General features: G+C 38.1%; 1 protein-coding gene across 4 annotated transcripts; it reads left to right on the top strand.

Annotated features, from left to right (window-relative positions):
* Positions 1-20466: 20466 nt before the first annotated feature.
* Btbd3 (BTB domain containing 3) lies at positions 20467-62471 on the top strand. Of its 4 annotated transcripts, none has more exons than XM_071608725.1 (5): positions 20467-20574; positions 54177-54450; positions 54938-55028; positions 55587-55705; positions 58513-62471. In XM_071608725.1, exons 2-5 carry the CDS (start codon positions 54308-54310, stop codon positions 59543-59545), a joined length of 1386 nt encoding a protein of 461 aa, XP_071464826.1. In that variant the 5' UTR covers positions 20467-20574; positions 54177-54307; the 3' UTR covers positions 59546-62471. The 4 variants fall into 4 exon arrangements, with proteins under 4 accessions (XP_071464826.1, XP_071464824.1, XP_071464825.1 ...); XM_071608723.1 differs by having other exon boundaries at positions 53620-54450; XM_071608724.1 differs by lacking the exon at positions 20467-20574 and adding an exon at positions 22298-22352.
* The last annotated feature ends 9618 nt before the right edge of the window (positions 62472-72089 follow it).

Here is a 72089-nt window from a genome sequence, read left to right as displayed (position 1 = left end):
AGCGATTCTTCAGTGGTTTTAATCTCTTTAACAATCACAACTTCTTTGGCCCCAGTTTTACCTGTAATTTTCTGGTCAAACTGCAAGTTTTTCAAATCCTTTGGCTCTGCTTTCTACTCCTGATTCTCACAGTAAACTTGATTTAAAGCTGTTAGCAATATCCATACCACTGATTCAATGTGGTGCTGCCTTGAAATTTCCTCTGCAAGGTTAATTAGTCCCTCACCTTTAAATATAGCCTCACACAAAATCTCAGGATATTGGCAAAAATTTAGACAATTTTCTTTTGCCAAAGTGTAATTTGAATGGCTTCTAGTGTGATTTTCAATTGCATCATTTCTCTATGAAACTCCTAAGCAGGATGTTTGCTGTCTGCATTTTGATCTTCTAAGCTCCCATCAAAATCACCCATTAAGTTCTGCTTACAATATTTTAAAGCTTTTCCAGTCAGCATCTCTAAACTTTTCCAAACTCCTTCCAGAGATCATGTCCAAAGATTTCTGAACCATATGGTCATGTTAGTCACAGCAGTGACTTCATTTCTGACACCAAATTCTGTGTAAGTCAACTTTGCATCACTGTTACCAAAATACTAAACAAGAACAAAATCAAGGAGGAAAAGTTTATTTTGGCTAATGGTGCCAGAGGATCAGTGGATGGTGGGTTGACTCTGGGCTCTAGGTAAGGCAGAACCTCTTCTAGTTATGCCCCACCTGCCTTACAGTTACCACCAAGTAAGTCCATTCAAAGTAGGATGAACTGATAAGGTTATAGCTCTCAGGATCCAATCACTTCACTTACGAATGTTGGGTGTGTGGGAAACCTTGCCTTTTGGTTTTATTTCCCCCATTGGGTTTCTCCCCGCTGAAGTTAAGTTTCCATCTCTCTAGAAGAACATCAGGTAATCCCTTACCCCTTCCCCTCCTTTCTGGACCTTGAGAGCTTGTTTGGAGGTTGTAGCAGGGGAGCGCAGCTACTCGTATACCCTTGACCAAAGAACGGTCCTCCTCTATCAGGGAAGGTCGTCCTCTTTGACCGAGCGCGCAGCTTCGGGAGGGACGCACATGGAGCGGTGAGGGAGGAAGGGGACACCCGCCTAGCCAGCCACATCAGCCGAATCAACCCTGGTGATCAATGGGGTGACAGATGTCGCAGCCAGATCGCCCTCACATCCCCCCTCCTTTCTGAAGGGCGCCAAGCTGAAGGGCACCAAGCCAAAGGGTGCCAAAGTCAAAAGTTTTCTCAACCAATTCCCGTGGGACACAGTGTCCACTTGCCTGTTTCTGAGTCACCCTGCCAGTCAGCACCCACCACATAGCCCAAGCAACCCTTCTTCTTTTTTTTTTTTTTTAATTTTTTATTGTTGGCTGTTCAAAACATTACATAGTTCTTGATATATCATATTTCACAATTTGATTCAAGTGGGTTATGAGCTCCCATTTTTACCCCATATACAGATTGCAGAATCACATCAGTTACACATCCATTGATTTACATATTGCCATACTAGTGTCTGTTGTATTCTGCTGCCTTTCCTATCCTCTACTATCCCCCCTCCCCTCCCCTCTTCTCTCTCTGCCCCCTCTACTGACATTCGTTTGTCCCCCTTGTATTATTTTTCCCCTTCCCCTCACTTCCTCTTGTATGTAATTTTGTATAACAATGAGGGTCTCCTTCCATTTCCATGCATTTTCCCTTCTCTCTCCCTTTCCCTCCCACCTCTCATCCCTGTTTAATGTTAATCTTCTTCTCATGCTCTTCGACCCTACTCTGTTCTTAGTTACTCTCCTTATATCAAAGAAGACATTTGGCATTTGTTTTTTAGGGATTGGCTAGCTTCACTTAGCATAATCTGCTCTAATGCCATCCATTTCCCTGTAAATTCTATGATTTTGTCATTTTTTAATGCAGAGTAATACTCCATTGTGTATAAATGCCACATTTTTTTTATCCATTCATCCATCCAAGCAACCCTTCTTAAGCTGAGGCTTGCAGGCTCACAGGGCTGCTCTCTTCCTCTCCTTTTCTTCCCCTTTGGGCAGCCCCCAATAAAATTTCTTGGTTGAATTTCCATCTCAGGTGAGTCACTCGCCTTTCAATGAACATCATTGCTTTATTTAACACAGGAGTCTTGGGGGAAGATCTTATATCCAAACTATAACAATGGACATTCATTCAATGTTAACCTTGACATTTCCTTAAGAAGATCCTAGAAGAGATTTAATCTCAGTTGTTTTCTTTTTACAAAGATTAGAAAGAAAGAACAAAAGGCATTTAGCTGGTTTTCCATTAAGGAAATAGAATCTATTATGGCAATGAACAGAAGGAAGAACAATCTAGACTTAGAATGATATCTCCCAACTACCTGACGTGAAATCTTTCTAATAAGGTTTAATCTCCCCTTTCTCAATCACTCCACAGCATTATGTATTCCTCAATAGAGGCTTTTTTAATCCTGTGATTTCCAACAGCTCCTTGTTTACTAATTCTCAGTAGTAGTCTTTCCCTTCATCTTTATAGCTTCTCCATTATGACTACCTCGCTGGTCTGCCAAAGTATACTCTAAATAAATGTCAATCTGTTGGTTGACACATACAGTGAAGGACTGGCTATCCTATTCATGATCCTGATGTGAACTGATGTACCTCTTTCATCCAGAAAGTTTTCCACAATGCCCCATAAGCACTATGGAGCATCTGTTATGTGCACCTTTTCTTTTCATGTCTCCCGCAGGAAATCAGGATAAAGGACTGGGCTCCTCTTACCTGAACTCTTGTGATATCATCCTAGTGTTTTGTCTGTCACTAGCCATTTGCAAGTAGAGTCCATTCACCCCATCATCTTTCTTTCCTTCCTTCCTTTCTTTTTTTAATTGGTTCTGAGGATTGAATGCAGGGGTGCCATTTAAAAAAAAAATATTTGGAGACAGGGTCTTGCTAAATTGCTTAGAGCCTTGCTAATTTGCTAACCTGGCTTTAAATTTACAAGCCTTCTGCTTCAGCCTCCTGAGTTGCTAGGATTACAGGCATGTGCACCATGCCTGAAACATTGTAATCTTTCTAACACTGAAATCTGAGCATGCCACTCATTTAAATACCTTACTGCCCTCAAAATTCATGTCTAACTTTATTTATCTTCACACTATGACCTATTATAAATTCCATCATTACTGAACAATGTTCTAACATGTTACCTCTCTTTGACACATTTTTTTATGCAGACCCTTGCTTCCATGTGGAATACCCCCCCACCCCACACCCCCAAACACACACACACACACACACACACACACACACACACAGGCCTGGAAAATTTCCACTCATCTCTCCAAGCTCCAAAGTGTCTTCCTGGGAACTTCTTTTTTTTTCCTCTAAGAAGATTTAGTAGAACCCACATTAATTGGCAATATATGGTCTCTTATACATTGTAATACAATTTCTATTTGGAAGTGTTTTGTTATTGTTGTTTTGCATTTGTGTAACTTGATAGGAATAGGGTGAGGATGAGTGCAGAGAAGTTATTCAATTCACTTTGGCTGTATGCAAGAAAGGATGAGCATTGACTACTCATTTCCTTGACAACTTTATTCACTCATTCATTCAGTGTGTTTCAGTAGACTACTATAATGGAAGATCTGGGACACCTGATAAAACTTGAAACCACTTGTGAGGCCAGAGACACTGAGAGCTAAACTCACTCACCTCGGAGTTTGCTTAAAGCCAACCATGTAAATATAATAACAATACTACTAATAATAATTAATAATGATAAGTCATCTGCCTCATTTAACAGTTTGGTAGAACTTATGATTTTGCAAACTACTTATCATATTTTAAATCAGTAGAACAATTTGGGAGAAGATTATGGTTTCCAGTACTCCTCAAATTATTGACAGCAGACTGAGGTTTAGTAAGAGTAAGCATCTTGTTTAAGATTAACAGGTACAAGAGAGTACAAAAATAGTCCCATTCTTACCCTTTCCTGTACCATGCCTCCAGCCATCTAACTTTGCTGTACCACACACTTTGACTCTTGGCTCCAGGCACATGATTTGTTTGGTTACCTGGATGTCAGTAAGTGTAATGTTTTCTGAGACTTGAAAAGCCCTTGCACAGCTGGGCTTGCTCATTCTTCTCATCATCACCTAGACAAAGACCTGCCTATGCTAGTCTGCTGACCTCAGAGGTAGAAGGCAAAAATACTTAGAGCAAGGACCAGCCATTTCTGCCCTCCCACCCAAAGCTTTCGATAGTTACAAATCCAGACATGTGAGCAAATCCAACCGAGATTAGAACTGCCCAGTTTAGGCCAGCCTCAATCACCAACCCTCACCCTCAGGAGCTACCTATATGCTGATTGTTTTAAGCCACTCAATTTGGAGGTGGTTCTTTATAAACTGCTATTTGACAATCCACCCAATTAATAAAAGCAAAGCAGGAATTAGAGAATATAATAAACAAAGTCTTCTAATAGCGGTCCCTCCTTATACATATTGGCTGCTCTGTAGGACACTAGGGGCCTAAGCATTGAAAGTAGAATGTATACAATTTAATGAGCCCTGATTTCCCTCCATGACCTGGCAGTTGCCAAAAGATCAGTTCTTGTCCCCATGTCAATCCAATAACAAGGACATTGTTTTGAGAAAAAGGAAAAAGAAGATTTATTGCTTTACTAGCAAAAGAGAAACACAGGGGACCCCTGTCCCAGAGGCTGTAATTCTGCCCCTCACCAGGAACAGAGGGCTTTTAAAGAGGTGATTCAAAGGCTACATTCCACATTTTTTCTGTTGGAGTTATAATTCACTTGTTAATTTGAGAAATGATTATTTCTGAGATTTTCTGGTATCCTTCCCAAATTCTGGATTACTTTGTTCCTATGGTGGGTATGTACTCCAGGAAAGATAACTCCTACTAGGATGAGGAAGAAAGTCAATCCTGTTTCCCCTGAGATTAGGGAGGTAGAGAGATTAGGGAGGAACAGGGAGAGAGAAAGATAAAAAAAGAAAAAAAAAAAGGTGTCTATTTTAAATATAAGGGGCAGTGGCAGAGCAGCAAGGGTTACATTCAAAAGGTAAAATAGACCACTGTTACACTTGGGATTGAGTCATTCTTGAGTAGCTCTGCGAAGTATCTAAGGAGAGTACAGAGATACTTCTCTAATTTTATGGACAGCTCCTGGTTTTCTTACTTACAAATTATCCTACTTACTTGAAAATATTTTTATAGCGTATTATCCCACGCTATCTGATATGGAGACCGAAAGTGCAGTTGTGAGAGGTGAACCATTGAGAGGAGGGCACCCACTCATGGGAAGCTAGAGAGAAGTTGCTGGGTCAGAAGTGAGAAGAATAGAAATGGATGCTGAAGTCAGTAAAGACTGCTTTTTACAAATCCCCAGCCATCAGGAATGATGACCCCAGAGACAGAAGGTTATGAGGCATGGACTGAAATGTGGAATCAAATAGGATTTGGCTAGCTGGATCAGAGCTTGGAAGCAGATGTAATACTTTGGAATCTAAGAAACATTTTTAGTGAGATATGGAATTTAGCTCTCAAGAGGTGAGAACAGAATGGAACACAGTATGTGTTTGTTCCAGAACAATCTCATCCCAGTGTATAAGTCCTGAGTTACCATGAGACTGAAGAAAGAGGCAGATTTCACTGAGTGGAGTTTTGGGGGTACTTATTGATAGAAGGCATAGTCCTGGGTAGCATCAAGACCCAGTAGACTCCCCAAAATTTGGGTTATAAAAGTGACAAAAAGCAACTTCATTCAAGACAGAATGTACCTGGTTTATCTCAAGATAATACTAAAGCCAAGCACCACGCACCAGGGTGTGGTCATAAAGCTCCACATACCACTTTAATTGCTTTGTTTATTTACAGTGTGTTGGGAAATTATGTAGGGAAAACTTACCAGAGTTACTCAGGGGCAGTTGTGGTGGTTATTACTCAAGAGGGTTATGGTCAGGTCAAGCTGAGTCCATACAATATTCTTTAATAGCCCTGGACTTTGGCAATAGTATTTAGTACTAGGCAAAATCCCTCTTGGCATATGCCGAGTACTCACTCACTCAGAAGGTTTGGCATTTACAATATTGACGCAAGCACTTGTCTATATGCTTTATGGGCACCAAAATGAAATGACTAGAGACAACCTCCAGAAGAAGGTTCCTAGAGATTCTATGCATAATCTGAAATAAATGGATGGATTTGAAGTGAGTCATAGGTGGGAGCTAGGAAGAAAAAAGTTTTATTATCAAAATCAGTTAACCTGTAGGCAAGTGATGCCAAAATATCTGGGCTCCAAAAGTTAAAACTGAAACAAAATTTCTCCATGATGATACCCTCACAGAATAACTCTGAGGAAAAGGACAAATGATATTAAGTATAAGCAAGGATTATAAAAAACAAATAAAAAAACTCCAGGAACTCTCACACCATAGTGATTAGAGTATAAATTGATTTGACTACTATTAGGCAATGTCTACTTAAGTGGAGTATATGCGTATCCTCTGACCCAACAATTCTACTCCTAGGTCTAAACACAAGAGAAATATGTACCTGTGTTTATCAGATATTTATAAGTTCATAGCATCACTATTTGTAATAGGAAACACTAGAAACAACAAAAATGTCCACCAGTGATCAATCGGATAAGCACATTTTGAAATATTCACACAGGATAGTATGTGACAATGACAATCAGCAATGTACGACCATGCTCAGTAATCCAAATGGAGCTTACAAACAGTAAGAGCAAAAGAGGTCACAGTGAAGTGCACACCATATAATTCACTTTATATATAATTCAAAAACAGGCAAAATGAATACATTCTGTCAGATGTAAAAATACTGGCTGCCTCCTAAGTGAAGCAGCAGTATCTAAGCAGGGCAATTAGGGACTTTGGGGATGATGGTCAGGCTTTGCGTCTTGATCTGAGAGCTGGTTTCAGGGGTGTTATGAAAAATTCATTGTGTTAAACACTTATGGTTTATGTATACTTTTCTATATGTATGGAATACTTCATAAAATTTTTAAAATTGAAATTCAACATCAAGTCAATGTAATATGATGCAATACAAATAGTTGACACTCTGTGTTGTCGTTTTTTTGTGAGTCAGCCAATTGCAATCCAAAAGTTTTAGCTCCTTCGAGGAGCTAAAAAAAAGTTAAAATGGAGATATTGATAACTATTCTATTCGTATGGTTGATTTAAAAATTAAGTGAGTTAATGGGCATGAGAAAAAGAAACTTTGTAAACTATCAGAATGTAGACACATGGAAGGTATTATAGAAACAAAAACAAAACACAGTTATCTTAATTTTTTAAATGGTTTTGCACTGTTAAGGTAGAGCTCCATTTGGCAAATGATAGTAATTGTGTTTTGGATCAAATTTTAAAAAGCAGGTTTGTCAATTATATAATGGTCTTTAATGTACCCAGATTGTTGCTTTTGTTTCAGAAAACAGAAAATTACATGATAGCTTGTAAATGGCACATTCAATTTCACACACTGAGAATGCTTGAAAAGCAAAAGGTCTACATATAATGCAGGAACTCAAATTTAATGGCATCAAATGATACATAATTTGATTCGTTCAACCACATTTCCAGAAATTAATCACTGAGTGTCAGTATCTTTCTGTCCTTCATGACTCACTCCATCAAAAGAAAGCTGCCCTTTTTGCCATAGCACTACTAATCAGTAATAGTTGGTTCTTTCGATTTAGCATTTCAATCCAGTGCTTAGCATCTGGAAACATTTTGAAAGGTCAGACTGCTACTCTCTTATTCGATTTAGTAAAGTTTCAAAAAACATAATGAGCTTTCTTTCTGTGCCTCCCAAAATGGTTAGAATCACCTTTAGAAATCAAAGGAAACTTTCCTTGTTAGAGTAAAAATTGGGCGTAATGATTTGGAGAGGAAATTGGGATGCATGACCTGCAGTTTCCTCTTTTCCCACTGATGTTTTTCTCAACAGCATCACTGTGGAACTTTGGAGATGGCAAATACTTGCAGGGAAGTTTATGCTAATGTGCCTTGTAGGGTGTTTGGTAAGCAATCCTGTCCTTTAAGCATTCCAGGGTTCCTGAGGGTCAGTAACACCATTCTCTTATCTGTGACAACCAAAACCAAAATGTCTCCAACCATAGCCAAATATCTCCTTGGGGGGTGATGATGAGGTGAGACCAGGTATAAAATTTCCTCCAGTGAGAATCATTGTTCTACATGAATCTCTGCTAATACCCTTGTTTTCAGATCTGCTACAATTACACCTTTGTATAGTTTCTTCTAGAAAGTAGTCTGGAAATAGTCTGGATGTGAAGAGTCTTGTTCAGAGGTTGTGCCCATAACCTGATGGTTTGGTAAACCTTATATTTTGCCATCTTGTTCTCAAAAAAATGGTGGGCTGCTATCTTGGGTGTTCATTCTTAAAGCATCCCTCTATTGGAGGTATAGAGTTTTGAGACAATCAGAGAAGGTAGCAAAAGTAAATATGGGGGGGAAGGGAATCTCTGAAGAGAATTGAAGATGATATTCAGGTCTTTCTGGGAAGGGACTCCATGATGCCTCTGGCAGTTTCCTGTACTTAGTGCGTCCTGGGACTCCTTTGCTCATACAAGTGCAAGAACTAGACTTCCAATTGATAGCAATTGAGATTCTTTACCTCATTTTCTGGCTACAGAATCATGTTCAGCTCATGAGCAGGAACTGAATGAAGGTCCTGGGAAATTAGCTTCTCTGATAGCAACCCATAGTCTTTGATGGATGGGCCTTGGTAGATAATGATGATAGCTCTCTTGTGGCTTGATGAACAGGAGTTAGTGGGTAATGATCCCAGCTCCCTTGGCCCTTCATCAGAACATCCCTGCCATATATTCTAAGCCAGCTCCCAGCATTCCCCAGCAGAACTGAGCTCCAGCTGCCCACACTGGTAACTTGGCTATCTCCACTTCATTGTTTCACTTCCCTACTCCTCACCAGTGTTTCCTTGGGTCACTGCCAAATAAACCACTTTCACTTGAATTCTGTTCCTGCTTGGTTCTGAGGAAAACTGAAGAAAGGCAGTCTTGAGGGACATAGCATTTTGTCATCACATTGAATCTCTTTGTTCCTCAAACCCACGAAGGGGAGACTTTGGGAGAATCAGAGTCCACAGGGCTTGTTCCAGTGCAAGTTATTATTTGATCAGAAAGAATGCCTTCTCCAGCTACACAGGAGAGGACTCAGTCTTTTCTTTCTTATGAGAATTTACACAGGGAGACACATTTTCAAAGGGCAAACAACATAATATAACTAGGTCATGCTTTCTTAGTTTATTTTTTGACATGTACTCATGGAGGCTCAAAATGTTGCCTGGCAAGTCCAAGCTCTCTGAGCTATAGTTTACTCTTATAAAGTTCTTATCTCATAACAAATAATTTACGATGCCTGCTTAAAGGGAAAAAGGACAAAAAATCCTAGAGGATTGTGAAACTCCAGATGCCAAATAAGTGACCCTTAGGAAGGAAATACAACTTGTTCTGTTCTTAAACCATAGTTCAGTCATTTTGCCAATTGATAAAATACAATACCTTTTACTATAATGCCTGGGTTTAAGAACCTGTGTATAACTCTTCCTGTTTTTCTCAAAATTCAACCAGAAAAGGGGTGTGTGTGTGTGTGTGTGTGTGTGTGTAAGATACTGGAGATCAAACCCAGGGCCTTGCACATATGGAAAGGTTTTAAACAATGAATCATTTGAGAAGGAATACAATCAGAAATACTCACGTAAGCCACAAATGTTGAATACACAATGGGCAGGTAGGAAGGGAACATTTATCCATATTGTATATGATGAACAACTTATTTATTTAATTTTTTTGAAATTAGGTTTAGAATATTGACAAAATGTATAGGACTTAAAACATTTTTGGAACCTCCAGCAATGCATAAAATCTTTTAAACATATTGCATCTATTCACTGTTTGCTTAATTGATCAAAGATTGTGTTTATTATCTATCCACATAAGCAAATTTAAAAGGAGATTTTAAAAGTGTAAAAAGTGACTGAACTATGAAGAATAATCCTAAAAATGAAAAAGAAAACTCATAAAACTTAGAGAAGGAGAGATCTAGTTTACGAAAAGGAGAGATACTCAGTACTGTAATAATTAAGATAATATTTCTGAGTGATAGTAACTAAAAATAAATAGAATAAAACATGACAGGACTAATTGAAGAAAACACCATGTATGATATATTGAAGGTACTAATTCTTATATCCTTTCCCTTTGGAAATGTCTTCTGCACTGATTCTGGGCTTGCCCACAAGACTTGTTTTGGCCAAGAAGACAGTGGAAACTTAATACAATCCAGGCTTGAAAATGTGATGGTGCAAATTTCTGTTTCAGGTGGTCTCTCATTGTTCAGAAGGCTAGCTCAGGTTTAATCTCAGATTAGTGAGATTGCATGGAGCAGAGAAGAGTTGTCTTGTTTGAGACTGTCCTAGACCCACCAGCCTCCAAGCAACCCATCATCTAACTATGGATGGTTGAGAGATTGGTGGAGATCTTCCCAGAAGCAGAACTACCCAGCAGATCCAGAGATTTGAGGAAAGTAATAAAGATTGAGAAAGGACTTAAAATGTCACAATAACGAAGTCACAAAATTCTTTAGCCCTAGGGGAAATATGACAGTCATCTAGGTCATTCTGACCCAGCACAGCAGGTTTCTGTGGACTCCTTGACGCCATAAACATAATAAATAACCCCAGTAAAAAAGTCTTTTCCTGCTTATCACAATTCTAACCTGGAATGTATAACGTAAATGACTGAGGACACACTGTGCTGTTCTTGTTGAACAATGCAATTTCCATAATCTCTTTGTTGTTCTTTCAATTTTAAATAAGGACATTTCAGACAAAAAAAAAAATCTTCTCAGACACCATTTGGAAGTACTTATTGTGGGCAACTAGAATTCCTGTTTTCTCCCCTGATGACCACCCTCATTTTGGCTTCAATAAAATTTGTTCTTATACTTCCTGTGCCTTGACTTGTGTTTTAGGTTGGCGAGGTGATTGATTGATTTGATTTGATTTTTTTACAGTAGCAAACTTTATTTATACCTTTGGACATGAGGGATGAGATGAAAACAAAATTATTAAGGACATTAAAAGCAAACAAGTAGTTTCACATAAATCAGTTTCTTGCATTTCAGATCTTCCTTGGTACACATGTGCTCATGTTCACAAATTGGCACTTAGAAAATAACACTCCATAGCTCATCACAACAAAGACCTTTGGAAAATACATGAGTGCCCTGTGGGAATCCTCAAAAGACTTTAAAATATTAATTTCTATAACATCCTTATTTCCCAAAGTAGCTTACTTCCTTTCCCACATCAAAAGTACTTCCTACTAATCACTGTTGGCTTTTGCTTCACTCAGATACATGGAAAATAAATTGACTTTTTTTCTAAGTTATACCAAAACTTTAACAATATCTTTTCCACCACCAGAATTTTTTCTTGCTATCAAAAAGTATTACTAGGTCACCACTGGATTTAATATCTCCTTGTAAATACAGTCTCCTAGATAATTTTGAGGTGATTGATTTAAAGCCACCAAATCCTGGAATGATTTGCTACTCAGCCGAATTAGCTGTACCTGATATATTAGGCATAGATAATCAATACTCACTAGAGGAGAAAACAAGATGAGAAATATTTGCCATAAATGAGGGTCAGTTCTTTAACTTAGGATGAGGGATATGGAATAAAATAGTTAATACATCAAATAAATGTTTTCATGACAGAAAGATTTCATGTGCCACTATCAGAAACACAGTGTCTAATAGGAGATTTGCTAAACAATTATATATTAAAAAAATCCAGAGAACTATGGGGCCCACTTGAGACCCCAGAATTGGGGTTAATCTTGATAATTGGGGAAAATGTTGATTAATGTTGATAATAAAGACATTTCAGAATTAGCAGAAACAGAAGGAAGCCTTCTCAGAGCTCCATTTATCACAACAAAAGCATAAACTTCTGGGAATGAGGTTGCTGTGAATACCTTCATTGGGGGGAGTTTTATCATCATAAACCAAAAGATGGGGAAAACCACTTGCAACCTGTATGATCTAACAGTGTCACGAGCCTTCATTTTCCATTGGCCAAGCTCAGTAGCACACACCTGCAGTCCTTGCTGCTACGGAGATTGAGGCAGGAGGATCACTTGAGTCCAGGAATGGGTGGGAGGCCAGCCTGGGCAACATAATGAGACTGTCTCAAACAATAGTAAATTAACTAATGAAATGAATAAATGATATAAAATAAAAAGAAATAAATAGTGGTATTTCCCTTTGGCTTTTCTATAAATCCATCTGTTCTCCCATAATAGTTCTTTCTACAATTTCCCTGAAAATTATGCATAGAAACTCAAATCTTTTAGAGATTCATTCCTTTTAGGCATTCTGATGTGTATATGGATAAACTTTATTTTCCTGTTTGGGAATTTCAGTTTGATTCACAGATTCCCAAACACAGAACTCAAGAGGGCAGAGGAAAATTTTTTCCTCCATGACCAAAAACATACAAAAGTATCCCTATTCAAAAGCTCAAATCAAGTATTGAGATTACATCTGAGTCTGGAATTATCCACGTTACATTTGAACTTATGCCCAGATTAACCAAGGCATTGGAATATTATAAGCAATTAGTAATTGTGATAAAATGTACTAGTGATGAACATATACCATATAGGCTATATACGTTATATCCACTTCTATATATTTCAGTATGATTTCAAATGATGATTGTTTCAAGAAAAAAATACAAGAATAATTTGTACTGATTCTTATTGTGAAAACTTTGATGTGCTTCTTTTAAAAAAATGCATGATTAGTGATTCTCAGATTTATGTACGTATTAGAATAGTCTGAACAGTTTTTCAAAAAGTCAAAATGCCTAGGTAGTATCCAAATACAGTGGCACAGATACAAAAAAAATGTTACAAGTTTCTCAGGTGACTCCAATGTACAGCCAATTATGGTAACCAATGACTTAGTCATCTGCACTATGCAAAGTGATAGTCACTAGTCACAAATGCCTTGTAAGTATTTGAAATGTGGTTAGTCTGAATAAGTTAAGCTCTACATGAAAATAATAGAGTTTGAAGATGTAATATGAAAAATATAAAACATATCAGTAATATTTTTTTTCATATTTATTACAAGTTCAAATGAAATATTTGATAGCTTAAATAAAATAAATTATTAATTATACCTGTTTCATTTAAAAATGTCTATTAGAAACTTTACATATGTAGCTTGCATTTGTAGCTTACATTTCTATTAAAGAACACTGATCTAGATTACCTCACTAAACTAGAAATATGACAAATGGAAGTAATTATTTTAATGTTCACATAGTTTTACAAGAACTTGCTTAATGAGCTGCATGTTTACATTCACAAAAACAGGATATAATGTTCTACAGAGGTTCATCTTTAAAGGAAAAATAATGGCTGGGCATGGTGGCACAAACAGGTAATCCCAGTGGCTTACAAGTCTCAGGCAGGAGGATCAAAAGTTCAAGCCAGCTTCAGCAACTTATTGAGGACCTAAGCAACATAGTGAGACTCTGTCTCAAAATTTAAAAAATAAATTAAAAGGGGCTGGGGATGTGGCTCAGTAGCTAAGCGCACTTGGGTTCAATTTCTTTTTCAAAGAAAAAGAAAAAAAATAACACAATACAGAGATTCTTCTGCTTAAGCAAATTTTAAAAAATTTTTAAAAATTTTAAGTTTTTTTATTGGTTGTTCAAAACATTACAAAGCTCTTGACATATCATATTTCATACATTTGATTCAAGTGGGTTATGAACTCCCATTTTTACCCCGTACACAGATTGCAGAATCACATCGGTTACACATCCACATTTTTACATAATGCCATACTAGTGACTGTTGTATTCTGCTATCTTTCCTATCCTCTACTACCACCCCTCCCCTCCCCTCCCATCTTCTCTCTCTACCCCATATACTGTCATTCATTTCTCTCCCTTGTTTTTTTTCCCCTTTCCCCTCACATCCTCTTATATGTAATTTTGTATAACAATGAGGGTCTCCTTCCATTTCCATGCAATTTCCCTTCTCTCTCCCTTTCCCTCCCACCTCTCGTCCCTGATTAATGTTAGTCTTTTTCTCATGCTCTTCCTCCCTGCTCTGTTCTTAGTTGCTCTCCTTATATCAAAGAAGACATTTGGCATTTGTTTTTTAGGGATTGGCTAGCTTCACTTAGCATAATATGCTCTAATGCCATCCATTTCCCTGCAAATGCCATGATTTTGTCATTTTTTAGTGCTGAGTAATACTCCATTGTGTATAAATGCCACATTTTTTTATCCATTCATCTATTGAAGGGCATCTAGGTCGGTTCCACAGTCTAGCTATTGTAAATTGTGCTGCTATGAACATCGATGTAGCAGTATCCCTATAGTACGCTCTTTTAAGGTCTTCAGGGAATAGTCCGAGAAGGGCAATAGCTGGGTCAAATGGTACTTTCATTCCCAGCTTTCCCAGGAATCTCCATACTGTTTTCCAAATTGGCCGCACCAATTTGCAGTCCCACCAGCAATGTACAAGTGTACCCTTTTCCCCACACGCTCGCCCACACTTATTATTTGACTTCATAATGGGCCAATCTTACTGGAGTGAGATGGTATCTTAGGGTAGTTTTGATTTGCATTTCTCCGACTGCTAGAGATGGTGAGCATTTTTTCATGTACTTGTTGATTGATTGTATGTCCTCCTCTGAGAAGTGTCTGTTCAGGTCCTTGGCCCATTGTTGATTGGGTTATTTGTTTTTCTTATTGTTTAATTTTTTGAGTTCTTTGTATACTCTGAATATTAGGGCTGTATCTGAAGTGTGAGGAGTAAAGATTTGTTCCCAAATTTTTTGTTTTAAAAAATTTCTTTTTTAAAATTTTTGCTTATGCAAAATAATTTGTGAATTTAAGTTTTATGAGTATATTCAATTTAATATTGTAAATGTTGCACTGATGTAAAGATTATGTAGGATTTGAGATATAGCTATAATTAAAATATGCAAAAATTTCTTGTTGAAATGTTGTTTTGATCAATCACATTTTGTCAATTTGATAAAATACTAAAGGAAATTGGGAGATAGAGAACCTATAAAGCATAATCAATACAGTACTTGCTAGTGATTTTGTTAAGTTTGATCTTTTTATGATCAAATATTTTTATGGTAAGAAAGTACCCACATTGCTCTCTATTGAGTAAAGAGATAACATTCTTCTTATGAAACTGATCTGTTTGAATGCTTTTGAATAGCATTAATTTTAAAAAAAACACTATGGAAAGGAGAGGGCTGCACAATAATAGTATAGGGCTAATTGTGTTTTAAATTTAATTTAAAACCATTTAGAACTAGCACATTAGTTAAGTATATAAGGCACCATTCTATGGTTTGTGTTTGTAATTAAAAAAAATCTGGGCCAGGGTATGATTTAACTTATTTCACATCTACTATTATTACCACTATTATTCATCAGATGATAATTATCATCCATGGCTTATGGGCATCCCTTTTTAATTTATTAAAACTCTTCTTTTTCTAGTGCAGGGTTTCCTTTAAACCTAGACTAATTTATATCCCAGTTACTGTGGCAAAACTGAAAGAATGAATATACTCACAAGTTCTGCAAAAAATATCATCCTTATTACTTAAAGGTTACTAAAATGATGTTCATTTTCCCCAAAATAATTTATTATTTTTTTGGTCAGTCCTGGAGTTGGTTTATTCCACAAATGGAATATTTTATTTTTAGCTAAAAGGAAAAAGGGTGTCACCTCATAGCAGCACTGGTCACAGAACTAATATAATATGTTAACTTTTTTCTACTCATAGTGGTTTTCAACTCACTGTCCTATTATAAACCCCAATTTTGCCTTTTATTTTTACATTAATTTTGTTTTTGTTATAAAACTCCATGAATACATGATGATTATTATTATTATCAGTTATTTTTACTCTAAACTTAAATTGCCTTTAAATGTAATAGCCAAAGTCACAAAGAGAGAGAGAACAAAAGAAAGATTTTAGATCTGAATGAGTTGTGCCTCTCCTGTCTTACCCTCTCTTCTGATATCCTCTGAGCTCAAAAGCAAATGTCAGTGGAATGAGAAAGCTAACTTATATTTATCAACTTTGCTCAAAACCTTTTAAAAAGTTCTGGTGTGGTTCATTGGTTTTCATCAAACCCAAATATGCAAAGTTGAGAACCACAGTGGAACCATAATCAGGAGAGTGAGCTCCCAGCTCTAACTATCTACATGAAGTACATTTGACCAAATCCTTCATGTTCCTCTTATGGCACTTCTGCCTTAAATTATAGTTATGGTTACTTGTTGTTATGTTTTTCCCTTAGGCCATTTGATAAATTTCCTGAGAACAAGAACATTGCTTAGCATATAATAAATTGTGATATTTTTAGGAAAAATGGAATATTTTAACCATTTTTTTTGCATATTCTCCATAGCTATAGGCTTCCTTACAAGGGATTCAATAAACACACTGAAATGGATTGAATGCTGCATCATGCAACTCTTCTGTGGAGATTGAGAATTATTTCAAAAGTAAGCTTTTGTTAGTTTTTTTCCTTCCTAGAAGCAAGTAGAGTGAATTGAACTGGAACTTGAATTAGAATAAAATGTTCAGAAGTGATTCACATCTCTGCTTTGCATGTTTGGTGTTTTAGAGTATAGCTATGCTCTATCTTTAGGTTAATTATGTTATAGAAAGCTGGTTCCTAGTCCCTGATGCCAATCCAATAATGAGGACATGAGTTTGAGAAAAAGGGAAAAAAAAATTTATTGCTTTGCTAGCAAAGCAAAAACACAGGGGACTCCTGTCCCAGAGGCTGTGATTCTGTCCATCAGCAAGAACAGGGGGCCTTTTAAAGAGGTGATTGAAAGGCTACATTCCATGTGTTCTCTGAGTCGTAATTCACTGGTTAATTCAGGAGATAATAATTTCTGAGACCTTCTGTTACCATCCCTAAGTCTGAATTATTTCCTTTCTGTGGTAGGTGAGTTCTCAAGGATGGATAGCTCTGCCTAGGTTGGGGAAGAAAGATAATCCTGTTTCCCCTGAGATTAGGGATGGGGAGAGACTAGGGAGGAGGGAAAGAGGAAGAGAAACATGTCTTCTTAAAAGTAAGTTAGGTGGCTGAGCAGCAGGGCTACATTCAAAGTAGAAAGTGGACCACTGTTACAATGGCTCACTAGGTAATTTATTTGCAAGTGGTTAAAACATACATATGTATCACCTTTTTAGTTTGCTAGAGCTAGAGACACACATTTATTTTTTTTACATATATATTGTACGTGAACTGAGAAAATGCTTCATAGTGCCCTCTCCCTTCTCTTTAGTTTTTGCCTCCATTGTTCATTCACAAATAATAGTCGTTGCCATTTATTCAGACCCTGCTATGAACTGGGTGCTTTACCCACTTTTATTTCATTTTTCTTAACCTACAAGTTAAAGATTATAATGCTTGTTTTACAGATCATAATTAATTTACATATTTTTAAATAAATTTCCAAGGTAAAATTGCCAGTGTTCTCCATAGAAACAGGGCCCAAAGAATGTATTTTTTTTATACATATGCACCAAAGAAAAAAATTTCCACAAATTGAGTTTCAAAGATTTAATTGTCTTTTATCAATGATTCATGAACTGAGCAGCAACGAGCCTTTGAAACAGAAAGGCGCTCCAAGGAGCTAATCAGAATGGGTGAGTACCATTGGTAGAAAAAGAAGGAACAAGGAACAAATAGAGGACTGGTTGTTTCAAGGTTACTTTCTTATAGGGGTGTAACAAAATCTTCTTGGCTCAATTGGATTTGGCTTTTATCTCCATCCCAATTTCTCAGAAGGTCACATCATATAAGTAAATAGCTCAGGTTTTGGTGTGTTGATGTGGAACTTTAGTATGAATGACTCCATTTTGGACCTGTTGTGTTTTTTTTTTTTGTTTTTTTTTTAATATGGATGTGTGTAACAGATACATATATGTTACATATAGATGTGCATTACACAGCTTTCCATCATTGTGACAAAACACCTGAGAAAATCAGCTCAGAAGAGGAAAGATTTATATTGATTTAAATTTTTATTTAAGAGGTTTCATAATCACCTGGCTCTATTGCTATGAGCCTTAAGCAAAGCAGAAAATCATGGTGCCAAGAATGTGTGGTCAGACTGCTTACCTCAGGGTGGCCAGGAAGCAGAGAGAGAGATGATAGAGATGAGAGAGAGAGAGAGAGAGAGAGAGAGAGAGAGAGAGAGAGAGAGAATTGTGAGAGTGAGGAAGGTTCTAGGGAGAAAATATATCCTTCAAAGTCTTGCCACTAGTGACCCACTTCCTCCAACTAGTTCCTACCTCCTAAATTTTCCACCACATCCCAATAGATTCACCAGCTGAGAATCAAGGCTCCAACAGTGAGCCTTTGGAAGACATTAAGAGATCCAAACTACAACATGTGTATGTGTTTTTAAGGAATATGTATCTGTATACATATTCTTAGAATATAATCCCGTTTCTCCTGAGAAAATATATGTTTATATATTCATATATATATTCTCTCAATATGTAGAATATGTATGTACACATATATATATCTAAAGGGTATATATCTACATACATATTCTAAAGGACATATATATGTATGTGTGTGTAAAAATACATATTCTAGATACACATAAATGTATATTGATACACATATTTTATATACATATTATATATATGTATGTATATTCATATGTACATATATATGTATATCCATATACATTCTTTAGAATATGTCTGTCTATATATAAAGAGATTATTTTAAGGAATTAAAAAGGTACAAAATTAAACAGTCCATATGCTTGGGCAATCTTGGCAATTGCAAGTTAGGCTGTCAGACCAGAAACCCAGGAAAGACTTGTATTCTAGAGACTGTGTCTTCTGGAAGTATTCTTTCTTGCTTTGGGGAGATTGTCTTTCCTATTACGGCCTTCAATTAGCTTGACTGAGTTTCACATGAATTATAGAGGGTAACATGCTTTACTCAAAGTCTATTGATTTAAATGTTAATCTCAGATGAGATTAAGCATACATTTATTAAAAAACATCTAGAATAACGTTTGACCATCTGGGTACCATGCGTTAGCAAATTAACACAAAAAAGTCACCATTATACAAGTTAAATGTTATAATCCCATGTTATAGATGAGCACAGTAAAGGACTCAGAGATATTTGGATACTAATAGACAGTTTATTATGGGGCTTCTGGACTGTTTAAAAGTGGTTTTTGTTTTCCAAAGCCCAGATGTCTGTGGAAGTAATGGTGTTTCAATTAAGCAGAAATATGCTCTTTTAGAGACAAACTCATGCTAAAAGAAGCATTTAGTGACCATGGCTGTATGTTTTAGAGGTGTCTTTTAGCTACTGATATAAACATTAACCAAAGATGACCATCTCTTCTAATGGGATGTATGCTTGTCATGATAGACAACTCTGTAAAAAGAGGAGTTACAAAAACTAAGTCACCTTGTCCTTCACAATCCAGAAACTTTTCCATCATTTCCTTTCTTGATGCAAACAATTGAACTTAAGGCTCTACTATTTATAACCATGACAATAGTATATTCCAATATATTGTGGCATATTGAGTCTTTAATCTTCACTTTATATTCCCCAACTCTGCATTTAGTCTTGAACTAAGCGTTAAAAATTATTTCCAGATGAGCTTCAACTACCTTTCCAGCCTTTCAACCCTTCACTGTGAACAACAGTCGGACTAAACTTGCTCCCAAGAGGACTCATGGGTTCACATATTCTTTGCCCATTTTGCTAATTAATGCCTCTGTGTTCATCTTTCTCTCCAGATGAACTTAACTGCTGATTCCGCTTCTGCTTATCCTTTCATTTCTCAGTGACGTTCTCAGTGAAGTTTCCAGATCGTTTGAGTGGGATTAAAGTTTGCAGTTTTAGGTAATGCATGATCTCTATTCATCTGTTCAAAAAGCACTGAAATCAGTGTCTAAAAAGAGTCCCAAAGTCAAATACAATCTATCCCCCCTTGCAGGAGGATGCCCTATCCTGCCTCTGTAGGTGCTCAATAAATATTTGATACATTAACTGTGACATGAACCAGAGAAGACAATAGAAATTAGGGAAACGAGGAGGAAGACGCCTTCCTATGAAGGAAGAGAGCTGACTCCCCTCCACCTTTCTCCCTTCCACTGGTCCAGGATCCCCGCCCACTCCTCCGACCTTAGGAAGAAGCAGGCACTGCGCATGCTCTGTATCCAGGGCTTCCTACGGGCGCGTCGCCCCGCCTCCTCCCGGCGCACGGGCGCGCGCGCGCGGTCCCGGGGAGCGTGCCCTGCGTGCGGGTGCTCGCCGAGCCCGCCGGGCGCTAGATCCCAGAGTGCCCCGGCCGGGGCCAGAGAAGCCGGCACCGGGCCGAGGTGGCTAGCAGCGACGACCCCCGAGGCGACGAGGAGCTTGGGCGGTGAGTGAGGGCGCCGCGGGCGAGCGGGCGGGCACCTCCGCGCGTGCGCAGCGCTGGACCGCCCGGTCAGAGGCGCGCGCCCGGCCGCCGGCCGGAGTGCCCAACTGCGGCGGGGCCGGGCCGGGGGCATCGGGTTGTCGGCCCACCTCGAGCCAGGGCATGCATGGGCTCCTGGGACTCTCGCCCCGGTTCGAGAGGTGCTGGCCGTACCGACGGGCTTCCCGAGGGCGCTCTAGGTGGGGCGCCCCGGGCCAGGGGCAGGGCCGGCTTCTTGCAGCCCAGCGACCGCACGGAAGGGCGAGGCGAACCCGCCTGGGCTCCAGCCAGTTGGGTGCTCGACTCTGGAGGGAGCTCAGGTTCAGGGTGGGGGAACAGGTCCTTGGAGGGGGCGCGGCCGGGAAATCTTGGAGCCTTGCAGGTGGGGCGGCGGGAAGGCGGCCGCACCCCCTCGCCCGGAGAGGCGCACAGTTGGGAACGGGAGCAAACTTCCCCCAAGTAACTTTTATTGAGGCTCTGCCTGCAGGGTCTAGGGGGACAGGTGTGTGGCTGGGTGCTTCAGGACCGACACCCAAGGCTTGCCCAGCTCTGGTCCTCGCAGGACCTCAGCGAGAGATGGTGGGCGATTGCGGGGATTGATTTCCCTCTGGTGCTAGGAGCGCGTCCTCCCAAGTTCAGAGTGGCATTCACTGTTAAGATAGATGTAGAAGTTTGGTGTTTTGGTAAGAAGGATATTTGCTCTGTTGGGAAGAAAAGTCTTATGCTGCATTGTCTTACTATCTCAAAGAAAGTTTTGTTAGAGTTTGCTGGGGATTCCTATTTATCAAGCAACCTATTGTCTGTGCCTGCTTGGAGAAAACTATCTTAATTCTATTATTAGTTTCAAAAAGACCAAAGGAGATATTTGTTTTTTCGATTTATTTTGAAAATACTCCCCGTCACCTCGCAAATCCTTTAACATAGTAAGTAGTTTCCAAACTTGGCTGCACAGGAGAATCGCTGGGAAGTTTTAAAACTCTGGCATGCCCAAATTGCAGCCCAGGCCAATTAAAGCACAACGTAGGTTTTTTTTTTTTTTTTTTTTTTTTAAGATGCCCAGGTAATTTTGAAGAGTTTGGGAACTGCTGGCGTAAGTCAAGACTTGAGTTTTAACAAAGTAATGACATTCAGTTTATAATTGATGGGATGAAATTCCAGCTCATTTTCCTTAGATAGGAACTCACAAAGGGTGGTTTGTTTCCCACCAGGGAGGGAGAGAAGCAGAATATAATGTGACTCTGGTGCACACAACATTGTTCTGAATGTTTTTGAATTTGTGCTGGGGCTGGGAGCAGGAGCTAGAAACTTGATTGCGGAGGGGGAAGGCCTCCGTTGCAACATCCAGTGTACAAAGTATCTGAGGGGCCAAATAACTTGTGAACAAGCTCGTGAATACCACCTGATCAACATCCTGATTGGAGCCCCCCCCCCTCCCCCATGGTCACTGAGTGTCTCACTCTGGTTGGATGAAGAAACTCCCCTTCTCAAACGTCATCAACCAATAGCTTTATAGGTCACCTCCAGCAATAACATAAACCAATAGACAGTAGCTATGCAGGGACCCATTTGGGACCTCTCCCTTATGGGAGCTGCACTTCCTCTCTGTTTAAAGAAAGAAATATATTCTGTCTCTTTACCATCTATTGTCCGTGGGTCTCATTCTTTGGATCCTCGAGACAAAGAACCTACATCTTGCTGCTGGATGTCTCAGATTTGGGGACTCCTTGGGGCTCCTGGGAAGGGTGAGTAAAATGCACCGACAAAACTAGTAGCTTCGTGGCTGGTCTAAAGACTTGGGTACAGGCTTATTGGAGGAGGTTTACTCAGTCCCCTCTGTCTGGAGGGAAGAATGTTGGTCAAGCTCTACTTCAGCTTCTCTGTGGAACAGGAACCAGGTCAACCTATTTGTTCAAGTTTCTGCTTCTTTCACTTTCTGATAGATTCTGCTCCATGGTGGAGGGCACTTATACTCCATGCAGATTGGATTCAGATATGAAGACTTTGTTGATCTGAAGTCTTTGGAAAAGAGGCAACTCATTAATTCGCAGACCATGAACCGAGCAATCTGTCTCTTTCTCTACTCCTCTGCTAAAAATCAATCTCTTGCTCTCAGCCCCCCCCCCCCCCCCCATCAAGGCTATTGGGAATTTTCAAGTCCTTGAGCTGGAACCCCAATCATATCCTTGGTAATTGCTTCTGAGATAGGCACCAATTTTGCAGTTTTTTTTTTTTTTTTTTGCCTCAATTCTCTTAACAGCTCCTAGGCTAGACCCTAGGATGAAAGATATAATTCAAGCTAATCATAGTCAAATAAGCATGCATCTCTTCTAGTAGAAGGGACCCAATTGTATGTTCTCCTTAATTGGGGATATTACTCAGAACATTATCAGAACATTGTCCAGGCTGTGGAAAAAGGCAGGGAATGTGGGAGTTTGGGCTGTTTTATTATTAATGCGCTTTGTGTTGTGGAAGGGAGTAATGTTTGGGAATTTCATAAGGATTATTTCAGGATGTGAAAGGGTCACCAAGAAGGAAAGAGATAAAAGAAAGTTATAGGCATGGAGATATATTTTGCTAGGAAAAGTTGAAGAGAAAGTATATTGTATGATAAGGACAAAACTAAGGATGTAAAGAAGCTATAGAATGTTTAAGAAAGTTGTGGATGGTTTGTGGAAGGTAAATACTCAAAAATTTTGTGTATGTGATTTAATTGGCTATAATTAGTACAGTTGGTTAACATTGTTTGAGATTTTTATGGGGTCAAGTTTTGGTGTGCTGGTACAGGAAAGGGTCTAGTTCTTTGTTGGACTGGTAGTATTTCTTGGAGCCTTGGTCTGCTCTTAATTGTCAGGACGATTTTTTGTGTGTGTCTCATGGGCTTTTGTTGCTTTGGAGGCTGGGGCTTGGAAGGTTGGAGTTATACTTGTTTTGGGGTCTTTTAAATGTTTGCTTCATGACTGGTTGAACAGACGCCTATGTTTTGGGTTGTTGCAGTATGGTCAATGCTCTAGGTGTGTTTGTCTGGATGCGTGTATACATCTAGGGGCTGGATATGTTTGTCCAGGAGTTTTATCTGAGTGTTGATGGGTTTGTGAAGTAGAGGCTCTAATGGGCTGCTACAGGCAAGATGGTTGCCTTACCTGTGTTAAGTCTGAATGGACTTTCATTTTGTGGACTTCCGCAGTGGTGTTTGGATGGGGCTCTCAAGTGAGCATGTTTGATTCTCAGATGTGTATCTCTGGTTGCATATATTTGGTGTGTTGCCTGCATTGTGGTGGCCTAGAATGATGGTTGTTTTGTTCACCCAGTTATGTGGTGGTCATTTGGGGACTTTTGAACAGGTGTGGGCTCTGATTCTTTTGAGACTGGTTTGCCTGAGTAGTGAGGGCCTGGTAGATGCAGGAGATTATCTTGATGGGACCATATTGGTATTTTGAGAAGACCTTGTTGATTTGATGCATGAGGTGTTGGGTTTTGGTGTGTGTCAGTGGACTGAGGTTTGCCCTTAAAGAAACCCTTGAGTAACCTTCATACTGATTCTCCCTCTAGAAGTCTTTCAGCTAGTGGTAGTCCGAACACAGGTAGGTCAAAGTTTATCATGACAGACAGGGAATCACAGGATGCAGGGCCCCATCAGTAAGAGTGACCAGTTTGATAGGCTACCTTCCTTTACCTTGCTCACTCATGAGAAAGAGGAGGAACACCAGGGGACGCCTTGGTTGGGAGACAAAAGGAATAATGGGACACCTTGTCCTTCCCTTTTTGATTTACAGATGGGAATTACTCCCTCTACTGACCACACACCCTTAGAATGTATCTTAAATAGTTGAGATCATATTGACCCACAAACTGTAAAAAAGAAACGCCTGATATTTTTCTGTACAGGAGCCTCGTGTGAGTATAACCTGGAGTATGGGGAAAATGGCCTCCAGAGGGAAATATCAACTATAACACCATTTTACAGTTAGACCTGTTTTGCAAACAAGAACATAAAGGGTCTGAAATCCCTTATGTGCAGGCCTTCTTTGCCTTAAGGGACAACCCCAAATTATGTAAAAACAAATGCTACATAGATATGGTACTTCTTGCTGTTCTCACTTTAGGACCAAATCATGGAAGGACATCTCCCTTTTAAAAAAGAATAATACGCCATGTAACTGCCCTTCCTATCAGGGACCCCAAAGATGCCCAAGGCCCCTAAGATAACACCCCGTATTTATTCCTCCCTTCTGCCTTTGTAAGAAGCAGGTATGGGCCTAGATGGGAGACCTACCACAGTGCATGTAAAGAGAATGTTCCCTTCTCTTTACATGGTTTAAAGCAGACAAAGGCTGACTTAGGGAAAATTTCATATGACCCTGACAGCTGTTTTGAGTTTTTTCAGAGACTAACTCAAACTTTTGACCTGGCATGGAAAGATGTTATGTGGCTTCTCAATGAATCCCTGACTCCAGATGAAAAGATGGCAGCCCTACAGGCTGCTGAGGTGTGTGGGAGATGAAATATATGCAACCAATGGGAACAGGGATTTCCTGACTGGCCAAGGAAATGAACACTTCCCTGAAGGAAGACAAGCAGTGCCCCAAAATGATCCCCACTGGGATCCTAACTCTTCCCCAGAGGACTTGAAAGAAACATTTTCAACTCCTGTATTATAGAAGGGCTCAGGAGGACTTACACTAAGCCTTTAGATTACTCTAAGTTATCTCAGGTTGCTCAGGTAGACCCCCTCTGCTTTCCTAGAAACACTTAGGGAGGCTCCGACCAAATATACCAGCATGACCCCAGAGTCTGTGGGGGGCCAATTGATCTTAAGGGATCACTTTATAACCTAGTCAGCTTCAGACATCAAAAGGATACCTCAGAGAGTTCCCTTAGAACCTGACAATACTCAGGGCAATCTTCTTAAAATAGCCAGTAAGAAATTTTACAATAGAGATCAGGAGGAAACTTAAATGGAAGAGGAACAGAACTTTTTGAAAGATAGTGGCTCTAGTGACTACAACAGAGTAGGTCAACTCAAAGTGAGGCTCAGGAGAAAGGAAGTCTACCTCTACTTGCTTTGGTTGTGGACAGGAAGGATACTTCAAGTAGGGTTGACCATGGAAGTCAAGGGCGGGGGACCGCCCTCCCAAACCTTGTACTGTTTGCAAGGGGGACTATTGGAAGTTGGTTGTACCTAGAGGTGAAAGTCCCCTAGTTCAGACACTTCACTGATGGTCCCGCAGCCGGACTGAGGAGGCCCAGGGCATCCCTCATTGGCTCCCCTTTCTTGAACCATCATGTCCATAAGGCAGCCTTGAGTGACCAAGACCATAGAGGGAGAGGAAATTAGTTTCCCTTTGGACTTGAAGGCCGTTTTTCTGCCCTGTTTTCAAGTCCTGGTCTTGTCTCAACACTCTTGTAACTGTAAAAGGAATGTCTGGAAGACCTCTTACCAGAAGTTTCTCAAGACCCCTCTGCTATGAATAGGATGGCATTCTTTTTATGTTTACTTTCTTAATCACACCTGAGAGCTCAGCCCTTTTACTGGGGAAGGACATTTTAGTCTGTGTGTATCCATCCATTCTCATGGCACCAGGAGGAACTTTCTGTCTAGCATTGATGGAGACTAATATTAATCCAGAAGCATGGGCAAAATAGGAAGAGAAGAACAACTTTTGTTAAAATCCATATAAAGGTCCCATCTCCTTCCCACATCAGAAACAGTTTGTCTTAAAACCAGAAACAGAAAGGGTTATAAACTGTAATAGATAACTTAAGAATACATGGCCTTCTGAATTTTGCAGTAGCCCTTGCAGTACTCCTGTTTTGGGGGTACAAAAGCCCAATAGGAAATGGAGATTAGTATAAGACCTTTGGTTGGTAAATGAAGCCGTGGTCCTCATTTGCTCAATCCTTAATCCTTAATTCTTATACTTTGCTATCTCAAATTCCAGAGGACTCTGAAAGGTTCTCAATGTTAGATTTAAAAGATGCCTTGTTTTGCATTTAAAGAGCCCCTCTGACCAATCTACTTAGTTCACTTGGATTATTTAACCCTAATGGTTTAGAGATAGCCCACACTTGTTTGGACAAGCCCTAGCTCAGGATTTTTTTCCAGTTCAGCCATCCACAGAGGTCATTTCACTATGTGGATGACCTTCTCCTCTGTGCTTCTTCAGATGAAATCTCACACAGGAATACCAAAGCATTACTTAATATTCTGGCAGAAAAGGATACAAGGTCTCGAAGTCTAAAGCCCAGCTTTGCCAAGTGTCTGTCAGATACCTGGGATTAGTGTTGAATATCAGGAGAGGAAAGGATTAAACCTATTTCCTCTTTCCCACTGCCTAGGACTCTGAAGAAACTAAGAGAGCTGTGGGTATAACAGGGTTTTGTAGACTACGGATTCCAGGGTATGGGGCAAACAGCCCGTCCTCTCTATCAGTTAATTAAAAAAAACGCTCAAAGCTCAAATACCCATCTTTGGGAATAGGAACCTGAACAGGCCATTGACCAACTTAAAAAGGCACTACTTCAAGCACCTGCTTTGAGCTTCCCCACTGCACAGACTTTTTATTTACATGTCTTTGGAAGACATGGGAAAGCATTAGCAATTCTGACTCAAGAACAGAACCCATACAACCACCTGTGGGATACTTGATCAAAGAATTGGACTTAGGTGCCAAAGGATGGCCAACCTGCTTGTGGGCAGTAACACCAGTGGCACTTCTAATCCCCAAGACTGCCAAATTAATGATGTTAGGAAGAGATTTAACTGTACTTACTCCCCATAATGTGGCAAGACTCCTAGAGGACAAAGGGAGTCTTTGGCTCTCAGGTACTAAAGTGCTATTATTTGAAGAATCAGCTGTCCAATTAAAAACCTGTCCCTTTGTAGGGACAGCCATCTTTCTTCCTTAGGAAAAGGAAACTGAACACAACTGTGAACAAGTAGTACTCCAAACCTATGCTGCTAGGGAAGACTTAAAAGACACCCACCCTAGAAACTCCTGACCTAGTTCTTTTTTACAGGTGTAAGTTCCTTTATGGAGCTGAGGGTTCATAAGGCAGGATATGTAGTGGTCACCTTAGAGGCAACTAACTATTGAAAGCTCAGTCCTCTCACCAGGTGCTAATGCTCAGTGTGCAAAACTCATAGCTCTCACCAAGAATTGTAGAAATTTGCAAATAATAAAAGTGTTAATATATTTACAAATTCCAAGTATACCTTTTTAGTTCTTTATATCCATGCTGCTTTTGGAAAGAGAGACTTTTTTTTTAATATGTATTTTTTTTTAGTTGTAGGTGGACAAAATACCTTTATTTTTATGTGGTGCTGAGGATTGAACCCAGTGCCTCACATTTGCCAGGGAAGCGCTCTACCACTGAGCCCCAACCTCAGCCTGAGACATTTTTTTTTTTTTTTGACAGCTAATGGATCTCCTGTTAAATACCATAATGAAATTGACAAATGCTTTTTCTGTCAATTTGAAGTCCCTGTAAAATATTGTAGGGGTCATCACAAAGGAAGTAATGAGATCAGAGAAGGCAACAAACTAGCTGATCAGGCTGCTACAGCTGCAGCCAAGGAATGGCTAACTGTAGGAACAATAGAGGCACCTGTGATCTGGGAATACTCTTAGAGATGCAGCCTCAATACTCTGAACTTAAAAAGAATGGGCCCTCTCACAAGAATACTCTCCTTACCCCTAAGGATGGTAGCAAACAAATAGGAAAGTCATATCAGAGGCCAATCAGTGAGAGTTCATTAAAGCCTTCCACCAATCTTTTCATTTGAGCATAGACAAAACTCATCATATGATACAAAAGCTATTCACAGGCAAAAATCTCAGATTCACCAGATCACTAAGCCTGTGAAATTTGTCAAAAGAACAATCTCCTCAATAAAAAGATAGTTCCTTTAGGCATACAACATAAAGGTAAATATCCTTCGGAAAACTGGTAGCTAGATTTCACTTATATGCCAAAATCAAGAGGCATGCAGTATCTCCTGGTCTGGGTAGACACTTTCACCAGTTGGGTGGAAGCCTTCTCTTGCAGGATGGAAAAGTCCTTAGAAGTAAAAAGAATCCTGGTCTCTGAAGTCATTCCCAGGTTTGGACTTCCCAGAAGTTGACAGAGTGACAAGGACCTGTCCTTCAAGGCAACTGTCACTCAAAGTGTATCTACAGCACCTTGGTTTACAATATCATTTGCATTGTGCCTGGAGGCCCACATCATTAGGAAAGGTGGAAAAGACCAACAATGTCTTCAAAAGATACCTTAGAAAATTAGCTTAAGAAACCCACTTCCTGTAGCCTGCCTTGTTTCCTGTGGCCTTACTACTAATCAGGAACACACCATAGACCTTAGGCTTAAGCCCCTATGAAATGTTACATGGATTACCATTCCTCCCTAATGACTTTTTTTAAAAAAATTTGTTCTAATTATTTATACATGATAGCAGAATGCAGTTTTATTCTTTGTACACAAATGGAGCAGAACTTTTCATTTCTCTGGTTGTACAAGATGTAAAGTCACACCACATGTATCTATTGTAATGATGTTCATCTCATTCCACCATCCTTCCTGCTCCCATGCCCCCTTTGCCCAATTCAAGTTCCTCCAATCTTCCCCCGCCCTCCACTGCTCGAATAATGACTTCTTGCTTTACAAAGAAATAGCACAAATACAGGACATACCAGCCCTAGCCAAATTCTAAAATACCTTACAAAAACTTTCAGGGGCATGCATTAGAAATACTGGTCCTTATGGTCCTTTGCTGTTCAGTCCTAGAGATTTAGTATTGGTCAAGTCTCTCCCCTCTCTCTTCATCTTTAGGCCCTGGGAGGGCCCTCACAAGTAATCCTGGTTTCTCTGACAGCAGTTAAAGTGGTTGGGATCAACTCATGGATCATCATTCTCAAGTTAAACCCGAGAACCAGCAGAAAATCCTAAAGGTAAGCATCCCCAGGGAGAAAAAGACATCAACTAGTACTCCTGTGAGCCACTGGAGGATTTCAAACTTCTGTTCAGAGAAAGAGATATAAGTAGTAGTACCCTTGAGAATTTGGGGTCTGATAAATGATAATTGGGATAACTGCTCATGGGAGTAGGACTAACATAAGTTGCCCTTGATTCTTGGAATAGGTGTGAAAATGTATGGTTGTGTCGGGATATTGGATAATAGTTATCATACTGTTTTTATGTAGATATGGGAACTGTATTATGATGGATTCAACTTTTGGCTACTGCCTTTAACTTACCTGATAGTTGGGTATGTGGAAGAAAATCATTTGGAATTATCCCTGCCCTTCTGGAGGCTTGGAAAAACTTAAATTGCACTATGTCACTTCAGATGCAATATGAAAAATAATGTCCTAATCAAGAAATAGACTGTTTTTTAAAGGATGGGAGGATCTGGGCGTGGTGGCACATGCCTGTAGTCCCAGAGGCTTGGGAGGCTGAGACAGGAGAATCTCGAGTTGAAAACGAGCTTCAGCAACTGCAAGGCACTAAGCAACTCATTGAGACCCTGTCTCTAAATAAAATACAAAATAGGGCTGGGGATGTGGCTCAGTAGTTGAGTGCCCCTGAGTTCAATCCCCTGTACAGAAAAGAAAAGCATGGGAGGAGGATTTTTCAGAGCCAGGCCAAATAATTTAATATCAGTAATGATTCTGTGACCCTTTCTGGGCTCAGTAAGCTTCATATGAACACCTAATTGACATTTCCGGTTTACTTTGAAAATTCTTCTTACACTCCATCTGATGGTCCTGTCTTGGTCATCATTATGCTCCTGGACATTTGAGGTGACATACACCACAACAGAGGGTATAATTCTTCCCTATATAGTCAATTACATGCAAAGCCCCGGAAAAAAAAAAAAAAAAAAAACCACATTTATTCTTAAGCTTAAATTTCCCCCCTCCCTGTAAAGCCTCCTGTTCCAAAGTTAACACCTCCAGTCTTTCAGCAGGATGGAGTTCAGGAACTTTTAAGGGAACTGACCTCCTTTACTATTTTCCTCTCAAAAATTCTTTTTAAAAATGCGTATTATTGGGGATGAGGATATAGCTTAGTTGGTAGAGTGCCTGCTTTGCATGCACAAGGCCCTGGGTTCAATCCCCAGTACTACAAAAAAAAAAAAAAAAAAAAAAAAAGCATATTATTGGAGTTTGGGCCAATACATTATTCAAATAGAATAAAATTGATGATGATTTAATTTCCGAAGAACTTTCTGGCTCCAGATGCTCTCAACAAAAACCCCCTACCTTGTTTTTTCAGTATGGATTCCAAATAAACCTGGAGCCAGAACAGAGTCTATTTTTCATTTGTGGAGATAAGGCATATATTTCCTTGCCACCTGTCTGGACAGGCTTTTCCTCATTGGCCCACCTAGCCCTAGAAATTTCAGTAGTACCAGGGGACACTAAGATGCCTCAGATCCTTGATCTTTAAAAGCTATTCTATAGTCAAAAGGGCAATACCTGCAGCTCTCCCTATAATTAATACCTTTGATATAAGGAATGGGAGGCACAGCAGGGGTTGCTGTTGGAGGAACCTCAGGACATCCCTGCCTAGCTGGCTAAGAGGAAGGGTGCAAAAACTAACCCAAAAGGTAGACCCTTTGGCAGGGATGGTCCTACTATCAAGCCCTGGACCTTTTGACCACCCATGCTGGGAGAACTTGTGTATTTGCGAGAAGAATGTTATTTTTATGTTAACAATTTTGGCCAGATTCAGGTCCACTTAACAAAACTGATCAGATTGTAACTTGGACATCACTGAGGGCACAACTCCTTAGATGGTTATGGCTCTTGTCCTCTTAGCTATGGTGTGTTTACTTTTGGTTTTAGGTCCATGTATGTTAAATAAATGCCTTAATGAAATTTTCTTGCCTAGAAGCAATCACACTTCAGGTGGTGCTAAAGAAAGAGCCCCAGATGCATTCTTGAGGTCCTCTAGATAGACCCACTGAAGAGTTTCCCTAACTGCCACAGTCAACACCCCCATCTATCCTGCAGAAGCTAGATGATCATCTTCCAAATACCCTAATGTCAGTTAGGGTTACTCAGAGCCGGAATAAGAGCAGGAGCTAGAAATTTGGTAGGCAGACAGGGTTGGAGCTTCATTGTAACAATTCCTGATACAGAGTGTCTGATGGGCCAGACAGGACTGTAGTTAAGCATGTGAACAGCACATGATCAACATCCTGATTGGGTGGGAGGGGCATGATCAGTCAGAGTCTCGCTTTGATTGGATGCAGAAACTCCTCCCAAAGGTCATAAACCAATAGCTTTAAAGGTTACTTCCAGGAATTACATATAAATCTCTAGACAATAGCTATTCAGTGGTGATCAATTCAGGATCCCTCCCTTCTGGAAGCTGCAGTTCCTCTCAATTTCTTTAAAGAAAGAAATAAATTGTCACTTTATTCTACCCTCTGTTGTCCATGCATCTCATTCTTCAGATCTGAGTCTCACACCTTGCTGCTCTGCCTCTTGGGCTACTAGGCTCACCTTTTATGACCTCTTGCCACTGCCACGGGGCTTCTCCTTTTAACCTTTTCTCAACTCCTCTCCCTGAGCCCCACTCTTTTACCATATTCCAACCTTAGAGAGAATCTCTCTAGAATCAGATACTGTACCTGAAGAGTTACAGTGGGTTTCGATAGCAACAGATCCTTCAGGGGAAGTGGGCAGGCCCTCTTGCCCCTGAGTTTTCTAAACAGAAGATTTTACATCACTTTTCAGTTCTTACACTCAGTGCAGGTAAGGGTGAGCATGTCTAGTTACAGGTTTTCTAAGATAATTATAGAACGATTGCTGTTGTATAGGGTGATACTGGTTGCCACTATATTGTTCTCCCTAGAATATTTTTTTCTCTCCAAATCTTTGCACCCCAAACTGGTTTAACCAAGTTCCAAAATGAGGTAGAAGCAGTTTGTGTCTCATACTTTTCCTTTCAGGTACACAAACCTGAAAATTGTGTGCATCATTTTTCTAAAGTCCTAACATATGTAAGCAATTGAAAAGTGAAATGTCTTACAGCTATGCAAAAAATTTTGGACAATTTGTGGCAAAAAATGCCATTATCAGATTTTCAAGTTGTTTTGTTCCTAGAAAGTACTCTGCCCCAGATTCTTTACAAAGTTAAACCCTTTACAAAGTTAAAGCGTGTGTAATGTTATACCTTAACAAAGGGAAAGGCACGGTCTTAAGCATTTGCCCATTTCCTCTCTCCTGCAACACACACACAAAGATCAGTTTTTTACGAAGTGTTCATTCTTTCATGCTCAAAAGAGATAATTGGTAGTCATCTAATTTCAGTTTGCCTATCTTAGAATTGTTAAAACTGTTCTAAGTAAAATAGTGCAGAAATAAATTATTTATGTTTCAGACTTTTTATTTTTTTTGCTAATTTGCTAATTCTGTCACACTGTATATCCATCCTTTCTTCATTATTTTGTGTTTTTTACTTCATAAAAAATTTGTTTGAAATCCTTCAAACAGTCATATCATAAAGAAATCAATGAGTTAATTGGACAATATGCTTCAATTTGGCCCTTTTTCTTTGTGTGCATAAACATGGTTTGTAACAAAATCAGCATTTTAATTTAACATATAGTTTTAACTGCTTTTTTACTTAATATTATATCACAGATGTTTCCTTTAAGTCCTTTGAAAATAGAGTTTTTAATGATGGATATGCCTAGTTATTTCCATTTATACTTTTTTTTATTTCCATTTTTACTGTTTGAGAATATGGTATTAAATTTTAAGGTTGCAAAACCTGGGTTGTCCACCTCTTGTCGAAGTGACCTTAATCAGCTAATTCTTTAATCTCCTTTTTTGGGGATAAGAGTAGTCATTCACACGCTATAGAGTTTTGGTGAGATGGAATAAACCAAATATAGGAAGGCTAATCGAGATTGGCAAGGGTGTAGATTCAGTTAAGCAGGAAGATTTGAGATAAATACCTTTGCTTGGAGTCTGCTTCCCTGTGACTTGCTTAGGCTGGATTTACAGCAGAATTCCTGGGCAGAGGTGAACTGTGAGGCTTGTTGCCAAATTGCTTATGCCATGACACATTCTTTTACCCACTGTCTCAGCACTTCAGTGTTTAATCCTTCCTGATTTTCTATAAAATTGATCTTATTTTAATTGTAATTAATTTTTTTTTCAACTAATGAAATTAGTGATTTGCTTTCTTGTTTTTCCTTTTGGGAGTTGTCCTGGTACTTTGCTACTTTACTTTTAAATGATTTTTTTAAAAAAGGTGATTGTAAATACCTGTTTTATATGAAAACTACTATGACTTTATCATATCTGTAGAGTTTTCTCTCCCTTTCTCACAACTCATTATTTGTTTTATAATTTACTTGATGGTATTTTATAAACAAAAACCGTTTTTATGTGGTCAGGCCTTATATCTTTTTTTTCATTGTTTTTTCTTGTAAACATTTATGCTTAGAAAGCCAAGAGGTGAAGTAAATGAAACAAAAACTTGGGAAACATTAGATCTTTTAAAATTCTATAGTTGTACAGTTGTATATGGAAATGAATTGATTTTATATCATGCTCCATTCCATTTGCTAATTCTGTCACACTGTATATCCATCCTTTCTTCATTATTTTGTGTTTTTTACTTCATAAAAAATTTAAATCTTAATACCTTTTCTTCTGTTTAGATCTTTCTCACCTACACAATTGATCTCTAATTTTAAGGCCAAATCCTCTTAATCCTAGATTTAGAATATATAGAAATCTAGTAGAGCAAGTCACACTGCTCTTTTTTTTTTTTTTTACTTTTTTTTTGGGGGGGGGACTGAGGATTGAACAACATAGTGGTACTTTACCATGGAGCCCCATTCCTTAACTCTTTGTTATTATTTTTGGACAGGGTCTCACTGGTTTGCTTAGGGCCTTGCTAAGTTGGTGAGGCTGACCTTGAACCTGCAATCCCCCTGAGTCATTGAGATTACAGCCGTGCACCTCCATGCCTGACTGAGTTTTGTTTTCTTTGCCTCACTCCATGTATTTCTTGTTAGGGTTCTTCTTAGGTATTCAGGTTTTTGTTGTTGTTATTGTGATGTGTTTATCAAATTGGCTATTGCTAGGCTAAGATGGTTGTTCATTTTATGTATTTATTTTATAGCTGGCTCTTATTCTAAAAACATTGCAGTTTATTCTCTTGGGTTTTCTAGTTATATAATCATTTGCAGATAATGACACTTGTGTCTGCTTCTTCCTAATAATTATACCTTTTATTTTGGTTTTATGGCAGGTTGCAGTAGAGTTAGCGTTCTGTAATTTATAAAATGCTTCTGGAACATTATCAAATAGTAATGATGATATTATACAAACTCGTGTTGTTCTTTAATAGGAAACACAGCACTAGAAAAAAATAATGGCTTTTGATTTATCATGGTTCTTCATCAGGACAAAGGAAATTTATCCTTTTATTTCCAATTTTACCTAAAATTATTTTTGTTTTTTAAGGGATGTGAATTACATATTAGCAAATGACCACTGGCATCAGCATTTTATCACTGGTATTTCTTAACAAGTCTACTGACCAGAGTCTCAAATATCAAACTGGATCAAATTCTTCCTTGGGGATAATTCTTGAAACAATGAATTCATGAGAACATTGAAACATTATGTGGTATTCAATGCGTAATCATAGCTTCTTGAGTGAAGTTGGGTAGAAGACAAGTCACCAGAGCTTTTTTTGAAAGACAGTATTTCACATTGCTAAATTGTACAGTAATTTCTCATCTATACCTATTGATATCAGTTTATAAAATTGGTCATACCTTCTTTTTTTCAAGGCAAGCACTCTACCAAGTGAGCTGTATCCCCAGCTCCCTCCCTTCTTTCTTGATGCCCTTTCTGCAATTGATTTTTGAGGATTCCACACACTCAGCTTTTCCTTCTGTACCACTGGCCTGCTGGTTTCCTCTTTTCCATTGTTTTTAAAATTTATGCTAGTTTTCTCTTCTAACCCTGTCTATTAATTTGTAAAGGACCAAGGCTCAGCTCCTGCCAAGCTCTTGGCACAGATAACCACAAGTCTAGAATAAAATACCATGTAGCTGCATAAGACTCCTAAATGTATATCTCCAGCTCTTGTAGAGCTGACTGCTTTTTTTTACTTCTTTCAAGTAACTTGGATATGTAAAATATAACTCAGTCTTAACTGTACCAAAGCGGAATTTCTGATCTTTCTGGCAAACCTTCACCACCTGCATCCTGCTTCATTTTCCAGGTTGTTTATACCTAAAGGCTTGGGGTCATCCTGATTCTTCTCTTTCTCCTTGTAGATCCAGGCTGGCAGCAAGTCCTGTTGCACTGTCTTCATAAGTGATTCCAGAATCCTGCCTTCAGAGTAAATCCGGACCACTTTTCTAACCTCTACTACTAGCATCTTTGCCCTAGTTTCTAGCATCTATTGCCTGGATTATTGCAATGGCCTCCTAACAAATAACTGGTCTCCTTTCTTCTTCCCTTGTTTCTCTTTAGCAATATAACAACCAGAGTAATGATTTTAAAATATTAAGTCAGATTGTTTTCATCTCAGTACCGCAAATAACAACAACCACAGACCAGCAAAATAGCAACAAGAATCCGAACCTTCTAGTGATCTCTTGGAAAAAAGGCCAGATTCCTTAAGAGTCACAAAGTCCTATACAATCTGGTTCCTGTTAACTGTGATCTCTTCCACCACTTCTCTCCCTCTTGTTCTCCACTCCAGCCATGGTTCCTTCTTCCTTGAACATGGCAGGCATATTCCCATTTTAGGTCTTTGTGGGCTTCCCTTCTGCCTGCATCCCACACTCCAGATATGTTCACGATCTACTCCCTCATCTTCAAGTCTTCACTTTATAATTGCCAGGTGTAGCCTGTATCTCTCATGCAGTGCTCTGCCATTTCTTTTTCTATAGTATATGTTACCTTTTAAATCACTAATAGGATACATTATTTTATTATTATTTTTGTGTGTGAAATGTCTCTCTCCCCTACCCCTGCTAGACTTTAAGCTCCATGAAGGCAAATTTTTCTTTTCTTATTTTTTTATACTAGGGATTGAACCTAGGGGTGCTTTACCATTGAACCACATCCCCAGGTTTTTTATTTTGAGATAGGGGTTCACTAAGTTGTTTAGGGCCTTGCTGAGTTGCTGAGGCTGACTTTGAACCTGCAATCCTCCTTCCTCAGCCTCTCAAGTTGCTGGGATTATAGGCACACATTACTGTGCCCAGTTAAATATTTCATGTTTGGTCATTATGTGTCCCCAAAGTGCCTAGCACATAGAAGATGGTCAGTAAATATTTTTTGAATGAATACAGTCTTCCTTCATTTTTTCCCCCAGTGAATTTATGAGAAAGCAGTATATGCATAATCTTTTGGTATTTGTGAATTAGTATCCCACCAGTAAGGGAGAAGTTCCAGGGCATGTAAAATTTATATGGTGGTACTGATACAGAGAATGCTTATGAGGTTTAAATAGGGTATGTGTGTAAAGCACTAAGCTGTGTTAATGTGTAGGACCAGATCACTTAACTTTCAGAAGAGCCTCAGTTGTGAATTCTAGAAACTTCTCTCAGATTTTAGCTTAATCAATGATAGATAGCGATATCACTGAGAAGCCTTTTACAATATGCCTGGGTTCCCTGTTAAATATCAATGAACTATATTTTGTTCTCTAACCCATTGGCATTTATCTCTTAAAGTGGAATATAACCATTTTCTTCTTCAATGCTTTCTTAGTATTCAGGACATCGTTCATGTCTCCTTTAAGCCTTTTTCCCTGTAAGGTTCTAACTGAAATCATTTCTATAAGGTGATTTTGAAACTCTTCAGACCCCAGAGAGGCACATAATTGAACATGATACTAAATCCACAAAATCAAAGATTTTAGTCCTTTACCTTCTGTTTCACAGACAAGAGTATACTGGAGTCATCCCTATAGCAATCTTTATAGCAGTATTTTTCAAGTTGCACTTAAAGTGTTTCTAGTCTCCTTTTGTGCCCTTCAAATCCAAAAATATCTCAAAAACTCAGACTCTTTCCTTTTTAAGAGAATAAGAAATATTTGAATGATTTGTACTGTTTGGAATTGCTGTGCAGCTAAGTGGTGTCTCTTATAAGACAAAAGATGATTATTTTAGAGATAAAGCAACTAAAGTATAGACAGTAAAAATCATGATGAATGCATCTCTAGAAATGTATAAGCCTTACAGCTGTTACCTAAACACAAAAATGTGAAAATTTTCAATTCTACTATTCTTTTCAAGGTATAGCTACTTCCTCATGTATGTTATTTCTACTTAATTTTTCTGTGATAGTATATGAGCAAGAACAGCCCCCTGTTCAATTAGAGGTGTAAACATTTTAGCCATTATTACCATACAGAAATAAAATTTCATAAGCATGTTGTTCTGAATCAGTCTACCTGATGAATTTGTCTTGACTTTTTAACTCTGATTAGATCTGTTTTGCTATTATGAAGACTCAGACTTTTGAAAATCACATCCTTAAAAAATTATTTTGTATTGAATTCTAAATAGTCACTACTCTGGGCCAAGTCTGAATGGAAAGTGTTGACCTTACTCTCTGTTGATGGATTGAATTTCCCATCGTTTAGGCTACATTACTGGATAGCCCATTTGGAAAACAGACCTTGTTTTTGTAGTTCTACATTTTGTTTAGAGACTCTGTAATGATTGCTGTCTTCATGAAAGTGTTTTAGTTCTTTTGAATTGCTCCCTTGCTTCTTCTACTCATCTGTTTTTTTTTTTTTTTTTTTTGTTTGTTTGTTATTTGGAAATAGTGATCTTGCCTATCCAGCACAAGCAAACATATCTACCCAGTAGTGGGGGACTTATTTTGGTCCTCAGGTACAATTATATTTTAAATCTCTGTGAACAGAGAAGGGCTTATAATATAGACCACCACCTATATCATAACCCGCATTAATGGAAAATGTAGGTGAGAGTTGAGTGTAATTATAATAAAGTCAAACTACATTTAATGTGCTTTCAGGGAATTATTTATGTTCGTAGAAAGTCTGAAAATTGATAAAATTCTTAATTCGGGTTAGAGCAGACTACTGTTCCCCAAATAATCTTATTACCAACATTCAAAATGGTGAGAAGCTGCATAGAAGCACCTCCCTGTTCAAGGGGACAGATTCAGTTGTTGCTGTCTCTTATGCAGCCTTTGCCCCCAACCCCTTTGTAAGTGGGGTTGCATCCCAGAGTGTGCCCACCTTGGGATATAGGGCACCTATGTGCTTGAAGCTGGAATGCTTCTGTTGGAAGGTGAGCTGTTACCTGAATGTAGAGAGAGAGTGGAGGCAAGAGTACACTGTGCAGTCATGGTCAGTCTTGCATGGTAGATTTCCCCACCACTCCCTCTGGTGATTTCAGCACATATTTAATACATGCTGTCTAACTTCTTTTGTTGCAATTTGTATATTTTCTAGTTAACTTATACCATTTAATCAGTATTTCTTCGAGACCTATGGAATCTGTCCATCTTACCTGAAATTTTGGATTACTTTATTAGCGACTTTATCTTACCAAAGTTAAGAAGGTCTCATCAGAATGCCAAAATCAATCCTGAACTCTTGGTTAGCAAAAGACTTCTGGCATATATTCTATCAACATTAGTCAGGGAGTTATGTGACCATGTGGGTATGGATTAGAGATGTCAGTATATAATAATGTTTGGGTTGGATTATGAAAAAATGAAATGCCCCAAATCAGGACAAGCTATATTTGATTTTACAGTCTTTCTATAACATGATATCATTATTAAGTGTGCAATAATTTGAGAAACAGAATCCTATTAAGATGCACAACCTCAAACATTTTTTGAAGAGTGAAGCTGAAAAAATGTTTCAATACCAACTTTGTAAGTAAAAGGCTGTTTTTAATGAAAAACTATTGCTGGTAGATGAAATATTTTCTTTGGAATTTTTCAAAGTCTTAACCTTTATGTCCAACAAGCTGTTTTCTTCTATTTAGTCTGTTAGAACGTTTTGATATTGTATACTATCTACTATCAACCGTATCAGTATAATATTTAGGTAGATAATAAAATGACACTGATGGGAGAAGCAGTTTCTATCAAATGTGTCTCTTTAAATGAAAAAACAGTGAAAAAATTTTCTTGAACATCGACAGCCATGCTTACTTTGGAGAGCAGCAGAGGTTGCTGCTTCGTATAGGAGAAAGCAATGTGTAGAAAAATATTTGTTTCCTTTCTGTTCTTCTTTTTTTTTTTTTTTTTTTTTGTGTGTGTGTGTGTGTGTGTGTGAAGTTTATAGGAATAGAGTCTACTCAAAAGCTTATTTAATTTTTTTTTAAAACAACTTAAGGTATCAATTAAAATGATCTTGCATTTCATAGTCTGTGAATCTTCTGAGATTTGGCAGTGCCAAGCTGCCACACAGTGTAATGAACAACAGAATATTAGCTCTGACTGCTGATGTTAGTTTTTGTGGCACAGATTGTCATATTTCTCTTGCATCCTCCAGTCTGTCTACAGTGTACAAAAAATTATTTTGGAGTAAATGGTTGAAAATTATGCTCTAAGAATTAGTTCTTATTTTCTAGTTGAGTGAAATAGGAAAACAGGTATGTGTAAAAACCTGTCCCTGGCCCTGATCATGTATAGTTTTTTAAGAAAGTTTTTGCCAATAAAATCCAAACTACTTATGAATCTTGGCATCAGTTGTTTTCATACATTTTGGTCTTAGGACCGACCCTCTGTACTTTGAAATATTTTGAAAAGTCCAGAAAACTTGTTTGTGGGAGTCATACCTATTAATCTTTCCTGGAGTAGAAATTGAAATATAAAAATTCTAAATATTTACTTAAAAATTAGTAGCTATTTTGGTTGAAACATATGAAGAAAATCTGACCCTATCCAGATAAAGTAGCTGGACAAGTAAGGATTTTTTTTGTGTGTGTGTGTGTGTATGTGTGTGTGGTGCCCAGGGCAAGTACTCTACCAACTGAGCTATATCCCCTGCCCAAGAAACGAATATTTTAAAACCTTTCCAGATAATTGTGTATATGTGATACCTCACCCAAACTTGATAAATGGTAGTGTTTGGATTAATTGCATGTGGAATCTAAAACTGTATCTGTGAATGTTTTGTACAATTTTTGTACTAAAATCCATTGATCTGTTTGTACTTTGAATGGATTTTTTAAAATCAGTGTGTGATTCTGTACAGTAATTACATTGTTATTAGGAAACGTTATTTCACTGAGTAATGCAAATCTTTCAGATGTTGACACTTTTCATTATATAATATCAAATAAATCACATTCATCTACTATCACTGCTCCCATCAGAACAGTCTAAGTGTTAGGAAGCTGTCAGACTCATGGTTTCATAATCAAGGTTCCCAAAATTCTAATTTTTGGTTGAAGCTTGAATTTTATCATCAGCAATAAATACTGTCAGTTCTCCTTGAAGTGACAGGCTGACTTCATTCATTGTTGAGAAAATGTCTGCCAGATACCTCAGTATGAATAAGCACACTTTATTCTCTTAAGTGACACTGATGTTTTAAAAAAGCTACTGGTTTGACTCATAACACAGTTGAACAAGTGTTTTTTTCTCAATAGAAGAAATAGAAGGCAGCCATTCTATTTCAGTTTCATCAGAAATGTTTTATGCATGCTTCCCCATTTTGTGACACAGAATATTAAGAAGGTATGTACTCAAGGGTTGATGTTTAATAAATTAAACAGTTTTTACTGATGTATCTCCCAATGATTCCTCAAGAAACAGTACTTTGGTAAAGTACAGTAGCTAATCTGCATTCATTCACCCAGGTTGTTTCACTACTTGCCTAAATCCCCCATCATGTGGGTGGGAATGGTGAAGAATGGAGAAGAAAAGGTGACTGGATGGGCCCTTGAGCCTGTCTTCCCTTCAGCTGTTCAGGGTTCCCTGGGGTGACCTTCAATTGGCTAAGGAACCAGAAGCATTGATAGTGAAAACTTGTCCTTTTGTTTGGGAGCTTCTGAAGAAAACCCTGTCTTTCTGTTTGAAGCAAATGGGCCTCCTATGAGGTCCTTTAGTCATGTGTCACTCGGACCAGATGTTGCTGAGAGGCTTCCGAGGGATTCTGTCACTTGTGCCTACTTCAGATACGTTTTTTTAACTGGTGAAGTTCAGAATTGCTTAAAATGATTAGTGGTTTCAAATCATACACATATGCTACAGGCACACTCAGAATATATTTACTTCATCCCACCTTCTAAGAAAAACTTTTCTAACTAATTGAATTTGCTATTTGAACATTTAAACAGTTTTATTTTTTTTCTTTTTGACCAAAATAAAACTCATACTGTGACTTTAAAACAGTTTGTTTACATTTTCAGCACTGCTAATGGTTTTTAAAATCATTTTTGGTGGTATAAGTTTCCTTTGCTAAAGGGAGTAGTCCAGCCAGAGACTTTCTAGCCATGCCCAAAATATTTAGGTAGTTCATTATTGATATTACCATTTCCAGTTATTTTGATACAATATAGTAAGGGACTATAGACTGAAGTTGAGAATTTGAGGTGGTAGTTGTTATTATTTTAAGTCAAATGCCTGATTACACTCTGGTTTTTAGTAAAGCAGAGAGATAAATAGTGTATTTTTGCTGCTTGTGCCCAAGTTCTGCAGTCATCTAAAATGAGGTATCACCCATACTAGCAGTGTGATTTGTTTGCAGAGGAAGCATGAGTTTGTAGACTGCCCTGTATACACAAGCCTATTTTATTACTTTGTTTGAAGATTGGGTGTGTCTAATGTAGTGGAAATTCATCCATTCAGTGTTAAATACAGACGAAACACATTTCAGAGCCACATAAAAAGTCTTTTTAATTATCCATTTTTGGGGATTATTCATATTATTGCTTTACTCCTTTCATGTGAGCTACTGAGAATTTTTCATTCTTTCCAGTTCATTAAATCACCAAAATTCTCTATTTGTGTTATAAATAAATATGCCAGACCATGAATTGAAGTTGGTTGATAAAAACAGCTTTGTCCTGGTAATTGATTCTTATTTCTGGTTAACCCATACTTCTCTCTGAATATCTATCTACATTACATTGAATTTTAGACTTCTAATGAAGCCTTACTTTGAGCACATGTAGGGACTTGCTTTAAGTTGAGTTTTAAGTATTTTCATTTGGATTAGCTGCAAGATGAATGTAGTATTATAATTCTATATTTGTGCTTAGACATGTTCAGGACAGCCCCAGGACACATTTAATAGGTATCTAGTTTCTTTGCCACTGCACATAGTTTAAACTTGCAACTCAGACAACTAAAACATATTATAAACCTCAGTCTCAGACAATTTTATCTCTAGACTAGCTGCACTTCACAAATGCAATCTAGAGTGCTAATTGGACTTGGAGTGTTGGATTTGAACCTTTTCTTATATAACCAATGAAAAGCCAGGTGTGTGGGTGTGGCACTGTTAGCTCCCATTGGAAATATAGGGTGCAGACCTCAGATAATGAACACTCTTGTCAGGCAACTTAAGGCAAAATAGAATGTGAGAAAGTATTGCAGTTGTCCATAGAGTGTCTGGAAGCATCAGGAAACCTTCCTTGCTGAGATTTCTTTTTTTGTTGTTTGTTTTTAGTTTTAGTTGGACATAATACCTTTACTTTATTTATTTATTTTTATGTGGTGCTGAGGATTGAACCCAGGCAAGCGCTCTACTGCTGAGCTACAACCCCAGTCCCCTTGCTGAGGTTTCTACCCTGTGGACCGCATCTTGAAGGACACGTAAACTTTCAATAGGCGGATTAGTAGGGAAGAAGAGACCCTCAGGGTTATACAGTGGAGGAGGTAGAGAGAGAGGAGGGGAGGGGAGGGGAGAGGTGGGGAGGGGGGAGGGTGGAGGACGGGAAAGGCAGCGGAGCACAACAGACACTAGTATGGCAATTTGTAAATCAATGGATGTGTAACTGATGTGATTCTGCAATCTGGGTATGGGGTGAAGGTGGGAGTTCATAACCCACTTGAATCAAAGTGTGGAATATGATATGTCAAGAAATTTGTAATGTTTTGAACAACCCACAATAAAAAATTAAAAAAAAAAAGAAAAGACAGTGAAGATGGTATAAAGCAACGGAACCATTTGTAATGTGAGAGTATTGTCTGGTTACAGAATGAGTAAATGACAAGAACAAATCAAAGGAACTGATCGTGAGTTGGAGTGGGGTCACGGAGATCCAAAATGCATTGCAAGTCAAGTGGCTTCCCCTCATTGAGAAATGTGAGATAAAATTTACCCTCTCTGGGTAGATGCTTTGTCTGCATGCATTTGGCATGCAGAAGAGCCTACTCTCAGTTCACCTGATAACCTCTGTAGGAAGAGCATCACAAAGTACAGTTTAGATTTGGGCAGGTTCTTTGCCACTGCACATAGTTTAAACTGCCTTTTCTTCTCTATAAAACTATATTCAGAGACTTTCTTCTTGATTTCATCTACCCTGCAAAACAGGCTGTTTGTCACTCTACACGTGGCTCCATTGCTTCCTGCCAACCTCACTGCCTTTTCTCTCTATAAACTATATTCCGAGACTCTCTGCACTTGATATTTCTTTCTTTTTTTTTTTTTTTTAATGCTAAGGGGGATTGGACTCAGGGGCTCTCAACCACTGAGCCACATCCTCAGCCATTTTTATTTATTGATGGGGTCTTGCTGAATTGTTTAGGGCCTCACTAAGTTGCCAAGGCTGGCTTTGAACTTTCAATCCTCCTGCCTCAGCCTCCTGAGCCACTGGGATTACAGGTGTGCACCACTGTACCTGGCTTTTTTTTGTCTTTTGGAAAATGTTTTATTTTAAATTCTATAAGGGGGTATTACTTTAAGCAAATACTGACATCAACTAGGATTCCTGTACTAAACTCTTAATAAATCCGGTCGTCCCACATCTACCTACTTATAGAAGAGGAAACTGACTCAAATGTTAGCTTTCTCAGTGAGGGTAAGCCACACGAATTGTGCATTATGGAGCTCTGTCATTGCTCCAGTCAGCGGTAGCTTTTTTTGACTTGTCTTCTTTATTCACCTACCCTGCAAAATGGACTGTTTTTCACTCTGCACATGGCTCCATTTCTTCGTGCCAACCTCACTGCTTTTTCTTCTCTATAATATAAACTATATTCAGAGACTCTCTGCTCTTTCTTGGTCTGGTTCCAGTTATCATCATTAGTATGGATCTCATATGTATAAGTCCATGCAACTGTTAACTAAAGAAATGGCTGCTGCTTATGTTATTAAAACAAAATGTGGGTACTGACAGTTGAGTCGCCACCCTTTGAAGGTGTATTTTGACTATAATGTTTTTAGTCTGCTCATTAGAGTTGAGGTCCACATATAAAGGCTGTCTGCCTGTGTCTGTGTGATGTAGAGATTGGGGAAACCCAAATTAATATCAAGTCTCCATGAATAGTCTTGACTTTATAAGTGAGACAACTTTGAGTATTATTTTATGAGCAATTAGATTATTTTATTTTATACCTCTGGGTAGTTCAAGTACTGGCCTACTTAAATAGTAGATCTTAATTACAAAAATGAAAAATAGACCTGCTGAATATATTATTAGACTTTAATTTTTGTTTGGAATACCTTTTTTTTTTTTTTTTTTTTTTTAGTTCTGACACATGAAGTCAAGCTAAGTATATAAACTCCTCAGCTTCAAGTCTGATTACAACAGTGTGAGGGATGAGAGCAACAAAGGAGTACTTTATCAGTGCCAGATTATTTCCTGCAGCAAATGGGAAGAGTCTCTGAAGGTTACTTGGTGTTGATATAGTTAAGGTTATACCAGCTCTTATAGTACACTGTACCTTAATATTGGGTCCTTCAAAACATGCCCAGGGGATATAGGTTAAAACTAATTACAAGTAGCATAAACCATTTTCTAATTTGGACTTGGGAGAGATTTTACTTTGAGTTTTTGCCAGAAGTTGGTTTCTACATTAACCCTGTCACAGGCTTCTAATGCCACATAGTGTTTTTTGTTGGGGAATAATTTTACTCATTTTAGTAATGAATGTGACTTTGATTACATCTCTTGGTATCTACTTAAGAGAAGATATGTTGGAAGTTGATAGTAAAAGTAGTCTCTAATTTCACAGCTTTTTTCTTTTCCCTACAGTAGTATTTTTCATACCTCACTCAGCATAGCAGACCTCTTAGTTTTAGATCTTGTGTTGTTTTTCTTTAATTACCATGTTTCATTTTAATCACATACATTGTAGAAATGAAGGATGATGTTTCATTAAGTACTAATTAAGTGAGACCCTTATGATAATCAAAATAAAAAATTGTAATGGGTCTTTTCTGTGAAGTGTTGCTAAAATTAAAAAAAAAAATGTCTTTCAGAGTTTTCTGGCCTTGCCTTTTCTCAAAACAATTTGAAATCTAAGGTTATTTGTCTCATTCAGGTATTTGGGGAGGTGGGGGATAAGTAGAAGAATGGGAGAAAAAAAATTTTTCTAAGCACCCTTGGGTGATAACTTTTAACAATACACAAAGTTATCTTGAATTTGGAATCTTTGATTTCTCATAAAGGTTTTTCCCTAGGATTTGTGAATGTTGGAAAAAAAATGGACTGTGACATTTGCAATTTCACTAATAATCAGGACTGATGCAGAATATTTAGTGGTTTGGAGATTGCTAGAATCTTTATTCCATTGCATGTGCTCACTGGAAAGGGGTGACTTTCCCAAGCAGAGTAAGATATTCTTTAAGTACCTAAGTCAGGGGCTTTGGATTTTGATATGATTGTGAAGATGTTCTTGTTGATTATCTTCCTAATATCAGAAAAAAAAATCACCGGCCAAAGTAAACAGTATCTTTGGAACTAGCTTGTTTTCTTTGATCAAAACGCATGATTTTCTTCCTCTGTCATCTAAAGCAAATGACTTGGAAAAAGCTACAGAATGGTTGGGTGAGGTTGTTCTGTTCCAGCTGTTTCTAGTAGGATATAACTCCTGTTGGAACAGAAGATCTCCCTTTAAGGCTTTTCAGAAGAGACTTCCTGAGCCCTGGACATTTCTTTAGTTAAACTGTGTTAAGTACCTAACAGAAAGTCGATATATGTATGTAATGGGATCATTATAATATGATAATATTTCTCCCTTTTAAACTAACATTTTTAGATTCTATTTGTTTGAAGTTTGAAAGTACTCAGTATCTTTTAAGGACTCATTTAGCTCTAGGTTTATGCTTTATATGAAGTTGTTTTAAGTTAATCTTAGATTGATAAATTTCTTCAGCAAATATTGCCCAGAAAGTTATAGACTCTGAATCAGTTTTATATACGTGTATAATTGTGTGCTATGGGAGAGTATTAGAAATGGATTATATTAATGCTGGAATTCTTACCAGTCCTAGCAATGGAAGTTCTCATTTTGAGATTTCCATCTAGATTTTCTACCATATCAACGGTTGTCATAGTAGCAGTCTCAATTGAGAATTGTGATTATATACTTTATCAAATGACTACTTGATGAAGGCTCAATTATTCTAATGTAGTTCAGCCAGAATTCTGAGCCGTCATTTTGCTTGGTTAAGGGAATAATTAACAAACCTAAAGAAGAAATTCCTTTCTTTCTTTTGAATTACACAAAATTTCCCTTATTTCACTGACTGTCAAGTGCCATTAGTTATGATATGCCATTGTTTTATGTACACTAAGGAAAAAAATCCTAATAGTTATATTCAGTTGATGCCATCAATTATAAGATACAACCTAATTTCAGAGATGCTAAAATGTATGTGTGTTTGTGGGGAAGTATATAATCAATAGAATACGGCACATTATTTACACATAGCACTTTAGTTGTGTAAAGGTCATAATCATAATATTAAAAATAAAGGAAACTTTTTAAATTATTATTTCTGCCAAATATTATATAGTTTCTTTAATCCTTGAAAGCCAGAATCAGAAAAGAAATCACATATTTGAGGAAATCTATAAGATCATCTATATGATGTAACAATTTCCAGTTGACTACTTTTTTACCAAAGTATCTTAAACTCTATAAAAGAACTTATATTCTTTTAAGTAGCTATCTTTAGAGTCTCTCATGATAAACTTTAAATATTCCTTTTCAAGATCATTTCACTTAACATATAAAAGAATAATTTGGAATTTAGATGAGTTGTTTAGTATTCCAAACAAGGTGCAACCTGAGACACAGTATGTTTAAGAGCTGTAATCATGAAATATCTTGTTAAGTGGCATATAGAATTCTAAAAAGAATCATTGTTCCTGCCTCCTGAGAATTGTCGCATTCTAACTTTAGGCATTTTTCTCCCTAAATTTAAAAAATACAGTTCAGGATTAACTGGAGGTCTGTGTTGTGATAAGAAGATGAATTGGTAAAACTGACCATGAGCCTCATCCTTCTAGACAGCTCTGGGTAGGTATGCCATGCTCAAAGGCTTATATTAGTTATTACTCTTGACGTTATAGTTCGTACTGGCTCATTGTTGAGAGAGGCCAAATTGAGTTGCTAGCATAGACATTATAGAGTGGCTGGTTAGACAGACTGCTTGCAGCTTCAGGCTTTGTCAGAAGGTAGGTATACCAGGGCATCATTGTGGTTTGAAGTCCACAGTGGCCTAGAATGTGGGTTCCAAGTCCAGCTTTAAGGATTCAGACATTGGGTGTGGACCTGATCAAAACATAAAACAATGCATCTTGATTATTGACCCTCATTTGCAAAATCAGAGCAAGATTTATAGCCATTCAGGACCCATGTGGCGTACAGATGGGGCAAGAGGCAGGCTTGGAGAGAGAGGTCTGGAGCTATGCAGCCTGGAAGAGTACAAGGATAGGGAGCCATATTTATTTGGGGTTTTGTGTTTTTTGTTGGTTGCATCACAAGTAATGTTAATAGAGATTACCTTTGTAGTGTTTTCCACCTTTATCAAAGTACTTTTACAAACATATAATTTTGCATTTACTGTAAACATGAGAGGGGTGAACTGGATATAATTACCCATTTGGCAGATGAGACTCACAGATCCTAAGTTACTAGCCTTAAGGTCATTTGGCTCTTGCTTTTTTTCACTATATATGCTGCCAATGCTTGATTCCATATTTATTTCCAAATTTAGCAAGCATATAGTTTGTTTTCCAGCAGCTGCTACTATCTTTATGAACTGCCAATATTTTGTCACTTATGTTTTTACCTCCCAAATCAACAAGTATAACTAACTTTTGCTTAGTATTGAAAGGAAAAATAAGGAAAACAAAATACTATTTCATTTTGATTTATCAGATAAAACTACTTTGTTATGTGCAATGAATCGTTTTTTAAAGTGATTTTTTTTTATTCTGCTTTGCCCTGTTTAAACCTCAGCTAACCTCACTGCTGTTACTTTTTAGGTGTCTTATAGTAAACCATGTACAAGTCCAGACAGAGTCCAGAGTTAGAGCAAGTTAAACAAGAGTTGCCAGTATTGTGAGTTGTGGATGTAGAACTTGATGTTAACTGTGAATGATTGGTTTTCTAACTTTCATTTTATGTGGAGAGCCTCTTCTGTTTTTCACTAGGCTTCCTCCTGGCTCTTCCTTCCTGTTACATTCTTTCCTGTTTCTTTCCAGAAAGTGTCTCAGCATTCTTTCCTATAGTGTGCTCCTGTAGGACTGTGAATGGTACATGTTCATGATTTTCATCTTTGAACTCTGCACATGTATTTTTCTTATACAGTAGATTAGAAATACAAACAGAACATTGTGTAAGGATATGGACTGATTACTGTGAGTGAAAATCAGAGTGGAATAAACAGAACGTGGCCTGCAGTTCTGCCTTCTAGTTCAGGTGTTGCCCCACTACTTAATTGTGGACTTTTCACCAATCTTTACAAACTTCTGATATCCCCTTGCATTATCTGTGAGCCAACAGCTGTGTTACATGATTTCTAGAGTCCCTTTCAATTCCAAATCTCATTCATGTTCCCAATCTGTATATGTAAAATTGTACTAAAGGTAGGACAGCTTGTAAACCTTCTTTTGGACCTTAAATTCTATTGGTAATTTTGTCATTATTGAGAATTGAATGAAATCGATCATGGTGATATAACTTTGTGGTGCTTGTAAGCTGAACTGAAACCCCACTATTATTAACTTACAAGTTTTGAGCTTGGTTCCTAATCTTTCCTGTTGTATGCACAACATGCAATAATAATCAGCATGGTATGTTTTGGGAATGCTTTCATTAAAGATTGGTGGGTTTCTTGATCAGATATTTACTGTGTCTCAGAGCAGCTATAAAATCCAGGAAGTGTAAGTGTAAGAACAAGTGATGGAATGCTAGTTGGAAAGACATGTTAGAGTTAAAATGTGACAGTAGGTCTTAGGCTGTTATCCTTTACTGTCCTTCAACCCAGTATGTGATAGGTTTGGGTTATAGACTGAATAGATGGGATTTTCAACTGTTTATATTTAATCAAGGGAGAATAAATCATAAAATTGTATATTTAAATCAATACTAGAGTTTTCACGAGATTTTATTGTTTTAGGTGTCATGGATTACTCAAAAGGATAGATGAAAGCTATCATTACTCTTTCCAGAAAAATAAATGCACATTGCCAATTTTACCTGCAGGTTGAAAGGTTTCATGGATACCCCATTGTGGGTGGAGCCTTACTTTTCCATCTGGTATTCTTGGTCCAAATTCTTGATAGAAAAAAACTCTGGTTGGTAAACTCTTTGGTGATGCCCCTCAAAATACTCTAGATCAATGTTTATTAAACTGTGATCATGAGAACAATTGAATGGGTCAAGATTAAAACAAAACAAAACAAAAGAATAAAGTAGAAAATATCAGAGTAAATTTTGTTTTGTTCATTCTTTTGATTTGTATGCATCTATGTGTGTTTATACTGTCAGAATATAAAATGTCCTTCTTACTATGGATTGAGTATAAAGTTGGAGAAACTCATCTATTAGATGAGAAACACTCTTTTATTGTAAATGAACCTCTTCACTTTATAACTAGAAACTGAGGCCCTTAAAGGCTGAATGATTTGTTTAAATCCCTGCTGTCCCTGTGTTACTTCAAGTGGTCCAGCTAGGATTAAACCATATTACTTTGTTACTAATTTTACCCTGCTGCATTGCTAATTTTTTGAAACAGAATTGTGAAGTAGATTATTTTAAAAAGATAGTTCATCTGCTTCACACTTGGCACTTTTGAATCCTTTGTTTTTCCCACTAAAATAATTTCTGTCATTATCCTTTAAAATAATCTGATCTTAAACTTCTTTTCCATAGGATTAGCAGATATCCTAAGCCCTCTCAGTTGGCTGTCTGCACCCCTATTCCTAAAATGTTGACATTTAACTAGAAGGACTTTCAGAACAAGATATGAGGGCTAATTTTTATTTCAAAATCAAATTAAAATGGTTTGAGTTGTTTTGTTCATTCACTTGAGAGCTGAAATGTTGGTGTGGGATCTTTGGGAAGGCACTATAATGTCCTTAGTTTCTCTGTGAGTTTTTTCCTCAAACTTGAATTCCATACCATTTATAAATGTGAAGGGTCTTGTTAAAATGCAGATTGTGATGCAGAATCTGGCTGAGATTGTGGGTTTCAGTAAACACTCCTGAGAGATGCTACTTTGGATCTTAGGACTACACTTTTAGTAGCAAGAACTTGTATTACCCGACTTATTACTGTGGCAAGAAAAGATAGCTGTCTGATCATTTTTCTGTTGTCTTGATTTTATTTCTTTTAAATATTTATTTTTTAGTTATAGGTGGACACAATACCTTTATTTTATTTTTATGTGGTGCTGAGGATCAAACCCAGTGCCTCACGCATGCTAGCCACAACCCCAGCCCCCGTTGTCTTGATTTTAAACAGCTGTTCTCATCTGCCCCAACATTCACCTGAGTGAAAATTGATGATACCCCTCTTTGCAGCACTTTTCTAGGTGATTCAGACTTAGCACTACTTCATTTAACTGGGATTTTCAAGCCTTTCTACAAAATTTAATTTTCCACATAACTAGAATATTTAATTTCAGAAAGATCATTTTCTAAATGTTATAGAATTTTCTTTCTTAAAAGTGTTTGCATATACTCTTTTTTTTCTTCAACTTAGTGTTGCAAAAGCCATATTTTTTTTAGAGGCTCTCTTTGTGGTAAATATTGAGCTATATGCAAAATGAATAAGAACTACAAAGCCTTCCATGGTGCTGTTGTATGTTTTTCTGTTTTGTCTCATTCATCTGCTAGTTAATGATGTCTCCTCAAAGTGGCTGGTGTCTCTTTCCATCCTGATTACTTCTGACCTGAAAAGCCAGATACTAGATTTGTGAGATGAATTTCTGTCAGAAGGGCCTTCCCAGGGTGGGGCCTTGCTGAGGAGGGATATGATCCAAGTTCAGTAGCCATGGAGAATTGAAATCCTTTGGTGTTTAACCATATTCTGAGTAGATACCTAAATTGGAGCCTACTTGTTTCTTCATGCCTTTTTCCAGGTGCTTTTTTAAACTCCTTTCCAGATCCCGTTGTCTTTGTTCATTAAAATGTATTTGAAGGTCATTTGTATGTATAGATGTATGATATATTAGCCCTGTGATTGATAATACAATAATTGCAATAAATTAGTAGCACTCAGGGTCCATATAAAATCGGGATGGGTAACCTTATGCTAAAGATTGTGGCTCTCTTTACACAGTTGTGTTCTGCAGTGTCTTTGAAATAGTTTTTAGAATAATAGTAATGACAGAAAGGAGGATATTGTTTGTTTTAATTTAGTGATTTAGTATTCTGGGAGTTTAAAAATTGTTGGAATTATCTTTATTAGATTACTAATTATAATATTAACACTAATAGTTCTCATATGCTAAGTTCTCATTTTGTTAGTCATTACTTACATAAAATGCAACAATCAGGGCTGTGGTTGAGAAGGGTACATTAGATTGTGGGGGGCAGCAAGTGGCTGATGTGCTTCCCACAAATGAGAATAATCCAAATAGATAGGGGTGAGATTAAATATCTCCATTAGTCCCTCTTTACAAATAAATGTGCATATGAAGACTCTACAGCAGGTGTTTCTGGTTTTGTTTTTTACTAGAAATTGTTGGAGGATTCATATTTTTGAAAACCATACAGTAGTTTATATTCTGATCCAAAGCAGAGAGAACCTGTTTGCATTTTAACTAGGTAGCATCAGACATTTATCATCTTAAATAGCCTTACTATTGGCTCTGTGTTAGAAATTGTAGATTATATTCTTTAAAATTATAACAAGATTAAATGTGGAAATAACAGTTAAGTTGGAATTTTGAGATCCAGAACAGAGCACCATCTGACATATTTTTAGTGAATTACAGCCTTTAAACACTGATTACCAGATTTATCTCATTTGAATGTTATTTTTACATCTAGAATTTGTCTTAGGCTTCAGTGCAGCTCAGCCTACTGGTATAATCTTATCTTAATTAATAATGTTTTGTGACCTGGGAGTCCTGTTAAAGACAGGAGCTAGAGAACGCTGGAAGGTAAAATGAACACATGGCCTTAGTTCTCTTCTTTTATACTGGAATATAACTTGCATTTAAAGACACTGAAAAATGAAAAGGAAAAACAACCTCCTTCCTCTTTCAGATGTAATAAATATGTTTAATATGGTTTTGCTATTGTTAATCCTTTGAAACTTACAGACTATAGAGGATTTTGTCTAAAATATTTGAAACTAAATGCTGCTGTAAAAAATATTTTTACCAGAAATCTAGAAATAGCTGTCTGTCCTATGCTTTGTTAATTTGATCTGCTTGTTTAGCTGAAAAAATAAAAATGTATATTCTAACTAAAGAGAAATTTGTGGGCATAAACTCCTTTCTTCCTATGTTCAAATATATTTCATACATTGTTTATCTTATTTAAATATACAGTAGACAGAGAATACAACTGCTGTTCCTTTAATATCAGAACTATGCACGTTACAATAGGTGTCACTGTTTTGCTTGGTCCAATCATGATTGGTGACTTCAGCTATTGGCTCCAAGCACTGGCTGTCTGACTCCATCTGCAGGGCTGTAATACCTACTCTCCTCCGATCCATTCACCACACAACTTCAGCTGGCTGAACAGACTCACTCGGCTCCAGCACATCTTGCTAACCTAATTCAGAAAACAAGTGCTACAGCTCTGTGCCTGTCGTCTTCGCTCAGTGTAGCGTTTTCAGGTGATCTAGGAAACGGTTGTTTTTATGAGCAAGTAAGAGAAACAGGAATCATGATGGGGATGTATTTAACAGACCCAGTACTGGATAAAACTTAAAGCCAGTTTCTATTCAACATAGTGAAAAGGTCACCTTGCCTGGCTGAGAAAAGAAGCAAAATATCAGCTTGTTGGTTTCTGTTAACATCTTGGCTCCGGCCAGCCTGTTTTCCTTGATGTTTGAACCAGTTTGGGATATCTAGCTGTAAAGAGAAACATACTGTACTCATGGTAGATGACAAGGAAAAGAACATGAAATGTCTCACCTTCTTCTTGATGCTTCCAGAGACGGTAAAGAACAGGTCCAAGAAAAGCTCAAAGAAAGCAAATAACAGCAGCGGCACTAGCAGTAGCAGCAGCAAGTTGCCCCCAGTTTGTTATGAAATAATTACCTTGAAGACTAAAAAGAAGAAGAAGATGGCTGCTGATATATTTCCCCGGAAAAAACCAGCTAACTCCAGCAGCACCACTGTCCAGCAGTACCACCAGCAGAATCTCAGCAACAACAACCTGATCCCGGCCCCCAACTGGCAGGGTCTGTATCCCACCATTAGAGAAAGGTAAGTACTGAGCCAGCACATGTACTTTAAAAGTTTTCCTGTGTTGAAGTTTGTGCTTTTGAACAACCTGTAATGTATTTTAACACAAATCTGTGTTTCCTCTTTTCCCAGAAGCTTTATTGGTAATGGAAAACTGCCTTGTATCTTTTCCAAAACAGTACAGCTGTTTTCCTCTTAGACAAAAATGTTTTTGCAAGCTGTAATATTTAAGTGACAGGGTTATATTCTATAGGCCATGAAAAATAGAAACCTTTAATTTGTCCTTAGCCTTGTGAAAAGTTTGTATAACTTAAAAAAAAAAAAAAACTTTTGCTACTTCCTGTGTGTTTGCAATAACTACAAACACAGTTGTTTAGTTTCAATCTTTATTTTTTAAATTTTGCTATGAAGTTACTAAACTGTTGCTTAGCTTGTGAGTCTTTTTATGTTGGAGAAAGGGATTAAGAATGCTGGCTGCTATGAATTAATGAATTGCCTCTGTTTATAGAAATGCGGTGATGTTCAATAATGATTTGATGGCAGATGTACATTTTGTGGTTGGGCCACCAGGTGGGACTCAGCGGTTGCCAGGACACAAAGTAAGCAACAGCTGCATTACCGGTTTTGTCCTGAGATTTACAAAAAGGGACCCTCTCAGTCAGCCTGGAACTTGGTGTGGGCAGCTTGCCGATGGCAGGCAGTGCATGTTTCCCCCAGTTACAGAGAAAGCATACCCTATCCAAAGGGCTTTGACCACGCTTAATTTTTTCATTGTTTCCTACTATACTGCTTTATATCTCTCACAGAAACATACCCTCTTAACTCTCCAGCCCTGGGAAGTTGTTGTGACAGGTTAGGAAAGTCATGTATTGACCCCTTTCCTAGAAATAGTGAGATAAGCTTTTATTGTATTTATGTTGCAATGAGGGGACCCCTGCGTTAATCTCTGAAAGCTTTGAAATAATTAGCATAGAGGCTATTTTGTATGAACATCTTATATTTCCCTGCCAAATACCCTGTATCTTGGTTTTTTCAAAGGAACAGGTTTAGGTACTCTATGCCCACTAAACCTGATTGCTTAGAGTTGTTTTTCTGGATTGATTTGCTGAAAACACTTTCAATTTAGTGCATGAAATAAGATTTCCCTTTCTCCACAGTATGTCTTAGCTGTTGGGAGCTCTGTGTTCCATGCGATGTTTTACGGAGAACTTGCCGAGGACAAAGATGAAATCCGTATACCAGATGTCGAACCTGCTGCTTTTCTCGCCATGCTGAAGTAAGCATTATTTCTATGTTTGGAAAGAGTTTGTTTATGCTATATTTGTACCCTGCTGGCTTCAAAGTTAAATGTAAGTTCTGCATAACAAAAAAAGGAGACTCTGATGAAGAAAGAGGGTGCTGCTTATCCTGTACATGTTTTTGGAGAAAACTGCTGTTCATCTTTAATTGGAAAGCATGTGGAATGATCCAAGCATTTATCCACACCTTGGCACAGGATGTGGGGGCAAGTGGCATGTATAGCAATTTGGTTCTTAATGGCTTGTAATTAAAGAAAAATAACTTTCAGGTGTAGGCATTGTTTAATGGCACATGTTCTATCTGAAATCAGTATGTGTGAAGAAGTCTTCAAAGAAATACATTTTTATTTCACAATTCCAGAAATTATATACCTTATTTAAACACTACAATTTGGAAGACTTCTAAGTTTTCTGAGTTGTTATCTCCTAACAGCAAATGTAGAATTCGCTGTCTGTTGACTTAGTCCGATCTTTTTGCACAAATACGGTACACTTACTCTTCTATAAAATTGGACACTTTCTCCAGAATAAGAAGCATTTGCATTTGATATTAGAGGAGAAATTTTTGGAAGTTATAAATCGTTTTCTATGATTTCATGTAGATGTATACAGAAAAACTTCAATTGGTAATCTAGAAATACAAAAGTATATGTAATATTAATTTACATTAGCTTTTTATCTAGTGGGTCTTTTGTAGCTTCCAGTATATGTCAAGCAGATACATGAATCATCTTCTGTACTATGTACCAGTGCTAGACAATGTGTGATAGTCTACCCTGTTATTAAAATTTAGTGTTATTCTAAATATTATTATATGCTTTCTCTTAATCTGCATTCATTTCTAGGACACTAAAGACTGAGTTCAAGGTCATCTGCTGCTCTAGGGATTTCATTTCACTGAAATAAATAAAATTATTGTTCAAAAAATCATTTAGTGGGTCAACAAGTTGGACAATGTTCCCATTAATGGTTAAAATGTTGCTATGTCTTATTACTACCTGCTGAAAAATTATAGTTCTAGAGCTTAAACGTATTTTTTATTCATATTAAAATTCTGAAATCTAATTGCTGTTGACTAGGACTTTCACAGTGGAATATAGGGAAATGAAAGGCAAGTAAGCATGTGAAGCACCAAAACCTAAACTAATCCACCAATTTTAATCTTTGTGGTCTTTTAGAGAAGTACGTGCAGAAATCAGTTTTACCTCTAAGGGTCCTCTCACCCACCCTCCATCAGAGGAAGTCAACTCAGTGTCTTTGACAGTATTATCTCTTGCTGAGCAGAATGCAGCAATACTTCAGCATTTTGGGCTTCACTACAGCCAAGTATTTTGTTGAGTTGTTCTAGACATGTGCATAATTAGGAAGCAGCAAGATGGCCAAGAGCTACATTTTACCTAACTCATTTGATTCAGCATTGGTCAAGTGTCTTTTCTCATAGTTGTATCACCTAGACCATGTATTAATACAGCTTTTTAAAGTTGTACACACAGGCCACATAAAGTGGTAGGAGTCAGAGATGCTGTAAGATGCCTTTGGCTGCCATGCCATAGTTGTGATACTGATGACCAGATTTCCTTCCTTGTACATTGTGCGAAGCCACTATTCCAGGAGAAGAGATTGTCAAGGGGATAACTGTGCCCTTGACAATTATAGGGTAAGAGTTACAAACCTACTCACCATGTTCCAGGATCCTTCCCAAAGTCCTGGCTCTTGGTCAAAGCAGAACTGAGCTGCAAGTGTATTGTCAAATGGCATCTGGCTTAGCCTATCAGAGAGGAGAAGGGCTTCCTAGGAGCAAAAGGGCAGGTTTCATTTGTGATCGTGGACATTTTTCTCTTTGCATGCTTGAATTTCTCTACTTTTTCACAGAAGGTATTGCTGATTTTTTGAGTTACGTGTCTTTTACTAAGATGAAATAAAATAAATACAGGAAGACTTCAGATAAAGTACCTAGCACTTTAGCTAGAAAAAGTTAAAGGTAAATGTTATTATTTCTATTTTTTTTATGTTAACCATAACCATCTACCAGAAGCAGATAATTTCTACTTTCACATTCCATTTTGAGAAACTATCACTATCCTCTAAAATACCACAAAGTGTGGTTTATTGACATAGAAACTCTACATTTAAGTTTTCCCATTTTGTCTTTTAATTAATACATATGGAAAAATGTATTCTTTAATTCTGAAGGTGAAAAGAATATATGTGGGGGGAATTTAGAAGTTTTGAATTAAACAAATAAACTGGCACAGAGCCTGCTGTGTTCTAAGTAACCTGGAGGGTAGAATTGAAGTCCATATTTGATTATTTGTGAACTTGGATCTATTTGAAAAATATTTAGTATCAGTTTTTTTTTTTTTAATCTTTAGGAGAAATCCAAAAGCATCAAGATAGGGTTAATGCTGAAATTATAGTAGTAAAGGCATTTTGTTTTTATCTAAATATAACATATGTAATACAATTTTGCTATTTTTTCTGATGTTGAGTCAAGTTTGAATAGTTACAGTATCTTCTATTTTTGTTGAGAAGACACTATATATAGCATGTGAAACATAGGCCAGAATGGTAATACTAAGTTAATGCCTTTCATGATACAAACTTACTACTGAGCTGAGATAGTAATAACTTATAAATATAATTCAGATATTTCTTTAAGCATGTTTATAATAAGTGTCACATAAGATGATGTTCTTGGAACAAATGTGAAAATAGTTGCTTCTTTACTTGCTGAGCATGCTCATTTTGTGAAAATTCCATTTATATATTGTATGTTTTCTTTCAGATATATCTATTGTGATGAAATTGACTTGGCTGCTGACACAGTGTTGGCTACACTGTATGCTGCCAAAAAATACATTGTCCCTCACCTTGCCAGAGCCTGTGTTAATTTCCTGGAGACAAGCCTGAGCGCCAAGAATGCCTGTGTGCTCCTCTCCCAGAGCTGTCTGTTCGAGGAGCCTGATCTGACCCAGCGTTGCTGGGAGGTAATCGATGCCCAGGCTGAGTTAGCTCTCAAGTCTGAGGGATTCTGTGATATCGACTTCCAGACACTAGAAAGTATCCTCCGCAGGGAAACTCTGAATGCCAAAGAAATCGTGGTTTTTGAGGCAGCTCTCAACTGGGCTGAAGTAGAATGCCAGCGACAAGATCTAGCCTTGAGCATTGAAAATAAACGTAAGGTCCTAGGAAAGGCACTGTACTTGATCCGCATACCCACAATGGCCCTTGATGACTTTGCAAATGGTGCTGCCCAGTCCGGAGTATTAACTCTCAATGAGACCAATGACATCTTCCTCTGGTACACTGCGGCCAAAAAGCCAGAGTTGCAGTTTGTGAGTAAAGCCCGCAAGGGCCTTGTCCCCCAGCGCTGTCACCGTTTCCAGTCTTGTGCCTATAGGAGCAACCAGTGGCGCTATCGGGGTCGCTGTGACAGCATCCAGTTTGCTGTTGATAAAAGAGTGTTTATTGCAGGCTTTGGGCTGTATGGCTCCAGCTGTGGTTCTGCAGAATACAGTGCCAAGATTGAACTCAAGCGGCAGGGTGTTGTCCTGGGGCAGAACTTGAGCAAGTACTTCTCAGATGGATCCAGCAATACCTTCCCTGTGTGGTTTGAGTATCCTGTGCAGATCGAGCCGGACACCTTCTACACAGCCAGTGTGATACTGGATGGCAATGAACTCAGCTACTTTGGACAAGAAGGCATGACGGAAGTTCAGTGTGGCAAAGTGACTGTCCAGTTTCAATGCTCCTCAGATAGCACAAATGGCACTGGGGTACAGGGAGGGCAGATCCCTGAACTTATATTCTATGCTTAAAGCTTCACTTCCCCAAGCAGTGTGAGCTCGGGTGCACATCTGGCCCCTCCTTGCTTGATGCTTAGCTCATCTGCAGATATGTGATCAGTGCAGGTAATTTGTTATGAATGAAGCGGTAGGCAGTTTCTAATTTCTTTTACCCTTTTTAATTATGTACAGGCTAAAATGCAGCATTCCGCTTTTAACTATATGCTTAAAAGAGCCAAGTTCTTACTAAGGCTTTGTGGTTTTCAGAGTTGCGTCTATACACCTGGAGAGATTATGCTCTCTCAGATGCCCCACCGACCTCCCAGTTTCATGTCTCTAAAGAAAATTTTGGATCACCTCAAATTTCCTTTTGGATTTTATTTGATGAATGGAAATAGTCTAAAATAATAACAATCAAGAGTTATTTTTAAACAAAGCCCATCCCCCCAAAAAACCAGATAAACCTCAGTGTACAATTTTGAGAGAAATTTTACTTTATAATAAGTAATAATTTAGAATGTAGAAAGTAGTCATGTTTGGCTCTTACATTTTTTTCTTTTAAAGTTGTTGCTTCTCACTTTGCTTTTTTAATCTTAAACCAATAAGATTATTACACATTAACTCAAAATGGCAGTGTAAAATAAGAAACTAAGGAATTGAGTGGTGTTTTATAGGCAAAGGAGACTTATATTCTTTTAAGAAGACAAGGTAACACAATATGAACACTTCTTTTGGAAGTAATGAAATTATAAAAGTTTATTGTCAATAGAAAAAAATTGCAGGCCTGCTAATTTACAGTAAAGGTTTTAAAAGAGAACCTAAAAAATCCCATACTACAAATACTTTAATTGATAATGTGTTTGAAAAAGGCACTCTTTTCTTGCCACATAGCTTTGGGTCCCTATCATTTGCTTGTTTTTATAAATCGTACTGTATAGAATTCCTGATCCCTTTTCCCCCATTTAAAAGAGGACCAAACATTTCTTTAGAGGAATGGAGTAACAACTGGTTTTGTAGCACTACATTGTTAATGTCATAAAATACTTTTATTTGTTGTTTTTTTTTTTTATTTGAAATATACTTTATCTAATCTTTGACCATATGCTATTTTATTTGTTGATTATAGTTCTGTTCTCATTCTGGACTGCTAGAATCTGGCCTCTGGCCACCTTAAAGTGCCAATATATGCCTGCAGGGTTTTCAGAAATTGGTTGGAGTAACAGAGTTTGTTGTCCCTGAATTCACTGCATCAGCAGCACATCTGGCTCTCTTATTTGTCCATGGCTAATATAAGCAAAGGAGGAAAAGCTCATTAAAAAATTCTCCTTCAGTGATGGCTTTTGTTGGTTTGGTGCCTGTGACCCTGGCAGTGCCCAGTGTGATCACTGCCAGTTGAAGAATCCATGTGTTTTTGGGCAGCTTTTCTGCTCAGTGTGATCCTGAGATGGCTTCTCCGCCACCTAGAGTGTGGTCCCTTGGCCGCCTCCTTCTCCTGCTCTGCAAGCCTGAAACTGGCTTGTCTGGGGCCAGGAGTTAGTCCTGGGGTGTGTGTGTGCCTGTGAGCCCATGTGCCCATGCGCATGCAAGTGCGATTGCCAACTCAGGAATTCCCTCCTCCCTGCCTGGTTAGTGAGAGGTGGGACACAATGGTCCCCCTGCTGTCCCCAGCCAGGCCCAATGAGTGACTGCCCTTGCTTATTCACTGTGCTTCTGGGCTGCTTTTTTCTCTGTAGATGTGGGCCTGTCGCCTTTGGCGAGTGTCCCTGATGGAGGAGAACACTGGATTATGGGAACTGTTTTAATCACTTTTGCCATTTACCTACATCTGTTAGCATAGCTGACTGAAAGTTGTTACTGGTGACTATAGATGAATACTGCCAGAACAGCTATCTAGAATTATCTTATTATGGACATGACAGGTTGTAGTTTTGGCAAAACATTAATGAAATAAAGATAAATTTTCACTTAAAAATACTTGTGCAAAGGATTCTATTCTAAAATTATGGTTAAACATTTCAGTAACTCATAACTATCATGAAAAATGGTAAAACTGGTTAGAAGGCACTTGACGTGAAGCCAGAGGAGAAGAAATGTTACTCAGCATTAATTTCATAGTTGAGAGGGTGAGTGTGATGGACCGCCTGAGAGTGGGGTCATTCCTTCACTGCTCTGTCAGCACTCCTGTTACGTGAGTTGCCCTCTGCACAGCTAGGCTGCCGAAAGCCACATGAGATCCTGTACGCTGGGTATAGAAGAACTTAATTTTCTGTCAATTAAGAGAAGAAAAATAAAAAAATAAATAAATAAATTAAAAAAAAAAAACACTTTCACCATCTGATTGGCCTGTGGATAAAATTTGAAAATTGTATTTAGAATAAAAAAGTATATATTTTAGACCAAGTCTCCTTTCTGCATTTTCAACAAAATGGAATGAAAGCTAATGTGCTTGCTTTGTTTTCTTTGGTAATTTTGAATTTTGTAGCTTTTAAAATTAGAAACCATTGTTCTGACAAGGCAGGCAACTCTAGTGTATAAACACAACTTTATTAAACAGAGTACGCTGTAGATGCTTTTCCCAATGTATCTGGCAGTCTTTGTCATTGTTCATACTGGGGATAAAGGGTAACTAGGCTAGCAGTTCTAATGTAACATTCTTTAAGCATATCTTAAAATAGTATTTAAGTAAATGGTCTAATTTCTACATAATTATTGCACTGAACTGTCTTTTTTGTTTTTGTTTTTTTTAAGGTGTTTAATAAGCTCAGCTAACTCAAGACACTGTAGCAACTTATGCATCAGTGCTTGACTTTAGCAGCTTACAACATTATTTATGAAGGAAAAATATATAAATATGAAGTACCTCATGTTGAATGTTATTGTACTGTATTTTTAATGTAACAGTGCAGATCTTGTTAGACACATGAATGTGTATACTCATGTTAAATGCAAATAAAATAAAACTGGTTCATAGATTTGTTTTCTTAGCATTTTTGTCACTTCCTTGAAATAGTAAAAGTTTCATTCTGGCACTTTTTGGTGCCACTATATTTTACAGAAATTATTTTGTAGGAGCATTTATTTGCTAAGTATTCAGATATCTTTGATCCCTAAGGAAGTAAAAATTTTGAGGCAAAAGCATAGGAGAACAATGGATATGTTAATCAATTGCATTGTTCAAAGCCTGACTGTTAAGTTAATGAGAGGGAGTGAATGGATGCATTTATATTCCTGTTATGGAATTTGTGGTTGGCTGGCATTCTGAAGCTATAGTTGATCAAATGTCTGGATCTCCCTGTACTAACCAGGGTATTGTACTCAATGGCATCTGGCTTCCGATGTGATCCAGTGCTGCTGCTTCTCTCAGTGTGAAATAGCTTAAGTCTAGGAATAAAAAAAATTAAAAAAAAAAGATAAAGTGACATACAAGAAATTTGAATATAGTTATATACTCAATTAGTTTTTCATTCTATTCATACACACACACACACACACACAAAACACACCCATATTCATTCGTAATTGTCTATATACACATTGTTTTTCTCTGCCACTTTCTGATGCTTTTCTGATAGAATTTATTGTGAAATCCCTATATAGTTAACCACTTCATCTTCTTGGGTTTCAGTTTCTACAGCATACACTTATTCAAAAGATTTTTGGAATTATTCCAAAGAAGAAGGGAATTCCCCATTCTCATCAGCTTAATCACAGTTACAACCTGAATTGCAAAGATCTTTAATCCAGAAAAGTCTAAGCCATTATCTCTTTTCTGTTGCTGTTTAAATTTAATCCATATGTTTGTTTTCATTATCCCAAGACAGTTGGGAATGATCCTCCTCCATTGCTGGGGCTCAAGATCAACAAGTCAACTGAAATTATACTTTCTTCCCAGTTGACTGTTTGACTTGCCTGGGAAAATCAGGAACTTAACACTTGGGAGAAAACAGAAAAGGTGGAAAGTATTTCTGAGGAACTAAATGGTACAGAATTTAGGGGCCAAAGCAAGCAGGTGGTCCTGAAAAATCTGTCAGAGCAAGGTTTTGAGTCCTTTGAGGTGCTTCCATAGAAGATGGGCATGCTTTTTGAGTTTCTAATTTGTACATTTCAACATTCTTTTCAGAGTCCTTTATGTTTATTGATGAACTACTTTCCTTGCTCTACAAGTCTTTTGTAGTCAAGAAACAGTAATACTGGACAATTTTTTTTAAAAGTTGAGTTTACTCTTTAGTTACTTATTTCTGTTGTTCATGATTTCCATAACTAATGTTAGCACTGGTAAAGTTTCTCAACCAAGATGTTGCCAGGTAGGCAAGATGGAAATAACTGTGAAGAGATGAATCTCTGAAGAGATGAATCAACTACCATTGATTATATGTCAAGTTATGTAAGACACCAGCAGCTACAAATTAGTCTTTAAAGAATGGGTACATTTTCCCAGCATGGGTATCTCCCCTTGGTAGCCTTTTCTAAACTTCTTTGGGGAGTGGAGTGTGATGTGCAGGATATAATTCCTATTTATGCAGGCTCTGAATGCCTTATAATGATTTTTTTTTTCTATTTGCCTGCCTTTCTCTCAGATTATCTATCTATCTATCTATCTATCTATCTATCTATCTATCTATCTATCTCTATCTCCCCCTCCCCCCAAAGCCTTATGCATGCGAGGCAAGGCAAGCACTGGACCAACTGAGCTATATCCCCAGTCCTTTCTATTTGCCGTTCTACTTAAATGTCCAGTGGACATATTTTTACTAGTAGATGCTAATCTATACTCTGCCATCTAAAGTCTCTAACCTCAAGATGGTTAAAAAGAGTTTGCTCTTTGCTTTGTCAAATCTGAACTTTTAAACAGGTCTGTATATAGGACATAGCTACATAGTTACATGTCAGCAGTTAAATGTGTGTTATATATTTCTCTGCAAGCTGCTGGTAGTGACCAGAGCAGGTATGTTAAAAGTTACTATTAGGATGATGTTGTTTTCCACTTGATGTGACAACAGTCCAGAATATTGCCTCAAAAATTAAGATGTACTTTTTATTACTTTGGTTGGACAGTTTTATATTTAAGAGTTTATCTCGTTTACATCATTTGTTTTATCAGTTGTTTTAAAGGAGTGAATTCATATTTAGAAAAGTGATTTTTTTTAAAGTCATATCAGTGGCCTTATTAATTTTAACATGAAGGTCTGGAATATATCTGAGCAACATGTAGCATGAACACTGATGAAGGAACTAAAAAGGTCTGAGATAATATTTTGATACATAGCATTCTTGGGGTTTTCCAATTTTCATTTTCCTTCCTAAACTACTATGTGCAAAAAGTAGTAAAAAGAAAGATATTGATTATTTAAGGTACCTCACATAATCTTTTAAAACTTGAAGCAGAGGGCACCACCTTCTGCTATACTGTAGAATAGATGAAAATGTACTTTAGAGACATTCTGTGCATACTACGGAATTCTTGTTTTTGTGTTTGTCTTGAACAGCTCTAACTTCACTTTATTTTAGTATCCCTTATTATAATGTTGGCATAATACACTGATCCTTAACCAGTTCAAAAGTAAAAATTGTCATAGATCTCAACTCTTAAAGGCAAATTCCAATTCTAAGAATATGTGTAGGTGCTAGTGGACCAAAGAATATTTATAGTGTTTCCTGCATAATTTAGCTTCGAAGAAGAGAAAGATTTAATGAATCATTTAGAGGATTAACTCACCATTCATTCATTCATTGATCTTTTATTGATCCTTTTCCTCATCCCAGACAGTCAAAGGTGCTGACCAGGGAGTGAGAAACCAACAAGATGTGGCAGTGTGTGTGATGGTGGCAAGTTCAGTGCATTGCTGCTGTACTGATAGCACATAGAAGAATCAAAAGACCAGACCCCAACCTAGAAATTCTAGTTTGTTAGGTCTTCAGAGGGGTCTGAGAAATTGCTCCCTGTGATGTTACTATGAAGTTCACATGGAGTATCTCTGAGCTGAACAGTTTTTAGAGGAGGGGATTTTGTGGGTACAAATCAGTAGTGATAAGGTGTAGGATAAGAATGCTTGTGTCTGTATGCACGTGATTGAGAAAGGGCAAGGAGGAAGAAGAAATGATGCGTGAGGTGGGCTTTGAAGGCTATCTTAAAAGTAGCTAGGTTAAGGTTGGTGATTCAAATTGTCATTGGAAAGGGGAGGAAATTCCAGGAGTGAAATAATCAGGGGACAGAAAATGGTAGACAGCTCAATGTGGCTTGGTAAAATGTCCATGTGGAAGAAAGAAACCACCTATTGTGGCGGGTTTGGAATAGGATAATGAACTGGCAAGAGCAGGAAGCAAGCACTTTTTGTATCAGACTTGACTCTTCAACATAAAGCAGTGACATTGAAGAGATTTGAGTTAGAGTAGACAACAGTTTTGTGTTTTAGAAACTGGTCTGCTCAGGAAGATTAGAATGGATCAGACTGGAGGCAAGGGGAACAATTGGGGCTCTGAGTAAAGTAAATGAAGACTAAAGCAGGGTGGGGAATGGAGAGAAGGAAGAAGCTGAGGAGCAGAGGAGATCCCCCAGGCTCCAGTGGAAAAGTGACTGATTGAAGTTGGCATGGAACCTCTTGTCTCACATTTTTTCTTATGGAGCAGGAAAACACTCTCTCTCTCTCTCTCTCTCTCTCTCTCTCTCTCTCTCTCTATATATATATATATATATATATATATATATATATATATATATTTTTTTTTTTTTTCCTAGTAGATGGACACAATACCTTTGTTTTATTTTTTATGTGGTGCTGAGGAGCCAACCCAGTGCCTCATCTGTGCCAGGCAAGTGCTCTACCAACTGAGCAACAGCCCCAGCCCAGATAAACATTTTTCCTATACCATCCTCTCTAGGTAGTTGATTTATAGATAACTCCTCTTGATTCTGTATTTACATTCCTTTTTTTTTTTTTTTTTTTGTATTAGGGAATGAATCTAAGAGTACTCTACCACTGAGCTACACCTCCAGCCCTTTTTATGTTTTATCTTGAGACAGGGTCTAACTAAGTTGCTTAAGGCCTCACTAAATTGCTAAGGGTATTCTTGAATTTGTGATCTTCCTACTTCAGCCTTCCAAGTCACTGGGATTATAAATGTGTGCCACTGTGCCCAACTGTCTTTATGTTCTTGTAGGTAAGAGGTAAAAAGAGAATGGACATTGTGTAGCAGTCAACTCAGAACTTGGAGCAGGACTAACACCTGGTTTGAAGCTTGGCTCCATCTGCATGGAAACTGGGGCAAGTTACTCAACTTCTGAGCCTCTGATCCCCCTAGAATGATGGCCATGATAATAACACCTTCCTCAGGGGGTTATTATGACAACTACTTAAATCAGTATTTCTATAGCAGTGTCTGGCAAGCCAAGTGCCATGAAGTGTTACAAGTGGAACAGAATATAAAAGGCCACAAACTAAATTCATGAGCTTTCCTTATATACACATTATGTGAACCAGTTTGCTTTTCCTTTATACACCCTTTAACAAGTCATCAATGCAGACAATTAAAAAGTAATTTTGTTGCTGTTCTTTTAAATCACTATGGTCAATAGCTTCAGAGTATATGAAGCTACAAAGGATTTGTATTATTGAGGAATTCTCATACTTTAACTAAATTTCTAATAAGTATTTCAATTTTGTCATGTTAATGAGATACAGAAATGATTTATTCTGATGCAGATGGATTCTAGCACATCAGACGCCTTCTCTGCTAGGGAATTGTCTAGGATTCCTCAGAAAATTTGTCTGCAAAAGCTGAACGCATGTGTGCATAACGAGTTTTTTGAGACATTTTCCAAGAGGTATGCTTTTTGCAAGTTAAAAAAAAAATTCCCCTTTACTAGTTCTAGTGTTAAAATAACCCCTTTTTCCAAATATTTTGGTATTAAAATCAGTTTTAGCATTGAAATTATTTATCATGTGTCAAAAGCAGGTTTGACCTTTATTATGAGTGAAGTGAATATTACAGGGAATATTTGAGTGGTTAATTGATTTTACTCAGGTAAACACAGGTGTGCCAGAAGCCTCCCAGTTCTTGGCACTTCTCTGACTTCCCCATGAGTAACCATCACTCTGCAGACTCACAAGGTCCTTGAGCCAGTGCTAGGATCTCATTTCCCAAAGGTGCTGGCTTACCAAAGTCCATTTCTGGTTCTTTTTTTTTCAGGATCAGATTCTTAGCTGTTTTGCAAAAGAAACCTGTAAGATCTTCACCCTCAGAGAGTCTCATTTAGGAGGTCCAGGGCAGAGCCTGGCACCTTGATTTACGTGGATCTGGGATTCCCAGTGATTCACTGAAGGGTTGAGAACCCCTTATGTAGACAGATCCTGAGACTTTTACTCACATGCAGATGGACTTAAAACTTCAGGACCATGTTCCCTGCTAGGGACCCTGACATCACACACTCTCATTAATCAGCCCAATGCTTAGACCCTGAACTCATGAACCCTGGAGCTGACCCCAAACAAAACCATCTACATTACTGATGAAATCCAGTTGTCCATGGGTAAACTGGCTCTAGGACCCTCATTGGATACTACTACAATCTGTGGATACTCAAGTCCCTTATATAAAATGGCATTTTATATAAGGTATTTACATTAAATCTTGCATGCTTTAAATAATCTCTAGATTATTATAATACGTCATACAATGAAAATTCTACAAAAATAGTTGTCATATTGTATGGCTTGTAAAATAAGAAAAAAATCTGCGCATGTTCAGTGCAGTTGCAAATTTTTTGCACCCCAGATTGAGTATTTTCAATTTGAAGTAGGTTGAAATCATGGATGTAAGCCAGGAGTATAGAAGACCTCACTTCCAATTCCTTAACTTTTAATCCTGACCTCAGTTTGTTGATCTTGCTTCTGCTTGACAGTCTGCCTGGACCCTCAACCCTCCATTTATATCTCAGGAGCCCAGAGGTCTAGTCTGTGCTGGTCCCAACTCTCAAACACATACCATGCTCCTGCTTAAGGTCACAGTCAATGCTTTCCCATGTTTAGGTCCAGTTCTGAGTCCTGTGTGCCCATTCCACTTCCTTCAGATATGTGTTTGCCTGCGCTACCCTCTCTTCCAGCATCCAAACGCAGCTTACATTCTTTTTTGCCTAGCCCTTGATCTAGCTAGCCCTCTGCAGCCTGATCTGTAGCCCTGTTTCTTGTCCTTTTCCTCCTCACTGCTGATCTGATACCCAGAATGTTGCACATGAAATACATTCTCTTTGCCTTCCATTGTCAGCCTTCTGTTGCCTGGACAACACCTAACACGCACACACAAAACCTCTGCAGCATATGGCAATGCATTTATGCTCCCACGGATTTTCTAGGCAACTAGCTATGTGGGTCTTGACTGGGCTCATTCCCATGTGTGGGACTTGACTACCTTTTGCTGGGGCAACTGTGCTTTCATTATTTCTTATCTTCCAGCAAGCTAACCTGGGCAAATTCTCATGGCGAAAGTGAAGGCACAAAAAAAGTCATATGTCACAAGAACAAACATGCACAATCTCTTAAGACTTGGGCTCAGAATTTGTATATCATCTTCCACTATATTTCACTGGCCAATGCAAGTCACAAGTCCTGAGGAATTAGATTCTTCCTCTTTACTGAGAAGGGTTACAAAGTCATAACCCAGCATTGTGGGTCCAGAGAGGAGTAGCTTATTGGTTTATGCATGCAGTCTTTCAGTCTCCATGTTAATGGAGTTTTGGAGGAGCTTACCAATCGAGAAGATGCTCCTTTTGAAATTGGACCTCAGACTCAATGCCACTTGAAATTACCCAAAGATAATCTATTCATGCAAGAAGCATTACTGAACATAAAGATATTACTAAAGCTTTCATAGGGGAGTGAAGGAAGAATCTCTGTCATACTCAGAGAATAAACTTCCCAAATATTTATTTGGCAAGTTTCCTCCCCATATAGCTATTTTACTCTGCTAAGGAGAGTTCCCTCCCAGGCTTCAGCCCTCCAGGCAGAACTTTTCATCAGACCATGTCTCATCCCCTAGCTCCAGCTTCTCAAACTGGAACCCTCATCTGGAGTTAGTGCATGCTTCATTAGATGTAGCATTTTTGCCTTGTCATTTATGACCTCACTTATATTCTCATATATAGTTCTGTTAGCCCCACTATTAAATTTTACTCTGGAAACCACACCCTAGTAAAGCAAGAAAAGTTTGTGGGATGAATAGGAAGGAACATTTCTCCTTTGTTTCTTTATTCTTACTTATAGCATCACCCCCAGAAAACTTTCTTTACATGATCCCTAACTTCATCCAGGTACGGGAAGATAGAAAGAGACTGATTGCTGGCTCTCAGAATTTGGGCAGGAAAGAAGGAGTTGCAGTTTACTATAACAGCCCAGCCACCCCTTGGGGCCAGAGAGGCTCTACAGAAAGGGTTGACTGGGAGTGGGAGAAAGAATAGGGCCTCTGTTTAGCAAGAGGCTTCACATAGCTCTTTCACTTGGAGTTTCTCTCTGATTTCTTCATCTCTTCATAATTCCTTGACATGAGACTAGCCCATATTGTTTGAGCTGAGAAGTTCCAACTGCCAGTAACCTGGACACATCACCCACCCATACTCCAAAGGAATTTTTAGGAAAGACTTGATTAATTAATTAAAGACTGCAATATGTGACCATGTCACCAAGGAGCTCCTTAAACAGAACAGGTTTCTTTTTGTTCCCCCTCCCTGTCTTCCTTCCTTCCTTCCTTCCTTCCTTCCTTCCTTCCTTCCTTCCTTCCTCCCTCCCTCCCTCCCTCCCTCCCTGTGTTTCCCAAGCTGACCTTGAACTTGCCATCCTCTTGCCCCAGTCTCCAGATTCTGAGTAGCTAGCATTATAAGGTGTATACCACTATGCCCAGTTTCCAGAAAAGGTTTCTCATGAGGCCTTTCCAGTATTGGTTTGTCCTGGTGCCTTCTGTCACATTCCTAGGCCAGTTTTTTATAGTCTTGAGAGAAGTAACGCATTGGATCTATTTTTTCTTCTTTAAAAGCCCCTCCCTTGTTGGTGCCCCTGGAGGACAGCACTAAGGCTGCTTTCTTGATGTCCTTTCTCTACAGCACAGAAAGTTTCAGTTGCCAAAGTCTCCCAGATCCTGCTGTATTCCTTATTCACTGTCGTATTTAGTTTGAGCTGTTATGTCAAAATACCATAAATTTGGTGGCTTATGAGCAATAGTAATGCATTTCTCACTTTTCTGGTGGTTGGGAAATCCAAGATAAAGGCACTGACAGATTTCTTGTCTGGAGAGGACTCACTCTCTGGTTCATAATTGGCAGCTTCTAGATGTGTTTTCACAAGGTGAAAGGGTGAAGGGTCTCTCAGGCTCTTTTATGAGAGCATTAATCCCAGTCAAGAGTGCCCTATTCTCATAATCTGATTACTCCCCTGAGGCCCTACCCCCAATGCCATCACACTGGAGATTAGGATTTCATTAAATGAATGGGCAGTAAGGACCCAAACATTAAGACCCAGACCACAGTACTCACCCAGGAATTGTACTTGGTTACTATTAGTAACTAGTCAGAAACTTAGTTACTGGAAGAATTACTGAATCCTTGCACTTTTTCCTCAAATTTGAGATTTATTTTACATCATAGATTTGTCAGAAATCTAGAGAGCATTACTTACTTAGGCTGTTTCATTTGTTTAGACTGCCAACATTTTTAAAAATAAACAAATGCCAACATGGAACAATTGCAATGTATTTAAATATTTAAATATTTTCAGTGCTCTTACCTATAATAAAAGTCCCTGACCATAGATCTAGTTTAGGTTGTTGGTAACATTCAGTGTGACATGGTGGCTTCTTAGAGAATGGCTCTACAAAAAAACTGGAGCTGCAGTTGAGCACCTCCCAGGCCAAACCTCTTCCCATCTACCACATGTTAAAGCTTCCCATCCCCTTTCCACCCTTTTCCCACAGCACTCAGGAGAAACATCTTGCCATCAACAGCAATACTCCAGGAAAGCATAACCAAGCAGAGGTAGCTACATTTATTTCTAATAGTTTATAATATACAGATTTACTAACTATGTAACTTTGGGTGTTTGGGTGGGGGTATCTGTGATGGGTTTTCTTTGTGATGTCTCATGCATGGGGACAGAGTTTAGAAGCTGGGTAGAAAATGAACTGAGCTCATTCCTATAGTTGCAAAGAAATACCCACTTTTCCAGGTACACAGTTAATAGAATGATAAAACTGAATCTTTTCTTCCATATATGCAAATAACCTTGGCCTCTGATTTAAGAAATATCCAGAAATGCAAGGAAAGTATAGGCAAATTCAATCAGGGAAGGAGAGAAAAATGAAAAGAAAGATATGAGAGAGTGAGTGTGTGTGTGTGAGAGAGAGAGCCAGCATGCCACACCATTTCCTCTGAGATGCAAAGCCTTTGGAAGGAGGATGAAGGAAAGGAGTTGGCTTCCTTTGGGTGGAGGGAGGGATGTGGCATAGTGAAAAGCTGCCAGGGGTAGGGGAGGTGGTTCTCTTAGATCTCCCTGGCCTGTCTCCCAAACCCTATAAGGAGCCTTTGTGAGTTGACCAA

Source organism: Marmota flaviventris, chromosome 2 (assembly GCF_047511675.1).
Source record: "Marmota flaviventris isolate mMarFla1 chromosome 2, mMarFla1.hap1, whole genome shotgun sequence".
NCBI lineage: Eukaryota > Metazoa > Chordata > Mammalia > Rodentia > Sciuridae > Marmota > Marmota flaviventris.
This window is presented reverse-complemented; position numbering and strand designations above follow the sequence as displayed.

Coding starts and splice junctions, on each gene's coding strand:
- Btbd3 (XM_071608723.1), top strand. CDS start 54,119: ATGGTAGATGACAAGGAAAAGAACATGAAATGTCTCACCTTCTTCTTG. Junction 54,451..54,937: donor TATCCCACCATTAGAGAAAG/GTAAGTACTGAG, acceptor CTCTGTTTATAG/AAATGCGGTGATGTTCAATA. Junction 55,706..58,512: donor GCTTTTCTCGCCATGCTGAA/GTAAGCATTATT, acceptor GTTTTCTTTCAG/ATATATCTATTGTGATGAAA.